The sequence below is a fragment of the Lycium barbarum genome, chromosome 7 (assembly GCF_019175385.1).
Source record: "Lycium barbarum isolate Lr01 chromosome 7, ASM1917538v2, whole genome shotgun sequence".
Classification (NCBI taxonomy): Eukaryota; Viridiplantae; Streptophyta; class Magnoliopsida; order Solanales; family Solanaceae; genus Lycium; species Lycium barbarum.
The window spans coordinates 4,434,211-4,499,367 of NC_083343.1; the positions used below are offsets into that span (position 1 = coordinate 4,434,211).

Here is a 65,157-nt window from a genome sequence, read left to right on the forward strand (position 1 = left end):
CCAATAACTCCACTCTAAAGCTATTTTTTTTCCATCCTCAAAATCATTGAAACTATGCTAAAATTTCATAAAATCTAAAAGAAAATTGTTCATTTTTTTTTAAAACATCTTTCTATGAATTCAAAATAGAACATAATTTTCATTCTTCAATTTCATTGAGAATCCTTTTAACAATTGAGGAATTTATCATTTACTAATTTCTTTTAATTGAAAAGATGTAAAATTATTTGTTAAAGCTAATAGTAAAATAACATCTTCACTTACTATTATTGATATATTTTCCAACCTTAACCGCAAATAGCAAAGCAATAAAAGCATGCTTACACCATCTATATAAAAACAAGATAGAGGAATGAGAAGTACAAATAATTTTAAGAAGAAATAAAAAATAATTGATATCAAAAACTTTAGTATCTGGAATGTAGGAAAACTTGTTTTCGATTCGAGAGAGTTCATACCTATTAGAGATTAAAATAAAAGAATAACACAAATAAAAATCATAATAATCCGCCAAAATAATAGTATTATAAAATCACCAAAAAAAAAATAGGTGAATATTGCATCCACATATAAGTCCACTAGTCAATGAGCCCGCGCGAAAAATTTCTTTAAATTTATTATACCCTTTTTTCATGAAAAAAAAAAAGCTTATAAACAATATATATGTGAGTTAAGTTATATAAATAGGAATTATTTAGAGCACATACTACAATATACATAATGTATCAACACTTGTGTTACGGGGGTAGACAATAAATTTTACCTCTGGTTCCCTTAGCAATTGTGTAGTGTAAAAATAAGGGTGAGCAAAAAATGTGGAGGGTCGTATATCTTAAGCATTTTTCTTTAAAATATTAAAGGAAGACCAAAAGGGTGTAATTAAGATAATTAGAAAAGTGATTTTTGAATTTATTTTAACATAGCACAAAAAAAAAAGAAAAAAAAAGAGAAAGGCTAAAATTTGAAGAATGAAGGGAAAAACAGTGTGGGTAAGCACTTCTCTTAGAGACTTTTAAAAAATACGAGCAGTTGTAATTAAGAGAACTATAAAGTGACCCTTGGCTACCTATTTTATCAAAGCACATACGTGATAATAAAATAACAAAAGAGCAAAAAGAGAAGAGCAGAGGAAAAATACAAAAGAAAATAAAGACAAAAGGGAAAAAAGGAGATAAATGAAAAACACATTTCCTAGTCTATAAGAAGTGTCATATCACTCCTCCACAGACCAACTTTATATGTAGTTTATTTCTTGTAAAAGACTTAAGTAACCCTTTTCTACTGTATGTATTTGTGACAATAAGCCTCCTGGATCAGAAACAAATTAAATATGGGCAGTGCCCAGAACAATTCCTTAATGATGCATACGCTCTTTCAAATGACACGGTGATACAAACCCCTCACGTATGGAATTTTAAAAGGCATCAAAAGAAAAAGTAATAACAGGGAAAGCAAAGAGGAAGGAAGGAGAGTTAGAGTTACTGACTGCAGGAAGCAGAGTTAGAGACTATACACTAAACTAAATTAATGTTACTGTTAAAAGTACTGTTACGTGGGCTATCTTAGGGGACGCAAATAACCATTTCATTGGTCCTTAAGGTGAACTTTGGACGCAAATCATTTCATTGCGGATAGAAAATCCACCAAATAATCATCAACATAGCCATCACTTTCCACAAAGCAGAAGATTCTGCAAAATATATATAGAATGAGAGCACACCTTTATTAGATTTAGGTATATGAGAGTCATTCCGACAACCTATAGAACATACTAGTATAAAAATTTTGTAAGCTATCATCACAATGTTCTTAAAATTTGCTAATAATCTCTAACTTTTGGTAAAATAACTAAACATTAAAATTCAAACAAATGTGAAGTTATAAATTTATTAAGGACCATATACAATGATCGTGAACATTGGTGATTACCTATGCTGCTTGTAAATTTAATTGACATCATATTCATACAATAGATCGTGAATATAAGATAGACAGATGCCAAATTATAGAATAAGTATCCGTCCATTAAAAAAATGAAACAATTGAGTATTTCACGGCAAATAACAATATTTCGCTAGTATAGATATTAATAGATTTAGCAACCAAAAAAGAAAAAATATTGAGGAGAAACTCACGTTTTTCCTTTATATAATTTGCTGACCATCTTGTACCATTGAAATATGTTGGTCACAAATAATTTCTTGTTTTCAGCCTTAGCAACATCTCCAGACTAATCTTCACAGCACGGATTTTCTAAGTTACGCAATAAAATCATAAAAGAGCACCAAATGATAAAATGAAGATAAAAAGCCAAAAAAGAAGAAGAGATAAATAGGTTTCCTACTCAATGAGAGGAGCCACATCACTTCAATTGGAAAAGTCTTAACACAGAAGTGTAAGTTCAATATATTCTCTATCCTTCTTCCGTGATTCGACGCCAATTTAATATAAAAATTAACAAAAATAAAAGGTGTAAGTGTTCTGCCAATCAAAAATCAAGCAAAGCCTCCATTTCGGGAAAAAATTATTACAAGGAATGGTTGTAATTAGTTCACAAACCTATGTCAGTGTCAAAATAAGTTTGATACTGGACTTACAAATGACATGTGATTAATAAATTCATGATACAGGTTAATTGGTAGAGTATTACCTTATGAAAATCAGAGTGGCAAAACAGAATAGTTGTGCAACAATCAAATGATCATCCTTGGAGTTGTCAAGTAATTGTGGTAGCTCCAATTTGCCTTTGTCTGTTGCTACTTGTCAATTAGTATATCAGTGATAGTATGATGGGATTAGGGTGGATAGGTTTACAATTTTTATCAGTTGAATAGACCCACATCAATTAATCATTTTAGTCAATTTCTTGATATTCATCCTATTAATACTCTGTATATTGTTAAAAAAAAAAAAAAGTATCATCAAAATGATAAATCACTTGTTCAAAGCCCCATCTCCTAACCTTCTAATCAATAAATATAAAATACATATTCAAGGTTCTATGAGGAAAACAAATAATTACAAACTTGAAAGCGAATACAAAGAAAAGAATATATATAGATAGTTGCACCTTGAGAATTGCCTGGGTAGGAGGGGATTAAACTTTTCATCTGCATTCCACCATTGTCCCGCAACATAGAACAAAAACATAACCATATTGATTCATGCTTTGGCAGTGGAAAAATTCAAAATAAAGGCAAATATAGCAACTAATTTACAATCAATCAAAGTGAAAATAAAATATATATATAATTCTAATAAAAAAATTCTCAAATTTAAAGATGCCTTTAGGATACCTATGAGCTCTGCCATTACTGCATTCTGGCAAATAAATTCACCAAAGAAGGGAATTATAATAATTAAACAAAGAAGAGATGTCCAATTAGTTTATAGTTAACTAACAGTTCAGTTCAAAAAGCAGGGAATTAAATAAATATTGGGCATCTCAAAAGCGATGAAGCAAACTTTTCTTCATGACCAGAAGAACCAAAAAAAAAAAAAAAAAAAAATTGCTCTATAGATTAGCAGCATCCACTGAGGTGCTATCAATCACAACCTCTTTATGGGAAATTTGCGAAGAATGTAAAGCTTATATGACATACCTTCCATGCAGTACTTCCACATCATCTTTGGCTAGATTCGGCCACATATCCAATTCAATTACATGGGCATGTATTATGGGGATATCACAGCAATTATTACTCAATTGACTCCCGGTTAAATAAGATTATAGCATGTCTATGTGAAGTAATGAAACAAAGGCGCATTCATATCATGGTGAACCTGAAAAAAAGAAAGAAGAATTTATTACAAAAATAAAATAAAAATACATCAGATATGCTAATCTATGAAATGAAATAAAAAAGATACTCCAATTGGATTAGCTTTCTTTTACTTTTTGTTAACTAAAAACATGTTCATACATATGGATTTCTTTCCCCAGCAACCTAAGAATGATACAAGGGAGGCTCACTTACTAACAACCTCCACAGGTAAATTAAGAAGCATTCCATATAGGTGAAAACAATAGAGAAGCACCTGATAATCAAATCTAAAAGCTTAATTAAATACTTTTTGTAACACCCTGTACCTTTAACCTAAGCTTTGACCATGATCCTAGACTTAGAAAACCCGATAAAGAATGTGGGAATTGAAAATTTCCTCTTCAGTTGTAAGATGGTGGTTTACGCCCATGAACAATGACCGTATTTCAGTTATGGCCCGTATTTCAAGTCGTAAACTGGTACCAAATATTTCTGAGCATTCTGGAATTTGACATTTGGAGGTTACATCGTTAAATACGGACTGTATTTCAAAACATATTTGGAATTTGGGAAAACTTCCTTGATGAAAGTTGTAGAGCTTTGAAATACCTTTCCAACGGTATATTATAGGGGTCAAACGGACATCTGTGCAAAGAGTTATGGCCATTTTACCGGAGAGATGCAGTGCAGTCCATACGGAATACGGACCGTATTTCAAAATACGGCCCGTCTTTCAAAATACAGCCAGTATTTAACTGGGCGTAAAATTCAATTTTCCAGAACAGTATATATTCGTCCATATCAGTTCACATCATTAGTTTTCATTCCTTCAAGCCCTAGAATGACCTCCTACCCTCTTTCATCATCAAGAACACCAAGGTAAGCCTACTCTAATTATTCCAAGTCAATTCAAATACATATCCTTGTAATCTAAATAAGAAATCATCATTCCTAAACTAGGGTTTTCAAGAAAACCCATCTCAAGGTTCAAGAATTCAAGATTTTGAAAATCCTCTTCAAAGTTAGAGTCTTTAATTCAAGTTTGGAGCATTACCAGGTATGTAGAGTTACTATCTCCGTGTGAGAACATCATTGTTTCTTCCCCACGCCTCATAATCCATAAATTATGATTCTCTACTAAAACTAGGGTTTCTATACCATGCTTATGATAACCCTAGGTCCATGTCCATGATTATATTATGTATGAATTGTTATAATTCCATCATTGAGTTCTTAATATTTCTTTATGATTATTGAGAATCCGTCCGTAATCCATGAAAACCCATATCTTGTATTCCATGGTTTCTTGCATGCATGTTTTAAATAAAAATGCTTATTTCATGAATATCCTACATGTCTACAAGTTTTCATGCAATTGTATTATATAACTATCTTCATGCCATGACTCAAGATACATACATGTTAAATACAAGTTATTTCATGAAACCATGTTTACAAGTTATTTCATGAAACCATGTTTACAAGTTATTTCGTGAAACCATGATTACAAGACAAGTACAAGTTAATTCACGAAAATCATGGACTTCTTAGCCAATTATATCATGTTCATGTTTTTGGGAGTTGCACGAATTACCGAGAAGACTCAGATAGCCTGAAACTACGTAGCCACCGTAGGACAAGGATCGCTCCGCCCAGTTAGGACGATTCCTTAATTTCACACTGAATGGATCCATCAAGTGTTATACCCCCTTTTAACCCGGGTTGAAGCGGAGTACAACATATTGGAGATTCCTAAATACTTATGTTTTAAGGAGTCGCCACCTAATTGATTTTACGGTGAATTAGGACACCTAGATATTAACTAAGGTAAAGCTAAAGCTAAACCTCTGTTAATGGTCTGCTTAACCAGTGTGATTCTAGATAAGGGTTCTATATTATCCTAAAGGGAAGGGGTTAGGCATCCTTTAGAATCCTTTTTAACTTACGGTTATCTGACCAAACTTGGGTTAATTAATCAATGTTGGATATAGTATTTCAATTTTAAGAAAATAGCTTGTGCAGATGAGACTTGCAAAATATAGCCATTTATGCAAAAAAGGATTTTAAATGTCATTTTATAAAAAGGACTTCAAGTAATAAGGTTGTTAAAATGGGACTAGTAATTCCACATAAGAGGAGATTTTAGAATGCTATTTGAAATAGAAGTTTATAAATGTCGCTAAGATTTAAAATAAAATACTAATAAAACTTATGAAAAAGAAGATAATAATTTGTATAAAAGGAGACTTCAAATGCCATAAAATTTAGAAATGTTGTTAAGATTAAAAAAAGTGCCGTTTAGAATGAAATTTGTAGAAAATATAATAATTCGCATAAAAGGAAACTGCAAATGCCATATAAAATAAACTTATAAATGTTGCAAAAAATTTTAAATAATGATGCTAATTAAAATAAAAACTCGCATGAAATGTAAAAGCAAAAGAAAACGCGGGTTTGCGTAATGCCTTAACAAATATTTAAAACAAACTAAACGATGATGTATTGATTGGCTTCGTATTTTAGAAGTACAAAATATTCTTTTTAGTTTCTATTTGCCTGTTAATGATGTTTCAAAATTCTCAAGATAATAATATGTGAATCCTTTAATATATGGTCACGTCATTTTTTTTTTTTGCAAAATTGATTATTTCAAACAAAAGCATGAAGAGAAGAGGATAATTTATGAAATTGATTGCTAATTCTTTCTTAAGTTGACTACCCATAACTAAAACTAGTCCACTAATTCATCTAAAGTTCATCTAAATTAAGAAAATAACACAAAAAAAAAGTTAGTCATACAATACAAATTAAATACACAAATATAAACAGATGAATATATAATTTAAATAGGCTCGACCCATTTTGAGATTGTTGTTCGCTGTTGGCTACTGCTGGGCTTCGGCCCAGCAGATACTTTTATTACTGGGCTGCTGCTGCGGCTGTTGGAACTGGGCCTGGCCCAGAATAATGATTTTTATTTTTTTTTATTTTTTTTGCTGTAGGTAGGGAGCTGGACAGAGAAGGGATCCCGTTGGGTTTTTAGCCCGACATCGAAAGCGGAGAGAGAGACGAGTCTTTGGACTCGTATGCGAGGTTCATGCGAAAAAAGAATGAAAGAAAGATTAGTATACGATCAATGGGTTAAACATAGAATATGAATTCAAACAACGTCATAAATTATGTATATATCACGTATACTTAAGGATAATCCATGCCTACACAGATTAACCACCACACATATACAAATAGGCAATCCTCGTGACATAGACAGAAACTTCAAACAGGTGCACATCATGTATTTTAATCAAACGTAAGGACAACTACCAGTTTATATTTCAATTTTTGTTACTTACATAGGCGAACAAACAGAACCCATAGCATTTTTTTATGTCATAGAGAGGGGGACAGCGGGCAGTGACAGGTAGTCCAGCCCGAACACTCATGATATAATTCAAACGTAGAGTCTAGCAAACATGTTATTTAGGCAGATATTTTAAGGAATTAGTCTATGACACATATACTTAAGATGGTCATTAATAGATTTGATAATTTCAAGTCACAAAGAGGCAATAATCTCAGCTGAATTGAGCAGAAACAGCCATGCTGTAAAATTAATAGCAAAAGCAGTAAATGGTCATGATGAGTTCAGGATCCCCTTTTGACATCTTTGCACATATTATATATAGGCAGTATCATGTTCAGGAATGGGATGAAAAAAAATGATAAATATGTTAGCTTATATGAGGGTCACAATAGGATTATATGAGTGGGTCTGGACTGGATCATGTTTCATACGACAAGATCAACAATTTGAATTTTCAGGCAAGGGCAGCAATCACAGTATGGGGAAAACCAGCCAAACAAATGACCACAAGAACTAAACAAGGGGTGACTGCTGGATATACACCATGCTGGGATCCTATTTTTATAATTAATTCTGGATGAACAAATATAAATAGAAAGAGCCAGATGCAAAGGATCAAGGATGAAAACACAAACAAAACAAACAAGAACCTCAGGTCACTCTTAGCCCAATTGAGACTTAATTATGCCCTAGCTGCTACAAACATACTTATGCATCACATCAGTTTATCAAGCAATGTTTTGGGAAGCAAGAGTTTACACATTTGAACAGGATTTAACCTCAACAAAAAATAAGAACATGATTTTAACAGGTTTAGATTTTCAATGGTATCATACTCAAATCCTTTGTAGAGTCACTATCCTATTTAAACTAAACTAAGAATTACATCTAACACAGTAGAAATTAAATCACATGCCCAGATGACAAGGGAAAAAAGAGGCTGGACTAAAACAGCAAGATTTGGGAATAACAATGTCTTGACCATGCCATTATTATCAACTCAACTATCTAAACTTTATGCTAAACAGGTTCAACTTAACAAACTGAACTATCACATGAATATGCTTGACTGGACTGATCAACCCAACCCAGGAGCCAAACTGAATAAGCATCTATCTTGGCCAATCAAACTAAACTAACACTTAAGTGCACTCAATAAGCTAACTGTCATGCTTGAATAATTCAAATCTAACATGAACATGCTTGCAAAGACCAACATATAAGTAGTTTAAACCAAAAGCACCAAACTGGACCAAACATAATCAATTGACAGGCTGAATCTTCATGCTTAAAATAGGCAGATCAAACTAACACAAGCATGCTGCACAAACTTGAGCTAAACTAGCATATAAACATGGTTCATTTGAACTAAACATTATGCTTGAACTAACACAAATATGCTTATATAGACTAAACCAATACATTAACAGGTTAAGATGAATCAAGTTGGGCCAAACATGCTCAGTTTAGGCAGGCTTAGTCAACTTATTTAACAGAGCATATTAGAGCATGCTAGACAAACTGAGCTTACTGACGAAAGCAACAAAATCACCAGAACAGCACATCACATAGCCAACATCTTTTAGGAAACCGAATTAACTAGCGTGCATGAGTATTATTCAGCCACCAGAAGGACGTGCTCAGTTACGCTAACATGCTAGACTAACTAAATAAAAAAAAATGCTAGAATACAAACAGGTCTTTCTATCGAGCTAACTAATTATCATGCCCTAATAATCAACTAGCACTAACACACAAAAGGGAAAATGGAGAGTAAACTACGCACCTTCTTCAGATGCAGCGAACAGGGTGTGAAATCCTCAATATACACTCGAAACTTCAAACAGGAACTCGATTCTCGGAAATAAAAGACTGTTAGAGTTGAAATTTTTTGCTTAGGAGACTTTTGGCAACAAACGAAAGCTTTGATTTCTATGGAATCTTCAGGTGAAAAGACTCGATTTATCAAAGGGGTTTGTGCGATTTAAGAACCCAATTCGTTTGGGGGTTTCTGAATGTGTTGTGCTTGTCTCTGTTCCTCTTTTTTCTCCTTCGTTCCCCTCGTTCTCGTTCTTCTTTATAGGTTTTTTCTTTTGTTTTTTTGTGCTGAAAAAGGGAAAGAGGAGCGGGAGAGAGATAAAAGTGGGGGACAAGGGTGAGTGGGGAGCGGAGAAGAAGGAGGGAAAGGGGGAAGTGGGTGCGGCGGCGAGAGGCGGGAAAGGGAGAAGAAGGGACAGCGGCGGAGGTATGGAGGAAATGAAAGAGGTTAGGGTTTCCCTTATTTTGGACGAGAATGGGCTGGTATGGACTGGGTCAAATTTCGGACTGGGTATTGAAAGAATGGGCTAGAATTAAAACATGGACTGGTCTAAAAAGATTGAGATAGAAAATATGGTCTAGTCCAAAAAATATTAAGAATTAATCGGACCTTGATTTGGGGTTTGGTAAATCAAAATACGGACTGAGTGCAAGAAATAGTTTGGCTTCTAAATTTGAATAAGAGACACATTTTGATTAACGATGTACTAAGGGTGCCAGAATATCACCTAATACAGAAATATGTAATTATAAAAAGACCCGGGTAAAAATTATATGATGTCGCAAATGACCGTGCAATAATATTTAATAACAAACGCTATCATTAAAATGTGCGAAGTAAATGCGATGCGTATGCGGAAGTTGGTAGAAACGTTGAGAAATGCAAGTTTGAATAATACTAAATAATAGCAGCAAATAAATAGCGGTAGTAATACTGCTAATAACAATAATGATAATGGTAATAATGATAATATTGATGATAATGGTGATAAAAAATAATAATAGATATAATAATAATAGTAATAACAAATATTGATAATTAAAAATGATAGTAATTAATAATAATAAAGATGATAATAATTAATAATAAAATAATAATAATAAATAACAATTATTGATAGTGGCAAAATGTTAATAAATTAATAATAATAACAATAATAGTGGTAATAATAAGATAATAATGATAATAATAATAAGAAATAATAATGATGATAATAATAATAATAAATAACAATTATTGATAAAACAATGATAATAATTAATAATAAAATAACGATGATAATGATGATTAATAATTGATAACAAAATAACGCTGATAATAATGATTAGTAATTAATAATAATAATAATAATAATAATGGAAATAACAAGAAATAATAATTAATGACAATTAGTAATAAAATGATAATTTAAGAATAATAATAACAATAATAATAATAATAATAGTAATAATAATAATAATAATAATTATAATAATAATAATAACTGCAGCGGAATAATAAAACGTGGGTGTTAATAAAAGACTAATAATTATAGTAAAATTTAAATGCATATTTTTTAATTTCTCAAAACACTAGAAGTATTATAGGTATTTCGGGGGAGAGGCGGGACAAAATTGGGTGTCAACATCAAGCACGTTACCACCTTATACCCTGGCAAGGTATGGGGGCTCTGCTGGTCCGGCGAGGTACCAGACTCCACGTACCCACGTGGTGATATCATGTTGTCGGTTTATGAAATGCTCTCCCTACTTATCATGTTTTACTTATGTTATATATATGTATCCATGCTCATGCTCATGTTCATGTCCAGGTTTTCAGTTTCAGTTCTTAGCATGTTATTTCATGTCCCATGTTATTTCATTCAGTTGCTTTACATATCAGTACATTCAATGTGCTGACGTCCCCTTTTATTGTCCGGGGGCCTGCATTTCACGATGCAAGTTCGTATTTACAGGATGCCACATCTGCTCAGTAGGATTTGCTCGTATCAGCTCATTGGTGAGCTCCATCTCATTCGGGGTTTAGTCAGTTATCTTTATTTTACTAGTCATGCATTTAAAGGTATGTTGGGGGGCCTTGTCCCAGCAAGTACGTTTTGCAGTCAAGATTCACGATTAGAGGTTTCATAGACTAGTCAGTTTAGTTATGTTAGACATGCAAGGTGTTTAGCCATCTTTGGCTCAACTCATGTTATTTCCGCATTTATGATTTAAACAAGTATTTCATTAAATTATTATGACATCTCATTTATAAAAGCTCATCACGTTCATGCTATATTTCCACTCATGCATGCCTCATGATGATTCAGCAAGCCATGTGGTTCGCTTGGTCACATGCAGTATGGCACCGAGTGCCTCGGTGCCGTGTTTCGCTCAGGCCATGGTTCGGGGCGTGACACTTTTCATTCAGAATTACAGTGCCATTCAAATGTTGTATTTTTGTTATATGTTTTTTTAATATGTACAGATAATCTATTAAGAACCCAGTAAATAAAAAGAATTGTGATCCAACTCTTAAACTACAAATTCTGACTCCGCGCGCACTAATTTATATACAAGAATCCTCTTTAGAATCTTATAACTTGCATCTTATAAACAGGTCATGTTGATAATGTGTACTGTGAATAATATTTGTACATAGAAACTTAGTTTTAAATCAATTTCCACTGGTTGGTCATGCAAATTAATATTAATGGGAGGATAATTTATAAGAATAAAATTGCGTTAGGATTTTTGAATATCGAATGTCGACAGCTTCATCAAAATTAATCACCGGAGAATGCTGAAAATTGTCTTCCCTATCAAACACATCATGACGAACAAAATCTCAATCACATACGATTGTAAATTCAAAATACAGAGTGAAACCACCCAATTGTAACAAAAAAATTGAAGGAAAAAATCAGCAGCAGTATCTAACGCCACGTTTAGGAGTAAGAAGAGGATTGATATCAGCAAAAAAATACTTGAGAGGTTGTTAATAATTGGGAAATTTCGGTAACTGAACATATTTTTTCGATTTAATTTAATTAATTAATAATTGAATTTATTGGGTGGAAATTTGAGAAAATGGATAAATAAGTTTTCTGATCATTGAGGCATGCCACGTCAGCGGGCCTTTGCCCTGCTTTATATATGATATATGATATATGATTACTCACCTATTTTCAATTTGCAAAATAAATCACAGCCACGTGTAAAAAATAAAAATATATTGATCTAGAAATAAAAATTAAAAACAGAAAGAAAGGCCAAAAGAACTCACCTCGCGTAAAAAGAATGACAAAATGGATTGATAGGGAAGTGGTTAAATTTCTCTTACTTATAATATTTTGATAAGGATTTCTTGAAGAGAAATAATTATGATATGTATTCAAAGCTTAAAAAAAAACTGAAACATTAAAATATCTATTTATGGGTAATTAAGCTCTTTGAATCGTTTGGAATCTATTGTGAAGAAACGTATCCAACGTATGATAATGAGCAACAATGATCGTGGGGCGTGGGCTGATCAAGATTAATGCAAAGGTTATTTGTGCGTGACGGCTATATTTATTGTATGAGAGTTTCATTAATTCATAGGTTAGTAGTAGAAATGAACCAAAAACTACAATAAAAAATGAGAAAAATGTCAAAAAAAGGAGAAAAAAAGATAAATGCAAATGCTGGTCACAGAGAGATGTCACATCACCTTATTTAGATTTGTGTAAATTTAATGAGAGTTTTGGATGCTTTCATTTATTTTGTAACTATTGTTTTCAAAATATTTAATTGATAGTCAGTATGGGCAAACTTCAAACAAAATTATTCCTCCTCCTCCTCCCTTCTTTATAATAGTGTGTTACGAGTCCGTTATACATCAATTGAAGGTATAATATTCCTCCCTGTTTCTCGCATGGTACACTCCTACTCCCGTCAAGCCCCTTTTCTTCTCAATCTAATGAGACAGAGTGTAGGACTGATGTGAATCAAAGCATGTCAAAATCATAAAAGAAATAGTTCGAGCAACTCTTATATTTAAGATTGCATGGAGTAAATTAAAACCCCCATCTAAAAATCACCATTATTGCAATCTTGAAGTTGGATTTGAATATGAAAAGTGAGCTTAAATCAGTGTTGTTGGAAAAGCTTGCAAACATTGATATGAATGAAGATTGATAGTTCGAACTTTAGAAAAACTACTCCGAGTTTCACACATATATATCTGAAACTTCAGACATAAATGTTTGAAGTTTGACCTTGACAAGCCAAATTTCAGACGCGTACGTCTGAAGTTTGCTTGTGCATATGTCAAACTTAAGACAAAATTTGTAACTTCAAGTGCGAGTTGTTGCAACTTTAGTCTAAAATGGCTAAACTTACAAAAGTTTATGAACCTAGACCATGGCTTAAATGGAATTGCAAAATCGATGTGCATATGGTCAAACTTAAGACAAAATTTGTAACTTCAAATGTGAATTTTTGCAACTTCAGTATAAAATGACTAAACTTACAAAAGTTTATGAACTTAGGCACACACATATATGGAAATATGGAATTCCAAACGTGCACTTGCGCCCTTCCAATTCACGGCCCATAGCTAGGGCCCAAAAAGAAAGAAAGTTTCTATCTGATCCATTGCATGCAAGTAAGAACCTCAAATTTCTCGTTTAGAAACTATCACGTATATGTGTGCCCTCAAGCATACAAGTATCTGTGTGTGAGAAGATATAACTTAGAGAATATTAAATTTGTTTAATTTAAATTCCCAGCAGCAGAGTTACTTAACAATATTCAAATCTTGGGGAACAACTTTTTCTTGTCGACGAATTGAAGCGACAAAAGGCTGAAAATCGTGACAACAAGATTACTCTGCCATTTACAATACCTATCACGTATTTAATTAGTCGTCTGTAAAGGATTTAGTTGTATTTCAAGGTAGTCACGAAGACCATTTCTTTGTGACTTTGATAATTCCCTTTAAGCTTTTTGTTGGACTACGTAATCTCAAAGACACTTTTAATATTATGTGATATTGTTCGCTTTGTCCAAAGTTCACACGATTTTCGCAAAAGGCCTCGTACCATTAAAAATATCCAGACACCTTATACGATGTTACCTTTTCTTATCAAATTTCACATTTAGTTCTCTTTTACTTTTATTGACATAGGGTACCAGAGAAATCTTTATTTGAATCAACTTCGTTGACACGCCCAAAATCTTCGTCGCATGATATAGAAAGCTCTTTTTGATTGTACATATATAAGAAAGTAATAAAGTGTGATGGTTTCACACATTTTCTTATCGTTCTTTTTGCAATCCTGATAACAGAACTGAGAATTGTAGATATATGGAAAAATTATTAAACAGACCTGATTCTCTTAGAGCATCATTTCTGGGAAAATGAGAAATGAACATGAGTTTTCGATACACAAATTTCAAATGAATCAATTCTAACTCTAATTAATTTGCAAAACTCCCATGATTTTCATGGGAGCTATAAATTAAAATTGCCTTTTCTCGCCTCTCAACTTCTTCAAGATTGCAATCTTGATTGGATTTCTCAATTTATTTTGGTAATTCCTTGCCAGCCAAAAATGACTGAAAAAGAATAAATGCTCTTCTAGGCTGAAACAACGGAACTTCATGGCCAGCTCCTCTTACTGTTGCAAATGTAAGTCCATCATACACCTCTGTCCATCCTCCCACCTACAATAATGTGATATTCATGTTCAGTAATAAAGTAAGCGCTAATCGGAGGTGAATTCAAGATTTAGATTTTGTTTTGTATGATAAAAGTAATCTTGGCGCCTATGTTGCTCGTACTATATGATCTTGAAAAATGTCAACAGTGTTGAATCATCCAAAAGTAGTGCATTCTTGAAGGATTTGACATGGGGGTCGCAAGGAGAATCCAAGCCGCAGAGTTTCGCGCTAATCAGAGGTGAATTCAAATTTAGAGTTTGTTTTGTTACGACAGAAGTCATCTTTCATAAAAAAATGTTTTCTATTGAGAATATTATTTTCAAGGTGTTTAATTAGTTAGTGGAATAGTAAAGTTGTCGACGTGTGACCTATAGGTCACGGGTTCGAACCGTGGAAGCAGGCACCAATGCTTGCATTAGGCTAGGTTGTCTACATTACACCCCTCGGGTACGGCGCTTCCCCCGATCCTTCTAACGCGAGATGCTTTGTACACCGGGATATCTTTTTTTTAATTAGTGAGCGAAAAATATTTTTCGAAATAATATATGGAACACTAAAGATAATAGTATCAACAAATCAGAGAGTGCTTTTTTTAATATGATGTTTACTGTCTAGAGAGTCGTAAGGAAAATGACTGCCTATAAGTGCGGGAAGTCCTTTGCCTCCATTTGATGGATAAAAACATTTAATGTCAACCAAACACCAGAAAAATGACTTCTTCATAAAACATATTTGCATGAAAAGGTGACTCCTATCATACCAAACATGTCCCTATTTTCATGAAAAGGCGACTCCTATCATACCAAACATGTCCCTATTTTCATGAACAGGTGACTCCTATCATACCAAACATGTCCCTAGAGACAGCGGGTTCAAGTTAATGTAATAAGTCTCAATTGAAACAAATAATATAACATTTAAAGTCTAGATAGTTATAAGGAAAATGACTTTCGCCATAAGTAGGAGAATTTGATGGAAAAAATATTTTTTGTCAACCGAATACAAGATAAAAGACCTTTTCATAAAACACATTTTCATAAAAAAGCCTCTTTCATCATACCGAGCACACTATAGTCAATGGGTTCAAGATAAGTATTTATTACTATATGTTTACATTATATATCTTTTATGCACATGTATTAATTGTTTGAATTATAAGCGACGAGTTCAGTTGAACCAACAGTATCCACCATAGATTCGCCTCTGGTCCTAATTCTTGAAGTTCACTAGAATACTAAAAAAAAAAAAAGAAGTATATTTGTGTGTTACCTGAGTTCCAGAATACCAGGGATACCATGGAGTTTTAATCTTGAGATTAAGATGGCTTAGAGAGAACCTTGTGGCAGTAACTGGAACTACAGAATCTGTATCCCCACTGCATTTAAATTGAAACATAATTAAACCACATTAATTTCCAGTCACGTTTATAAAACTCTTTAATTAGTTTTACCTGAATACCCATATTCTAAGACCAGCAGCCATTAGTTTCTTGTAAATTGGTAGCACTGAAACATCAGAGTCCTTCCAATTCTTTAACAATATATCACTGTTCTCCCAAAAAGAAAAAATAAAGTTGTCAAAGATCCAATCGAGTACCATTTGTGAGTATGGTCCAAGACTAATGTAAGGACACAACAATATATTTTTTGAACCAACGTGGAACATTCTAACACCTTCCTTGCCGTACAGAGCTGGATATCTAAAGCGCGAACAATATATATGACATGGGGGCCAAATATAAATCAAGAATATGGATAACTATGAGTCTATGACTATAACAACAAATAAAGAAAATGGACATAGAGAGCCTCAAAAGCTAGCTGATCATGTGATGAGGAATATTGTCGAGAATCGTATAAGGAAAAACAACACACGTCTTCAACAAATGCCGGACATTCTAACACCCCCTCCCAAGTGTCAAAAATTGGACATTTGGAGTGTACTCGAAATATAATACAGGGGGCCTAATATTGGGTAAATCAAGAATTGAGATGAGTCTGACTTTTGATATCATGTTAAGGAAATGACGTTGTGTCTAATTCCAACACCAAAAGTTAGTTGATAAGGTGAAAATTGCCTAATACCATTTAAGAAATGACAACTCATTTCTATCATTGGAAAACAGAGAATTGAAAAGAATATGACTTTCATACCAAGTTAAGAAAATGACATTGTGTAATTTAACATCAAAAGTTAGTTAATAAGGTGATAATTTCCTAATACCATACAAGAAGATCAAGAACTCATTTCCTCAACCAACGTGGGATATTCAAATAACCTAGCCAAGCAAGAGCGGATCTACACATAAGTTACAGGTTCAGCAGAACTCAGTAGCTTCAGTCTGAACCCAATATTTGTTTTAAGAAATTTACTTAATACAGAAAAATAATTTGTGCAGAACCTAACAAGCAAAAAAGGGTCATGATTCAAAATCCATAAAAACTTAAAATCCTGAATCCACCTCTATCAATTAGGTAAAGCATATAGAAGTACAAGAGAAGTGAGTACCTGCAAGCTGTCCATTTGTATGAAATCCCTGTGGTATTAGCATGCATAGCTCTCTGCACATCGTGTCTATTATAGTATTTCTCTGCATAATTCTCAGTACATGGATCATAGCCAGAGAGTGGCCTATGAATAACTGTGTTCTTGAATCTAACATACTTCAAATTTGTTTCATTATTCTTAACCTTGCAAGATGGTGTGTAAATGCTGTACTGATCAATGTGACCAAATTCATGGTTCACTGCATAACTCACTGCTTCATCACACTTCTTTGATGAGTTTTCAGATGTGAAGTTGCAAGAATTCATGATTTTCTTGTAAGATTTGTCTGAAATCATACAATGGCTCCACCAGTATGTCACAGTGCCAATTCCATCATATTTGTTATCAGTAACTGCATTTCCTACCTGTGTATTATTAAATTTTCATGAGTATGTAGTAAAATTGTCTTTGAATGGGTGATTGAAGTACTTTCCCTCAATTATCAGTAAATTCTAATCTCGGTCCTTATAATAGTTGGCTAAGCGCATCTCAACTAGCTTCAATTAGTTCACTACTAAAAAAAGAGCAAATTTTCGATGGACTTTCCATCAGAAATCCCTTGACGAATGAGCTGATTTCCGATGGGACGTCTATCGAAAATTCGTTTTTTTAAGTAGTGATTAAAATGTGTGATTTTGATCCCTTTGTATAGGAAATATGTAATATTTACACTATCTATAGAACTATATTACAATCGAGTATGAAGAAGCAATACAAACTTAATACTATAACAGATTCATTAGTTATTAAATGATTTAGCACTTAATAATTTGTTACTTTGTAAAGATTAACAGATTACAAGCGGAGGGATCAAACTTGTACATACCAAATAATTGAAGGTTAGATGTGCTTAACCAGAAATTACAAGGATCAATTTAGAGTTTATCGATATTCGAGGGACTAAAACTGCAATTTTTCTTAAATGAAAGAAGATATGTTTTTTTTTTTTTTCAAAATTAGATGAATTACTTACCATGAGTCCTTTGAGATTGATGATTGGATGTGGAAATTTCTTGTTGTAACTGACAATAGCCTGTGCTAGTTGGGGAACATAATGCCCTAAAAACCCAAAAAAATTGTTAGTAAAATTACTTAATTATTATGGGATTAGAAACTAGTTTGTGTTTTTTTAAAAAAAATTACCTGCATAACTCTCCCCAGAAATATAGAAATCTCTATATTTATACTGTGGAAATCTTGACATCCATCTTGTGAGGAATATTAGTGCATCCTGAGCTGTGCCAAAAACATGAACAGCTCTAAATATTTAGTTAATACGCTCATGATTTATGCAAATGGATTACCGTTTAGATTTTGTTCCTATTTCTAAAATTTGTACAAATATAACTCTTGGGGCTGATAAAATATTAAATTGTCGTCTAACGTCTACAAAATTTTAGGTTGTGATCTAACGTTTTCTCATAAGACTTTCAGTTTCTACAGAAGAAATTTTTAGATTGTAGTTTAAAAGATCCGTAAATTGCAAGAGATATAAAAAGAGGGCTATTTACTAAATAATTGTCCCAAGAAAGGAACAACAAGTGAAACTTTCTAAAGACCTTGCTCCTTTTTCTTATATATTGACAGTGTGAACTATTTTTACGCGATCATTGTAATTAATATGTTGTAGCACATTACCCGTCTTATTTTAAAAAAAAAATAACCTCAATTATTATTGATAGTGAACAGATTCGCTTAAAATTGTCTGTGTATATAAATTAAAAATCTATATATATGAAAAATGAATATCAAGAAATGTGTATGTACCTGTTCTTTTATCACCAGAATCCTTAAGATCAGAGCTTGTATTTGTATAAGAGAAACCAACACCAGCTGGAGATTCCAGGAAGAGTATATTTGCCACTGCATTTATTAACAAATTTTAAAAAAAAAATCTTTAATTCCTTTTTAAAGAATTGTTGGTGAAAGAGAATAAAAATAAAAATGGTGTTACCTTTATTCCAAGAATACTTGTTTAAATAGAGGGAAGAACCAGTTTTATTAATTCTAAATGGACCAATTTCTTCTGATGCACCATATGCTACTGATGAACAACCTGGACCTGCATGGTGCAAACATTTTACTACTTGAAGTGAAGATTTATTAAGAAAAAAAAAAGTGAAAAATAAAAAGATGAATTAACCCAAAGAGCCGCCTACCTAACTTCTTAAACTAAAAATAGCCGGCGAATATAAATATATATATATATATATATATATATATATATATATATATATATATAACTTTGTATAATCAGAGATCTAAAAATGTGTTATTTACAACGTTTTTCATTCTGTCTTTTTGCTTTGTTAGTAACATGTTATCCTGATCTTATGTTGCTACTGTCATTTCTTCATAGTTGTTGGATTCTAGCATTCACAATGTCATGTTGACATTAACCTTCAAACTATCTAACTTTAAAATTCTTATTTTACTCTTAGCCACACAAATATATAAGTCTTGTTAAATTACAACTTTAAAAATGTTTTTCTTTTTTTCTTAAATTTCGTATCTAATCAAATAGCATCTCACATTGAAATAATGGGAGTAACTACATTAGTAGAGGGGTGCCACATACACTAAAAAAAATAGAAATTAGCTATGAAATTCATTGTTAATATGACACTAAGTAGCTAACAGTATTTTCTGATAATTGGTAATCCTACATTAAATAAAATTAACTGACATATTTTCGTTGTTTAGCGACATAAGTTGTATGTCCCTAATATTTTTTTCTTTAGTGATTGTTCCTTCTTTTAAAGTACTCCCTCCGTCTCATTTTACTTGTCGACTTTTTCTTTTACACGCTCTTTAAGAACTCATAAATAAAAGTGTATTTTTATTGCATTACCCTTATCTCTCTCCAATTAATTGCACTCTAATCAATATTGGTTACTTAAAAAAACAACTAATGTTAAACACAAAGTAGGAAAGCTTAAATAATTCTATCTTGATTTTGTAAATGAATAAGTATTTTGGGACGGATATTTTATAGTAATGAGGACAACTAATATGAGACGGAAGTAGTTGCATTTAAGCGTCATTGTACTCATTGGATTGGAAGATGTAGAAAACACATGAATACCATTATGTCTCTACAGTCTACACAACCTTATAGGAACCACCATTTAATGAAACAATCTTCCATAACTCATTCACCTACCCATCCTTGCTAGTATAATTTATTATTACTACTTTTTTCTCTTTATTTTTAATTAAGTTTCCAACAGTTAGCTTCAATTATTAACTCACAAGAAAAACACCCCTTTTTTCTTTTTCTTTTTGGAAACCTTACTCTCTTTTTCTTTATGGTTTAACAATGATAGCTCACATAAAATTCACCAAAAATTAAATTTTCCAGTCATGTAGGTCAGAAATGAGAATAGTGTAACTATCAGGACTGTTGCCTATCATCATGACCAATTACTATTTCTTTCTCATTGGTTCTGAACACGCATGCTTCTCAACAATCAATGCTTTAAATTGTCACCATTTTACAAGTTCTTTTTTTCTTATATGACTCTTATGTAAATCTATTATGCTGTTCTGTTTCATTACAATTCTTTTGTCTTATGAACTTTGTATTATCTTTGTTTTATTATTGTCTTTGGGATATTCAGTTGTTTAATACTCAAAAACTGTAAAAGTTATTAGCTCTGGAAACTGAGTTTGATTAAATATATTTAATATTTTAGAAAAAACAAAAAAGCATTTTATTAATCTTTTTCAAATTTATTTGTCCTAATTAATGGAATGTTAATTAAGCGAGACATTTAAGAGAGACGTATAAGATAATTTAAATAATTACTCTTATAATTAATCAAGGGTATTGATTGTCTTTCTAAGGTATTTGCTAATACAAATAATATGGACCGACTATCAATGGTTGGGGTAGGATAAATATTATCCTTCCACCCTTAACTATATGTATGAGTTCGAGCGTTGGATATGGAAAGAAATTTGATAGGGAGCGATTCTCCTAATGGACTTTGTGTGATGCGAATTTCTAATAGGCGGAGCACCAGAACAGGTATCGACACCCGACTAAAAAATCAAAAAAGAAATTGCATCTTTTATCTATGCACTTTTCCATTTTTTTTTTCCCTTTTTATGGTTAGAGAAGATTTTTATTTTTTATTTTGTTTGTGTGGGGATCTTTTCTCTGTGCTAAAAATTATCGGAAAAGTTGGGTTAATGCTAGAAAATGGAAAGAATAGTACAAAAACAGAGAGAAAGGTGTTTTACTTTTTTGTTGAGTTTGGAGTGTTGTCCTTTGTTTGTTTGTATCATGAGATTGTGGAGATAAAGACGAAAAAAACATAGGCCCAAATGCAGCTTTTTGTGCACATACAAACAAGGAATAAACGTAGAACAACAAAAAGAAGAAGGAATAGAAAGAGCTGATGATGATGAGGTCAGAAGGAGATCACGAGCACATATGGATGATCATTCTTCATTTTCCTTCCTGAAAATAACTTTGGAACATTATTTTTAATTTTTTTTTTACTCGATATCTACTTGTATTGGGGTTCCGACTAATTCAGATTTGTGTCGTGTAACACCTATTAAAGGAGGAAGCGGTCCATGCCAAGAACTTTTTTCCTACTAGGTTTAAACTTGCAACCTCTGATTAAAGGTGAAGGGATCTTATTCACCACCACAACTTCTGGTGATAACTGTGAAATATTATCTTTTTTTTTTCTATTTTTAAACCCATATTTGGTAACTGAACCCCTCGACTAATCAAGATTTGTGTCATGTAACACCTATTAAAGGAGGAAGCGCTCCATGCCAAGAACTTTTTCCATAAGAGGTCTCGAACTTGCAACCGCTGGAGGGATCTTATTCATCCCGCCACAACTACGGGTGGTAACTATGAAATATTATTTTTTATTTTATTTTTCACCCGGTGTCTGATAATTGAACTCTTGATTAATATGAATTTTGCATTGTATAACACCCATTAAAGGAGGAAGCACTAAATATCAAGATTTTTTCATAACAAAGTTAGAACTCGAAATCTATGATTAAACGTATGATTAGATCCTATCCATGTCATTACTACCATTAATTGTAACTTTGAAACATTTTTTTTTTCCGCCCGATATCTAGTACTAGCATCTATAGGTGGCTCATCTACATTCCAAGTCTTTACTACTAAGGGAAGGTATTGGCAAGTATAACTTTTGATACCACCAATCAATAAGATGAAATGTTAAATGTTTGATAATTTCTTATACTAATGGAAAGGAATAGAAAGCAGTGGTTGCACCCAACTATCACTTTTAGGTCGTCGACCATTATTTAGAAACAAATACCTTTTTGACTTATAAGTACTTTGGTGACACTAATTTTTTACAAAGTGAACTTAAGGTAATAACACACGCCAATTCTTTTTGACCAATTCCCAGTTATATATATATATATATATATATATATATATATAAAGAAATGGATCAGGGGCCTAACTCAACCTCAAAAGCTAGCTTATGAGGGGAGGATTGCCCCACCAATCTCATTAACCACCGATGAGGGACTTTTTTTCATTCTTCAACACCCCACCTCACGCCCAGGGCTGAACATCTGGAGCGTGGACAATTTAATTTGGGGGCCTAACATCGGGTGAGATGGGTCCTGCTCTGATACCATGTAAAGAAATGGATCATGGGTCTAACTCAACCTCAAAAGCTAGCTTATGAAGGGAGGATTGCCCAAGTCCATATAAAGAAACCACCCATCTCATTAACCATCGATGAGGGACTTTTTTTTCATTCTTCAACAATATATATATATATATATATATATAAAAGGCAAAGTTTCTAGAAACTAGATATAAGAAACGCATCACTTCATATTTATTTTTCAAAGATCAAGTTAACATAATTTAACTATTTTACTTGTTACTTTTCGAGAAGTGAAAAATTGAATGGATATTATTTGTTCTTGTGCACCAAGTCTATGATTAGTATTTATATTTGAACCTTACTCATAAGCACATGTATGGAACATGTTTCATGTGTTATCCTTAATTATTTCCTTATCATTTAAGGATTATTGCTTTGATGTAACAACATACTATATTTTAGTTTTGACTAAATATCAATATTTATTTTGCATGGACTATTCTGAAAGTTTACTACTTACTAGTACCAAAAAAAACAGAAGGTTATGGTTTTTCTTCATCAATTATTTTCTTGCCGCTTATTGCTTCCTTATAAGTTATAACCCCGGCTGGACTAATCCCAAAATTAAATTATGTATATAGATCCAATATTACTTTCTACACACACACCAAAAAAAAAAAAAACCCACGTCTCTCGTTAGCGAAATTCCTAATTTTACAACTGAAAATAACTCATAATAAAAGTTTTATCCAAAAAAATCATTGTTATAAAATCTATGCAACCGACAGTTCATATATGCAACAGTTTCCAATTGTTTTCAAGCTTTACATGCTCAAAATGGAAACTTCTTTTTTTTAACGGTTTTCTAAATTTAGGCAGAAAGCTTAAAGGATCTTCTAAATTTGATAGGGGTTATTAATTGCACACCTAAATTACCAGTCTTAATTACTCTCTGTACTATGACTAGTGTTAATTACGTGATCCGTGCAACTAATAATCTGTGTCAAGATAAGAACATTTTAAGATTTTATCAATGCTACTTTATTATGCTTTTGGAAGGATAACACGACCACCTCACAACCGGTGAGGAATGGTCAGTTAAACTCTTCCGTCGAAAATTATACAATATAATAAATACTAGCTAGTATTAGTTTGTTCATCCGAATTTATGTGGCACCTTTTAAATTTTAGAGTTAAATGAGTTTTTCTTTGACTGCAATCTTTTCCCGTCTTTTAAATATTTCTAATTATCACTTTATTGTGACTTATAGTACTTTTTAAGTATAGTTTTTAATATGTAAATTTTATTTCAAATAACTTAAAGATTTCATATTCGAATTCACGATCAAAATTAAAAGTTTGACTCTCTAACTTCGAATGGTGTCACACATAAATTAAGATAGAGGTAGTACCTTTTATACATGTGTGTGTATATATGTATTAAATCTTGAATATCTTTTAACGAAATTTGTAAGAAAAAAATAATGGAAAATTTAGAAGAGTATTAGACTAACCTCCATTGAGCCAAAGAACAAGAGGTTTCTTCTCAGGATGGGTAGTAGCTTCTGTTAACCAATAGAACAAAGCTCTTCCATGTCCTTCATTGACAGTAACATAGCCGGAAAACTGCGAAAATGTCACCGGAGGTTGTCCTGGGAGTGATGTAATACGATCCAATTCTTGTTCTTTTGTTAGAGCATTAATGGTGATGGTTAAAGAGAAAATAACTAGTAGAAAGAGGCTTAAGAAAAATGGATAATTAGCACTTTGGGATGCCATTGCACCCTTAATTCTACAAGCTCTTTATCTTTCTCTCTTCAATAATATGTATGTCACCTAATCAAGGTACTCCTATATATACATAAGATTTGATGAAGCTTACTATAAATTTTTTGTTTGTTTATTTGTTTTTGTTTTGGATTTCACGAGGACCAGATAGATATGTGCTAAAAATTAGTTTTTATTGTCCACTTTATGATGGTGTCTGAGCCGGTTTGTATGCATCTCAATTAATTTTACCGGGTATTTGCTACCTACGTGTACTGGTACTAAATAAATCTTTGTGTCCGAGCAAGCTTGGATGCATCTTGGCTAATTCAATGGCGTACTTGCTACCTCTCACCGGCGTAAGTACCCATTAACTCTGCCGATCAAGGCTTTGACAGGTGATCGATAAGAAATCACCTAGTGTTTTTTATTTCCATTGAGAATTGAACTTGAGACCTTATAGTTTTCTTCCACTTCATTGACTACAGTGGTGCTCAGCTTTCTTAAAATGTAAGAGGTTAACTAATACAACAGTTTGAAGAATTTTAACATGTACCCGACCATAATTGATTTGGTTTGATTTTAACTAAAAAAAAGTCAAACCAAACCAAATCAACCCGACATTACATATATACAATTTGTAATGCGATTATTAATATTTCTTAAATTCGTTTTACAGTTTTTTCTTTTAACATATTATTTCAAGCCTGGACTTAGAATAAACTTTTATGGCCCATATAATGTTAGCAACTCAAATAAAGTTCAAACCAAAACTAAATCAATATTAATGCTAGCAAAAGAATTCAATTCTATTAATATTTTGCATTGGTTTAAACAGTGAAAATACTTAGCTTTATTTTATTTTTGTCATGTAATTAATACTTAGTAGCCGTGCTTATTTTAGCATGACTTAGGATTTTTAGATTATGATCATTTTCATTATGGTTTATTAACAATATCTATTTTATGCGATTTCATTATCTTTTTTGTTGAGTATTTTATTAGTATTTCATCACCCATCTCACATTTTGTCTTATTTTCTTAAGAAACACCTTAATTATATAGTCGTATCTTACTATGACTAAAGAAATATTTGAAGTAAAAGTTATATGTTTTATATGAAGACTTTTCCGGAAAACCCCCTGAAAACCTGATCGAGAAAATCGGAAGAAAAAAAAAATCCGCGAATACCGAGGTTGAAAAACCCGACTTATGTTGGTTTGGTTTGATTTATACATTTTAAAACCCGACACAATAGGTTTGATTTGGTATTTGAAAAATCCTAACCAACCCAGTCCATATACACCCCAAATAACGGATAGTTTGTTCTATTTTCAAGATTATAAATCTCACTTTTTATTGAGATTTACCTACATTTTTTTTTTTTTGAACGGCCTTATAATTCAAATATGTTTTCAAATTTTGGAAAATGATTATAAAGTAACTACTCATAAAAAGCCAAACTAGCTAGTAAAGAATAAAGCAACCTTATATATAGTGCAAATTTTTGAATATTATATACCATGTATATAAGTTGAAGTTAAATTTAAATAATGGGAGTAATAATAACGGGGTGTTTTGGAGGGTTGGGGAGTTGGGGTGAGATGCAATTATAGGGGTGGACGGTGGTGGGGTGTGTGACCTCAGGACTGATGTTAGAACATTAGTTGCGGTCTTGTTAGAAAATGTGGACCTCATTAAATATTTAAGTTGGGACCTTTCTTTGTCTCTCTTCCTCCATCTTCTTTTAAAAAAAATAAGAGATGGGGACTTTTCTTTCAAGCACCTTTTAAATTAGGCATAGTAACACCTACATGGAAGGAAAATTATATTATTCAGACTTTTTAAAAATATCAATAAGTGCGTATATAAATACAATAATTTTTAAAAAGTTCGAACAATATTAAATAAAAACATAAAAAAAGGCTAAGTGAAGGACTGGAAGCATTTAAGACGCTTCTAAAGGGATCTTGGTTTAAGTTCTTCTTTGGACACAAAACAGAGTTGGCTCATTCATAGAGGTGGATAAAGAGCTTATATTAAACGGGTTTAATTGAATCGAGTAATTTGACACGAAATGTTCAAATTTTGAATTTATTATTCTTAAAGTGTGATGAATACAATTCGCTACTAAACTTTTTAAATTTAATTAAAATTTTAACTAGTAGGAGTCGCGCTAACATAGGCCCATGTCGTCACATATTATTATATAGGCGTGATCACTTGAGCCGACGTTAAGCGGACACTTTTCAAGTGCAATGGAGGTCACCAACCCAGACCATGAACCTTCTTGATCGCTCATCAACTCCATCCAAATAAGTATGGGTTTTTAGAATTTGAAGGTTGAATTCGTCGAATTTAAATTTTGAATCCGACTATACTCCTTACTTACCCCTACATATCCTTCCTAAACCAACCAATCCCAACACCCACATGCATCTCTGGCTTTGTAAGGAATAGTGGTCCAATGAAGTAGGAAATTAAAGAGAAGGGCAAAAGGTTAAAGGAGAAGAATTAATAGAAAGGTGTGGAGTTTTTTATTCTATGGATATATAGTACAATAGCAAAAGGTCATGCCTGGATGCCAGCTGACCAAGACTGCATTTTATACATTTTTTCATAAATCATTATCAATCTTTTGCTCTTCTTGGTTAGAAAACCATGAAAATTTTCATCATTATCTAATTCCTGTGGTGCATGTAAAATACTTTTTTTGGTTTATTTATCAGTACTACAACATGTCAAAATCTTGAAAACAATGGGCAAACAACAATGGCATTCCTGAATTATATGATTAGACAAACTGAATTAAATGATGGCAGTCAAAGTTTCTATTCATGAATATGACTATTCTAGTAAAATATAATAATCCTCTTTTTTAAAATGTTATATGGGGAGAGGCTAGAAAGTGAGAGTAGAGTTTATGTGACTATTAGGCCGTGATGCTGAATGAACACTATCCCTTCATTTTTAATTTAAGATCTAGGAGTGCGTCTCTCTTAAATAGATTATATACAACATCAGAGGGTGCAATCAAAATTTTCATTAGGGGATTCAAAGTTAGAGGAAATAAATAAATCTACTATATATAAATAAATAATTTTTTTTATAAAGGAGATTCACCCGTTCTAGATGAATCTCATGCGCTCTCTAACTCCGTCCTACACTAGGCGACTCTGGATTAATTAAGCCAAATAAGTACTGAATACCCTAGTTATAACAAAAAAAAAAGTAGAATTTATGGGTGGATCATCTACTCTTCCTAATCATTCCCTTCTGGCTTAATATATCATCATGTGAATTTTATAGATTTTGATGTTGTGTTTGTCAAATGAAGTGGGTACAATCATTTACCCATAGCTAAGTAGTTAGGCTGGGTTGATTTTAGTATCTAATTATCCACGTGGTGTGTCATTAATTTCACGATAAGATTATTATTCTTACGACTATCATATTTTTCCTTTTATTTATATTTATTAGTCAGTTGTCACCAAAAAATGACGTTTCTAGATATTAGGCCATTCTCAGTTTTGTCCTACCTTATGATTTATTCAACAGCCCAATATGGTTGAGGTGAGTGAGTGCTTAAAGAACTTAATTTGAATGTGAACATGTTATTTTACATGGAGGTTTAAAATTTCTTCTTGTAATATTCTTTTTGAACATAAACATCTAGTTGCTTCCACCAAGCCCACTAATCCATATTCGTGTCACACGTGTACATGGAACATGGTGAGGGGGAGTCGGAGAATATAAATGCTCAGATCGGTTGTGTAATTAAGTAAATATATATAAAGAGGTTTATTCTTGTGTAACAACTTGTGCAGAATAAGAAGACTCAAAATTGTTAATATTAATTTTGCAAGCAGTAACCTTCTCTAATATCTAATTGCTATATATGTGTCTTCATTTTTATATTAATAGATAGATCTAAATTTGATAAGGAAAGTACAATTAACAATTATTGTTTTTGGCTTATGTGAATATAAAAATAAGAGGGGTATTATCTAACAACTAGTCAATGAGCTAGAGATAATTAAGTTTATTTGGTCAAAGATTGGGCGCATGGGACAATAATAATGATATAAGATGTGATATGAAACAAATTAAATGTAATTATCTTTTGTCAAAAATAAGGGGCATACACTGGACAATAATAACGATATAATTAAGATATGATGTGAAAAAAATTAAATGTAATTATCTTTTGTCAAACACAGTAGGGTGCATACATGGACAATAATAACGATATGAGCTGTGAAATGAAACGAATGTTAATATTATCTTTTGTCTAAGTATAAAATAAGCATGTCGGCATGATATATATATATATACACACTAGAACAAACAAGTACAGATTAAAATTATTAGTTTGGTATTTGAATAGGATCCATCGATTCCATGTGGTGTTTGAATGCATGTCGTTGAATTGTTGCTTTTATACACTTGTGTGTCTGCATGTGTGCATTAATATTTCATAGGTCTAACAACCCTCAGTTTTTCCCTATTATTCGTGACGGAATCAGAAATTCTAACCACGTAACATAACTTTTGGACTATATTTATTACTAGACAAAAACCTATTCCCTTATGTAATTAGAGACAGAATCAAAATTTAAAATTTACGAATTTTAAACTTGTAACTAAATTAATAGCTCATTTAGTATTGAGTTCGCAAGTAAATATTTATATATATTTAATAAATTTTTAATATAAATACAAGGTCTGAGCCTGGGTTAGCCTAATCCACGCCTAATACTCACGACCTATCTAAACTAATTATCCAACCATCCCCACAGTTTTATGAGCTATCTTTTAAGTGTGCAACTAAATTCTTCAATGGTTCATATGTAGTCAGATGTTAGACATAGCATTTGCTAGTCGTGATCCTGGTTTTGCTTGGTGGGTTGGGAATGCTCGACTTATCAATTTATGCAGTAAATTACTAGCTAGGAATTCATGTGCTCCATGCTGGATTAATCGTATTATGGATCATTCATCGTGCCTGACCTTACTTGATGTGATTCAATAATTATATGTATATGCACACATATATTTTCTAAACATATTTTATTTGCACAACATAATTTTTCGACTAATGAAATTTAATTGAACCTTTACTCACTCCAATTAACCCTTTCAGAAAAAAGAAAAAAATCGCAATAAAGAACAAGAAATACATTGACTCTAGAGGCTTTAGGATCCCACAACAAAGACAATGAAGAGCCAAAAAAGTCAATCAAGACCTAAAACTAACTGTTTTAAATTGTTTGCTTTGAAATGAAGTCTCTAAATGTATAGTATAAGAATATTGAGATCTTGCCCAAGATTTCTGAGATGTTGTTTCCTGCAGAAATTAAATATATTGTTCAAGTTTGGCCTTTAGGTTGTTCCAACGCAATATCTTGTAAGTTGTAACTCTATTAAAGAGAAAGTTCAACATATTGCATATCAGAGAAAAATGTATGAGTTTTTTTTTTTTTTTCCGGTTTCCTCCGTCTAGTCTAGTGTTCGGTATTCATATTTGGGCCTCGACTGATGCGAATTCGCCGCATAAGGACCATTTAAGCGGGAATTGCTCTTCACAGAATTTTTTTTATACCCAGGACTCGAACCCGAAACCTCTAATTAAGGATCTACAGATATCTATCCAACCACAACCGTTATTGATATTTATGTGTTTCTTTTGATAAACGAAAAAGCTGTCAGACAATCTAATGCTCAATTTGAAATTTTGATAAGTAATATAATAATCATTTTTCTAATTAATTAGAAGAACTCGAGAAATTTTGATTGAATCATGAGATAAATTACAAAGACCAAAAACAGATTTAATAATCAGTTTATGATGAAACAAAAATAATTATCAATTTCGTGTACAACGGGGGTACATTTTTCATTTAAATACTGAGTAGCATTTTTGTTCATATCACAAGCTGCCTACTTAGCAGAACCAAACCCCAAGGAGGCAAATTGTCTGAGTATTTATATTAACACTTTTCAATTAGTACGTAACTACGTATAACATAGATTGATTATATGCAGTGATGGAGCCACATAGACTAATGGGTGGACAATTAAATACCATCCATAAAATATTATACCGAATATAAAATATTATATCGAGTATATAGGTTAAGAATTACTTTATACATAATAAAACCTTTAGCGAAATTCTTAAGTGTCGCTACTAATTATATATATTCTTTTAAACCAAAACATTCAATAAAATCTTAATAAATTACATGTTTTCTAAAAAAAATTCTTTAAAAAAACAGTACAATTTCTGTCTATGAATTTATATCTCTCCAAGGGATTCACGTGTGCGTCTAAGATTGTGTAGTACTCCTCTGCCGTGAAAGTGCAGTATCTGTTTATTTTGATTACTTTCACAAACTTCTTGCAATTTAATTTATTTATATGACAAGTTAACAAACTTCGAGGAAACTTCTTCTAGTTTTGTTTGGATAAGTTTAGCTTATTCAATACTTGCTTCTTCTATGAAGGTTTTTGACGGCGTATTGAATTTACCAATGAAAATAAAACTTTTAATATTTGTGATCCAAAATAAGTTATAGATATTTGTTTGACTATAAATCATCTCATTAAAGATAAAATGAGAAGTTTAAAGTTAAATTATTATTAAATATTAAAAAAAAAACTTTTTTTAATTGTCTAAAAAAATATTACATAAATTAGGACGAATCGAGTACTATGACAAGTGTTGGCGCTAAACATTATATAAAATGAGGAGCTCTAGGATTTTCTTCCCTATTTGCCGGAAATTAGAAAAAAATTGATTAGTAATTAAGCAAAGAAATCTTCATGACAATGCATGTTATGTTAGTACGTAACTTAAATAATACTGTAATGTTGAGTAATAAACAAGCAACTTGGTCAAACAAATGTTTAAGAATTGAATTAACTTATATACACAGATAGTTAGTGGCGAAGTAAAAATTTTCACTAAGGAGATTCAAAACACAAAGGACAAGGAGATTCAACATCTATTATAAATACATAAAAAATAATTTTAACTTTTAATATATAGTATAATTTTTAGACAAAGCGAGTTCGGATGAACCCCTTCCAATACCAGCTTTGTCCGTGCTGATAGTAGAAAGAAATTTTTATACAGATAGCATAGTTTTGGCAGCTGTAATAAATCATTTGCAGGTAATTGAATTATGCAATAGTTACATGTGATTTGCTTTTAAGTAATCTGATACTGTAAAGAGGGACGGAACTAGAAGCCGGCGGATGCGGTCGAACTCAGTAGCTTTAGTTCAAACTTATATTTTTATTAAAAAATTTATTAAGTGTGTACAAAAATTAAATTTGGTATCCAGTTACTAACTTCTAAAATCATTATCCTAGATTTAAAATCCATAATATTCAAATCCTAAATCCGCATCTGAAAGTAAGAATCTCGTACTCCCAAGGAAAACTGACGAAGGAGATATAGAGAGTGTGTCGTGCTTGATTCATAAGATTCTATAGTTAATCAATAGCACAAGTATATTAGCCTGCCTCTTCCATGACTTTCTAGACCAACTAACCCGGATCTGCCTTCACAAGTTAAAGGAAAAATTCATTCTTCCAGACATAATTTTTTTTTCCAATAATCTTACGTCCGATCTTTTCAAAAAAGTACACACAATAGTACTCTTGTATTTCCGAGCTAAAGTTCTTGCATGTATTTTTCCTAAAATGAACCCACAAACCATTGGTTACATTCCTGGATTTGTTAGACCGGAGAAGAGAAACATCGCAAATTCCTGTTGAAATCATAGTAAAGAGATGACTTAAGCCATCAAATCGAAATATCACTTCCAAATAAGGCACCCTAACTCTTTGACCACTTTACAGTTCGTGTGTGTATATATATATATATATCATTAATAGACTTATTTTGGGATTTTTCTCGGATTCTGCGTGAATTCAGGATGCTTCATGCATTGAGCTACCTTTTTTTTTTCCTTTTTCTAAACCAATATTTTTCTGTAGAAAGAAATAAAAGAAAAAAAAAAATCATTTCACCTATTTAAGATACAACAATAGGCAATTAGATATGCCCGAATTAGCAAGTATACTAAGCTATTTGAACTTTCAACAAAAACCCACTATTTCAACCTTTTTCCTTTTAATTTCTCTAGTTTATTTAATTGGTCTCATTTATTAGGATTTTCAATCTCAACCTTCCATTTTGTTCTTTAGAAGGTTGTGTTTTTGAAGTGGATAAGAGAATTCATTGCGTTACATAAGTTCAGTTGGAGCAGTAAAATAAAAAGTCTACAGGCTTTCAATTATTTCTCATGTCTCGACCTTCTGAAAAACTTTTTGAGAAGAAAAAAAAAAGTTTTTGGAGAAGCTTTTTTGAAAAAGTCATGTAATAGTTTGCATCCGATATTTAATATATACTCAGTATATAATAAATGTATGATTAATATATATACTGATTTTACACAGATTACACAGTGATTATATGTTAATTATAAACTTTATACTAACTCAAATTTGTAAAAGATAAATATTAGGATCTTATGATTTTATTGGATTGTTGTTAGTGTAAAAATCTTCAAATTTTATTGAGTAATTCGGAACAACAGTACAATGTCGCCTTAGGAAAGCTAATACTATCTTCTACTAAACTCCCGTTTGGCCATTTTTGGAAGCTTTTTTTCAAAAGAAATTTGAAAACATTGTTTGTCCACAAAATTTGATTAATTTTTTAACATATATATATGTTTTTTGAAGATTTATTTTCAAGTTTCAAAAGTTGGTCCAGACACAAAACTTCAAAGTTTTTCCAAGTAAAATACATGTCCAAACATAACTTAAGCTCCAAAAGCTATTTTTCAACACAACTTCCAAAACTCTTTTTTTTTTTCAGGTTTCACAAAATCTATGACCAAACGGTAGCTAAGTACATCGAAGAAATGAATTCTAACTGTCAATTACAATTTGAATAGAAGAAAATGAATATATATATAAAGATTTTCTATATTTTATTTATCGCTCTCCTGTTTTATTTTTACGATTTTTCTTGTAAAAAGAGCCATGCATATATATAGCTAAAAGAATATTCGCCGTAGACCATAAAACCGATCATTCCTGCAGTATTTCAATACTGACAATATTCTAATGTTTCAATTTAATTATATTTCAAATTTGCCATTATATTTTCTCTTGTTGGCCAGGTGATGTCATCATAAACTTCTGCAGGCATAAAAATGATACCTTTCTGAAAGTACTCAGACTATAGTCTTGTTCTTTTAATTCTTGTTTTGTCTTTTTTTCTTTTGATTTCATTAGTACAGAACTCTGTAAGAAAGCTCCATTTTAACAACTTATTTAAGGGGGACAAAGGAATAATTTAAAAATTAACGAATTTGATAATCAACCCACAAACTTTTACCAGATAAATCTTCAGATAAGTTAATTAAAGGGTCGAGTGTGGTTGCTTTCAGTAACGAGCAACAACAAAAAAGAGTTCTCTGGGACATTTTGACTACTAATTAATGTCACTATATAGTCTATATTACAAACTTGTTAATTGTGATGCAATCTCTATGGAGTAGAAAAAAGATAGGAAGGTTTGGAAGGTGGACAATTCGAAGTGGAGAACAAGGACGGCTGACTATTGCTAAAATTAAATTAAGAGTACACATTGTATGAATAAAAATTATCGTGCATATTTTCGAATGATTACAGGTATGACTTTTTCTTGTCTTGGGGTCGTGCTTAACTGATTATCCCATATATAATATTTATTTTAAATATTAAGAGGATAGATGGTCTTCCTTCCATAGATTCGGTTGAGATTGATTCTCATAATCGAGTCTTCATCATAGGTGCGTTTACCGTCAAGTTTTAATTAACAACAACAACAACGATAATATACCAGTATAATTTTATAGGTGGGGTCTGGGGGTAGAGTCTACGCAGACCTTACCTATACCTCATGGAGATATAGAGGTTGTTTTCGATAGACCCTCGGCACAAGTAATGCAATTCAAAGCAATTTGAAAAGGAAATACGAAAATGAAAGGAGACATGACAACTAATAAGGGAAGCAATACATATCATACGGAAAAAGAATGGAACAACAATGAAATAATGCAATAACCGAAGCACAAAAAACACATGTAATAACATAAATCGAAGAGCAAGATATTTATATACAATCAAACCTCTCTATAATAGCATTATATTGTTGGGTCCAAAATTTTCAGCTGTTAAATAGAATGACTATTATACACCTATAACAGCATTGACATTTAATAATACTTCGTTGTTATAGGCAAAAAAGATGCCCAAACTTTAATTTTCATTTTTAATTGTCAAATTCTAAGCTTAATCACACTTTGTTTAACGAAGGAAAATCGTTTAATGATGAAAATGCATATATTCATATGATATGTTTTTGTCATAAACAGTGTATTAAATGATCAAATACTTGGTCAAAATCTCCACACTTATTATTGGTAATCATAGATATTCTATTTTTATAAAGATGGTTAATTATTATATTATCAAAAAAAGAAGATAAGTTGTTAGATGAAGGATAATTTCACAAAGAGTGTACTGTTAAAGTTGGTTGTTGTTGTTATTGGGTAAATGCTATTATAGAGAAGTAAAATATAATATAAAAATTCTGTTATGAAAAAAATTAGCTGTTATAGAGAGCTATTGTTATATGTCGCCGTTACAAAGAGGTATGACTGTATTATATTTATGTAGGTATGATATGATACAGAAAAAAGGGCGAGTACTAGCAATATATGGATTAAACCAAAGTTGTTAGGCCCATTCGTCTAGTGGATTCCCAGCAGCCCAATTCACTTAAATTGGGCCGAAATATCCTATAGAGGATTGGACATCCTGGATTTCAAATTCAGAAGCCCAACTTGTTTAGGCCCATTTAGCTAGATATTTCTTAAAAAATTTGGAAGAAGTCATACTATGATCAATATTCTACGTTGTTTTTTTTTTTTTTTTTTTTTTTTTTTTTTGGGAGTAATGCTTCTACTTTTAGATAACCATAATTCTTGACAAGTTCAAATCGATAACACAAGCTGTCTTTTATTTTTTACTTTTTTGAATTTAGCCTGAGATGAAGTTAATCGGGGAATTCGTAGCTAATCCCAATTTAGTCGGAATTGAGGTACACTTATTGTTGCTAGTCGTTTTCGAATTTAAAAAGTTCAAATGTGGAATTGAGGTACACTTATTGTTGCTAGTCGTTTTCGAATTTAAAAAGTTCAAATGTATAAAGAATTGAAGATGTGTTCTCTTCACTTAAATTTGATATGTAAAAGAATTGGCCCAGTCAATTACTTTGTTAGCTTGCATTTGTCAAACCGCTTTTTTTTTTTTTTTTTTTTTCTAAACGCTTTTCTTGAGGGTCTACTAGAAACAGTCTTTCTATCCTCACAAGGTTGGCCGTAGGGATAAAGTCTGTGTACATCTCGCACTCCCCATCATGTGGGATCATAATGAGTATGTTGAATTTGTTGTAATAACTTTGTTCGCTAAGAAAGAACAAATATATAACTCGATACGTTCCCTTTAAAAAAAAAAAAAAAAAAAAAAAAAACTAGTATATGATCAAATTATATGTAATGTATTGGGAAAATGAGTAGTATGGTCCAGAGCTTGCAGGCATAGAGATATATAGCAGAGATGCCGACCCAACACTATACTGCAAAAGGAGTCACGTATTCATATTAGTAATTGCTACTATTGCATTAATTCTTGGCCATAGGATCATTTCATTAAAATAGGAAAAATAACAAAAATGATTGCTAATGTTTTAATCTCTTTCAAAATTATCAAGGTCTGTCTATTAGATTTGACAAGAACTATAAAAAGAAAATAGCAAGAATTTACCTTTAGAGGTACATTTTCTATATTTTTTGTTAATTTATTTATTTCTAATGGCTGGTGCAATTTTTTGTTTCTGCTAATTGTTCTTAAATTTTTGTAATGTCTAGTGCAGTTTTGATTGTTGCATATTATTGGATTTGATGAAACTTTCTTGCTAATTATTTTCTTATATTGTCTTCGTCAAATCTACTAACATAAATTGTAGAATTTTAACGGGTACTAAAACTGTTATTTTTTTATAAACTTAAAGGACCAATTTTTTTCACTGGACTATTTTAAACCTATCCTCAAACATGAAGCATCATTTTTGTCATTTTCTCCATCAAAAATACAACTGCCATTTCAGTCATCAGTTTCAAGAAAATTTTGACATTGGGTTTCGTACCAATATCTAAAATTTTGCCATCTCATACCATGCAAAATTAACAAGAACCAAAAAAAATTAAAGTAATAACAATAATTCCTCCTCGAAAAATATATATAAAAAAAAAACACAAGCAAGATACCCTCATGGTGTACGTTTGAGTAAAGCTTCACCAAAATCATAGAAGAGAAGCAACTAAAGGTATAGAATTACTAGCTACCTTTACAATTTTAAAAAATTTGATAAGATTGACACACATATTATATGGCTATAGCTTAATTAGCAGATAAATTTTGTGTTTTAATCATTTGTATTTGTATTATATCCAATATTGCCGGTCATCCCTTAAATTCATCCTTTTCTCAACGAATTTTTATAGGTTCTTAGCGTTGAATAAATTCTACTTTTGAATTATCGATTAAGATTTTAATATCTGTTGAAATTTTAGTAATAATCACATTTGTATTAATAATACGTGTTAAAATTACGAATTTCACATAATTAAGTTGCATTTGATGAGAAGACGCACCAAAAACCACTATAATCAGGAATTGGCTACGGAATTTATTTCTAATTTGTCACTAAATAATCCGTAGCTAATGTGATTTTTGATAATTCATCATTGAATAAGACTGGTGATGAATTTTTGTTGTTTAGCAACAGAAGTTATTTGTCGTTAATTTTTTTTTTTTTTCAAACGATAACACAAAGAAAAAAGAATAAAACAATAGAAAAAGGGAAGAAAATGGAAAAAACATGGACTTGTTTTTATTTCGAAGTGACTAAAAGATTGTGTTATTTTTCTTCTTTTTGTAGTATAATGGGGGCAACAGTATATGAAACATCAGAATATCACAAGAGGATGTTCCCATCAACCACTTCATGTACTCAACAAATTGATTCACTGGGGAATGTGTTGTTATATGGTGCTGGATCTGAACTTATCAAAAATGAGCTTGGTGCTTATGGGGAGAAAATTTTAGGCTCAGGTTCTGCCTATGTTCAAAGCAATGTAAGAATACCTTTTTTTAAGAGAAAAAAATAAAATAAAAAAATATGTACTTAAGAATTTTTCCAATAGTAAATAGGAGTAATAAATTTTGAGTTTAAGTAAAATATGCCGTCAATGTAAACATTTTTATGTAAACATTTTTACATCGTAAGGTCATACTGTTGTAGCAGGTAAGATATCTTATTTTTAAAATTTCATATATCACACTTTTAGGAGATTTACCTGTAGATATCTTTCAGATTTAATGGTATAGAAAACTGTTTACACTAATATACAAAACTTAAACTCATTTTAGAATGTGGATGTTGTTTAATTTGGAGGAAATTGTTGCACTTTCATTTTTTGATTTATTTTCTGTTCACAGATTGGCAGATACATTTCCAATCCACAATACTATTTCCAAGTGAATGAAGAATACGTGAAGAATAAACTGAAGGTGATTTTATTTCCGTTTCTTCACAAGGTAAGACTAGAAATTTGTATCCAAACTCAATAGTTTATAAATATATATAAACCTATTACAACATTAATTAATATCAAACCCTTAATTTTCAAAGTACGATGAGTTGATCAACGCTAAGAATCTTAAAAGTTGAACCTGTTAAGTGTAAATCCGTAATCCGTCTTTGCTAGCATTAGAGCGGTTGAATTACTCTCTTCATTGTCTTAAGATTTTGAGTCGTATGATTCTTTAGCACTTCATTTTTTGAGGTTTCTAGCACTTTTTTAAAAGCTTATAGTTTTCTCTAACATAGTGCAGCTAATTCAATTCAAAATAATTATGTTTTTAGGGACATTGGATGAGAGCTGCTGATTTGGCTGGTGGAGAATTTTCATTCAAACCTCCAATGTATGATATTAATGCCCCTGATTTGTACATCCCCATGATGGCTTTTGGTACTTATTTGGTTCTTGCTGGTTACTTCTTGGGCATTACCACCAAGTAAGTTATTTAAAAAGAAAGTCCATTTCTGTATATTATTCGTAGGTCATTCAAACCCCTTACCGTAAGAAAAGAGGGGGAAAATTACATGTGTTGTTCGGAATTTTCAAAAAATAAATTTCACATTCATGTCGGATCCTCAAAAGATGCATGCATAACTTATAGAGTATCTGACACAAATGATCTGCATTTGTTGCATTTCAAGCTTATCATCGATCTAATATAGTCAGTGAGAAGCTAAGTTTCGTTTCTAACTTTACCAAGCTTGTGACTGTCTGAACAGACTAGTCTACACTCAACCAACATTTCGAACTTGTCCCGATATACTGATAGTTCAGTGGATAAATTATATACTGATAGTATAAATTATTTATTTTTACATGCATTATCAACATAGTTATGTTGAATCTATGATAGTAAGCTATTATTCCTACTGTTTTTACCAGATTAACCAATTACTAATACTTAACGTAGAAATTCACATGTAATTACTTTAAGAAAATAACTTGATTATATAAATATTTTCAACACGTTAGTGCATAGAACCTAAACTATTTGTAATTTTATTACAGGTTTAGTCCAGAAGCTTTAGGTGTGCAATTCACAACAGGACTACTTATTTGGCTCTTGCAAGTCCTCATACTTGAAGCCACATTACACTCTTTAGGAAGTGGAGAAGTGCCACTTCTTGATATTGTTGCTTATGGTGGCTACATCTTTGTGGCAGCATCAATTATTTTGCTATCTAGGATCATTTGGGATTATGCATTTTACTTAGTTACAATTTTTGAATGCTTTTGCATGGGGGTTTTCTTGATAAAGACCATGAAGAGGATCCTACTTAGTGAAGTGAGAAGCTTTGAGAAGCATTCAACCAAGAGAAATTACCTTTTACTCTTCATGGCTTTGTCCCCAATCCCCTTGCTTTTTTGGTTGGGAAATGTTGGTGTGGGAGCTAAGTGAGTACTTTCCATAATGCACTCCAATTGATCAATGTGAGCACTTTCAACAATACACTCCCAATTGTTCAATGATGAATTTGATGCGGTTTTTCTTCAGGAAAATTAAATCTCAATACCTTTGAGTGATCTAGTTTACAAAATAGCTAACAAATGCATAGGTTTTGTATATCTACATGTATAACATATATTATATGTAGAGTATATGTATAATATATGTATATTATACATATACTATACATATATATATATATATATCATTTTATAGGTTATGTATATTTGAGTTACTACCGGTATTCAAGTTTGGCTGAAGGGACAGTATGAAAGTTACCCATTAATTGGTTTCTCACCCAGTGTTCGATATTCGTATTAGGGCCTAATTAAATTAGGAATAGCACTGGGAAATTTTACATTGGGTAAAGTGTTCCCTAACAAAACGACTATGTACCAAGCAAGGCTTAAACACAGACCTCTAGTTAAGGATCATGAATTTTACCAGTCCATCACAATATCACAATTCTTGTCGGTGAATTTTAATGTGGTTTAATTAACCTCAATTCTCATTTGGGGTTAGTTTCACCCTTGGTCACTGAAATTTAATTATGTATCAGTAAAGTCATAAAATTAATTTTTGTTTCATTATAGTCACTGAACTTTATGTGTTATATCAGTAAAGTCACGAAACTATTTTTATCTCATTAAAGTCATTGAACCATGTCTTAATTATCCAGATAATACAACTAACCGAAAACTTAAATCTCTGACACCGAAATGAAAGTATATCAACAATTGTTTTAATTTTGTACAAAAAAAACAAACAAACAAAAAAAACTGCTATGAATATGGGTTCCTTGAGTGCCGTGAAGGACTATTATTCCATCCAAAAATGATGAATTGATGCTAACTTCTAATGAAAAATATTCAATTCAACCAACCCATGTAATGAAACTTTCGAGCATCATGTTAAATAATTAAAGTTCGAATAATTTTTTTTTAAGGCATTGGATAAAATTTACAAAGTATCATTGTAATTTGTAAACCTCTATGAAACCTTTCGTTGACGATATGGAGCATGTATATTCTCTAATTTAAAGAGAAAGTAAAATGTGAAACACAACATTGCTATAATGTGATGTGCTTCCAATACTTATATATAAAAAAAAAATTAAAAAAAAAAACAAAAAAAAAACCTCATTCTTAATTAACAAACAGAAAATCTGTAGAAAAAAAATGTGCTTGCACTACAAGAAAGAAGATATTTGGCAACAATTTTTTTTTGTTGCCATAGATAGGTTATTGTTGCAAAAAGTACTTTTGGCAACAACATTTTTTTTGTTATTGCACAAACTTTTTTCAACGGCTGTTATTGCAACCAGAGACGAATCTAGAATTTCTAGAGTATGGGTTCACTATTAAAAAAATGAGTAAACAAAAAATGCATTAAGTGGGATTGATCCTTGAAACTCTAGGTAAATAACTTAACCTTCAACCAAGTGCACTACTGAGTCTTTTGTAGCCTGTGTTCCTAAAGGTAATACTAGATACATTTTAAGAAATATACATATAATATACCGAGTTTAAGCGGATGACCATGTGTTCACGGGACCTTAATTTTACCCCTAAATTCACCCCTGATTGCAACGACGTGCAACAACTTTTTTTTTAGTTGCCAAAAATACTTTTGCAACAATAATCAATACTATATGGCAGGATCGTGCGTAAATATCACTAGTATCACCTTTAAAGAAGTAAAATTCAAATATGATAATACAATATAACATACTGTATATATAGTCAAAGATAATATGGACTAGAAAATGAGAAGGAAGTAGTTATGGAGGAAATCCAATTGAAGTGGAAATTATTAAGATATTAAAAGAAACATAATAGAAATGCACCTATCCTAATTACTCAATTACTTTACAGGATTGTAATCAAGAGTTTGAAATTGATTAGTCAAATGATATCTGATTAAGATTACGTGAATTTGATCTTTAGTTCAAAATAAAACAAATTAAATGATTTCAACCATCTATGAAACATGTCTCTATTCAACCACTCCAAAATAGTTTTCACAAAAGAACTCAAAATTACTTGAGGAAATTCATTAAGCACTTGATTTTCTTCACTTTGCTTCTTTTGGTCTTCTTCCCTGCTCATGAATGTAAGTATCTTCATTTTACTTTATATTTCCCTTCCACTTTACAAGATAATTAGTTTTTCTTTTGTTGTTTTACTCAGTGTCTGGTATTATTATTAAGTGTAGACTAATTTAGATTTGCCCCGTATCAAGTCTATTAAAGGGGAAAACGCTCCCTACTAGAATTCTTTTCATATCCAGGCATGAGCGGAGCTAGGGTGCCTTCGTCTAAAAATTACACTGTGTGTACAAGTTAAAAATTATATTTTTTTATGTATATATTAAGATGTTGTATCCCCTTGGCTTCTTCGTACATTTACTTCTTTATATTTTGAATTTCCTTAATGGAATTTCTGGATCTGCCACTGATAACCCAAGGGTCGATTCCGAATCTCTAATTAAGAATGAAGTGATCATATTCATCCCACAACAATCCTTGTGGTAAATAAAATTGATATAAAGGATTCGTATAACAACCTCTATTTTGGATTTTTGGTGTATAGTGGACTCCTACTGTCTTGTCTGGAATTTAAGCATAGTTAGATTGATTAATTGATTGATATATCTTGATAATCACTTACATTTTTTGTTTTTTGTTTTTGCTTTGATCAATATTTTAATGCAGGTGAAGAAATAATTGAAAATTTGAGTACCAAAGATGATATTATTCCTGATCATGGCAAGTGTCTGAAGATCCCAGAACAAAATTGGTGTTGTGTGACCAGTGTTTTAAAAGGCGAGGGCGTAAGGCGGGACGTTTTATGTCTGCCTCAGTGAGGTGTAAGCCCGAGGCGCAGGGCGTAAGCCCCATGGGGTTTTAATTTTTAGTATTTTATAAAATGATATAATTATAATAAATACTTTTAAATAGGTGAAATAACGTAAAAAATTGAAGAAAACTATAAATAAGTGATATATATATATATATATATATATATGCTCCACCCCCACAAAAAAACTAATTAGAATAATTTATTATACGCTACTTACAAGTGACTGCTCGTTACTTTTTTGAGATAGTAGAAGACAAGATAAATAATTGGAAAAGAATATATATTAGGCATTCTAACAATAAAAAAAGGTCTTGACTTTTAAATTTAATGTTTAAGTTCCTTTTTAAAACATTTGAGTAATTACATGTTGGCTTTTGAGAATTTGGGCATTATATTAAGGACTTATTTAACAAATTTTGTTTTAATTTGAAGAAGTTTTCTGGGCTTATGCCCAACACGCCCCAACAAAACAAACTCGCCCCAAATGCCCGGGCGTACGCCCCGAATTGCTGGGCGTACGCCTTTGGAGACTTTCGCCCCGACCCATCGCCTCGCCCCGAAAACGCCTTTTAAAACACTGTGTGTGACAACTACACAGTGCTTTGATTCATTTGATGAGTGCACACCTCATTGTCCCCGTTATCCTCCTTTGAATTAATTAACAAATCCTCTTCATAGAGTTTTGTTAAACATCTAAATTATGCTCCACATATGAGATTAATACCGGTAGTATTGTTACAATCATTCTATTTTCTTATTCTGCAATTTTTACTATCACCAGTTGTTTTTTTTTTTTTTTTTGCTCTGATTATCGTACTATTTGTTGTTGTTGCTATTCTTTTCTTTACTATTTTCAACATGGTTTCTTCACTACTGTATTTCCTTTTCAAACATGATTAGAATTGTTCTCTCCACCTTCGCAAGAAAGGGATAAGGTCTGCGGACACACAACTTCCCCAGACTCCATTTGTGAAATTACACTGGATATGTTGTTACTCTATATTTAGTCAATTCTGAACTTTAAATAATTCTATATATGAATCTCTTATTTTTTTGCATTTTAACATTAATCGATGAGAGTCCAATGGGAGGAGTTGCGATTTTCTTTCTCTTTCTTAACATTAATCTAAGTTTTGTTGTAATGAATATAACCTGTGCCTTAATCTAAGTTTTGTTGTAATGAATATAACTTGTGCCTTAGGAAAATTTACTTATCATAGCTATCTCTAAGACCTCTTTATGAATAATAGCTATCTTTTATTTTATTTTATTTATTTTTTGTAGTTAAAACATTTTCTTAAATTGCACATCATAACTAGTGTCCTGTATTTCGCTGTATTTAAAAACACGGAAATACAGTCGTAACCTCATAAAAGGTAGCTACGGTTTGTAAATTACAAACTTGTAGCTATATATTGTTGGGAGCTTATAAAAGCTAGCTGTTTATATAAGTTTCCCTTATACATATTTAAGCCTTTGTATACAAATAATTAGCTCCAGTTAACCGCTTTTGTCGGCAACAATTAGTTGACCATAAGAAATTCTCGAAAAAACCTTTACTGATACTATAGTACTATAATGAGATTTACCATAACAAAATTATTGCGTGCAATAATTCTCAACATCTCATTTCACAAATATATATGTTTGAGTGCTGCTATTTGGCAAAATCCATTTTGTCAAAACTGTCAAAATTGGGGATAGGGCAACAAAATGACCAGAATACCGCTACCCCACAAGGCTCCAAAACAACCAACTTCTCTCCATATTTTCCCTCCAATATAGTGTAATGATTAAAGTAGGGCACGCTTAAACATTATTGGCATTATTTAAATGAGATACATACACCTACACTTATACATACACCTATATACTCTACATAATTATACAGTGGGACAACCTAAACAATATACACATCTTTTTTTTTCTTTCATTATACGGTGGGCCAACCTAGACAATATACAAAGCCTTAATTTATTTTCTTTCATTATACGGTGGACCAACCTAAACAAGAACTGGAGAGCTGTGTTTAGGTGGCACAAGAACTAGAGATAATGGGGCTGATAATAGGGGAGGTAGAAGCACCAGATGTGGCGGTGTAGGGGGTGGTAGAAGTGATGGTACAAATCGTCGATGTACGGCTGGATAAATCGACTAGATGTGCATGCCTAATTGGAAGTTCCTTGCCCCGTCGGTCCCTCTTTTGTCACCTTGCACTCACAGTGTACGGTTTGTTTTGTTGTTTTCCAGTTATTCTTATTGCCTTGTTTCCATGTTGCCATGTCTCCTATAGAATTTACATTGTAATGATGGGTTGAATGAAGAAATGTTTAGTTAATTTGTCTCCAACCTTCTTTTTTTATACGTCAATTGCAGTGTCCTTTTTTACAATATTTTGCACTTCATATAAAATTCGTAAGGTCAAGTACGCAAAATTGATTACAAGCTTACTTTGTTAATCAAAGAAAATTTTAAGCATTATACAGAGGGTTAAACGTCGCAACCTAAACATTAAAACGTCATTATATTGTTCCTCAGACAATCCTATGGTAATGGGGTAAAATTAGATGGTTCCAATTTACAACGATCAAATACATAACAGTTACATATCTATATTGTTGCACAACTTAGTGATTAATTAATTTACTAATAGGTGTAAATTACTTCAGATTGGTGATCATCGAAGTAAAAGGAAAATTTGATAAACAAGAATATTTTTTATGGTGGAATATAGACCAAACGACTCATATTTGGAGTGTAATTGTAAGAACTGTCAATCTCGTAGGATTGTTTGCTGTCATATACTAGAAGTGATGAGACACAAAAGGATTCAGAAAATCCCCGATAGGTACATATTGAGAAGGTGGAGAAGTGATGTCATTCGTCCCCACCTGAAGAAATTCTTTCCTGAAGGTCACCCAACTATGACTGATGAGTTCAAAAAATACAATATGTTGAAGAAATGGTTTGATATGGTATGTGATGTTGCATTGGAAAATGAGTTGCAATGTCAAGACTTAAAAAATGCAATGAAAGCCAGATGGAAGGCATATTTAGATTGGATTATAGTATGGTTAAGCAATTCATGTTAAAATCACTATTTTCGTTTAAATTGATTGAATTAAATCTAAACTTATTAATTGCTACTCAATTCTATCTAATTAATTAGCTTAATTGAGACAATTCAATATCTAATTTAAAGTCAACCACAGCGTGGACTATTTATATATGTAGCGCTGCATTTGGATTTGAGGATTTAGCTTCGAATGTAGTTAGTGATAAGTTAAGTTCGGTTTTTGCAAGTCTGTGATTGTCTGAACAAACCAGTCTAATCGTCGATGAATGTCAAATTACTTAGTAATTATTAAAGTTATACTTATCATAAGAATATATTTATTATGAATTTGTTATATTTTATTATTAATTATGCTTTGAAAATCTAAATTTAAATAGTAATTTTTCTTGTCAAAATTAATGAGTTATGTAATAACTTGGCACGTCTATTGAGAAGCCAAAAATAGAATGCAAAAGAAGTGACAACTATTAAATGTAATCACAAATACTTTACTTTATATTTATAACATTATTTAAAAGTGGTATCAAAACTTATTTTATGTCAAACTTAGCTCTGATACTACTTTTATTTTCATGTATGAATCCGTCATACAAACCTCAAACGACGGCCTGCGTTTACAAGATTTTGGGTCAGAAAGGGTTGGTTTGGAAGATGAAGAAGGACACATTTTTTTTCCTTCTTTTCTTTCAGTTTTGGTGTCCAAAAGTGATGTTTAGCAGAGTAATAAAGAGTACTTGATGTTTCAGTTTTGAGTATTTAATGTTGTATTTATTTCTTTTGAATAATATTTTTTTTCGTTTTATTATTATTGTAAACCACAAATAATAACAAGTGTTTTATTATTTTTATTATGTTAAGCATTTACCTTCAAGCCACTTGAAAAAATGAAAAATCTACACGAGGGGGGGGGGGGGGGGGGGGGGGGAGGGAGGAAGGGGGTCGTTTCGTGTTTTACAAGGAAATAAAAGGGTTTAATTTTGAGGATGTCATGAATAAATTTCACCTTGGTGTGACGAAATATTGGTGATGTATTTTTTGAAAAACACACAAGCAATTAAACGGGCCTAAAGATTTGCCTACCCACCCCCAAATGTCTCAATTGATTAATAGCAAGAATGAAAGTATAACAAATACTGTGTTAAACCCTAATTGAAAATCAACTAACGCAAACCATTACTTTGCAAAAATCAACTTAGATTAATTTCCAATTTTATCACATACCCGATTTAGCCTTATATTAAACCCAAACATTTACTATGATGAACCAATGAATCAAAACACATACATGCGTATATCCTCACGAAATTACACCAGCAGAACATATACAAATGTCAAGCAAATTAATCAAAACAACACAAATTAACATTAGTTGAAATAGAGATGTTAAAGAGAGGGATGGACCTTCAATAAAGAACCAAAACTCCTTCCATTAATGGAATTCCAGTTGAACGAGGAGCGATCCTAACTATAAACCACGAACAGAAAATGAACAAGCAAACCCGACTTGATTCAAAACCCGACCGAAGAACCTCAACGGAAAACGTGGGTGCTTAAAAGGAGACTATTTTGATGGTAGTTTAAGCTGTTGTTTTGCAGTAATTAATGCTGTTTTTGGAGTTTTCAGACGTTAATAGACAGAGGTGTTTTGGACTAGGTGGGTAACGGCGGCGAGATGGTGGTGGTGGGTTCGCCGTGGAGAAAGCAATGAAGGAGACGATGGATGATTATTATTTTTTCATCTCTCTCTCTCTCTATTCTCTATCTATGCGTTTGTCTTTTTCTCTTTTTTCTCTATATCCTCTATGGTGTTTCCTCTATCTATATGTGTGTGTGTTCTTGGAAATTTTTCAATGAAGAAGAAGGCCCAAAACGTGACCTCTCCCTTCTGTTTTACTTTTTTGTTGTGAGTCCCCCTCCTTTTTTCTATCTATCTGTCTCCCTCTATCTAAAAAATGACCCCCCCCCCCCCTTTGCTCTGTGTGTATACGTATTTCTATTTTCCTCTTTTTCATTGGCTAGCCAAAAATATCCTCCCCAAAAACGTGAATGTGTATGTTGTGAGAATTGTGGAGTTTGTTGCAAATGTTGGAAGCTTGAACATATGGCAAATTCTCATTAGGCTCATTTTTTTGTTTTTTCTTTGTTTTAATAAAAATCTAAATACACTTATAGCATATTAATCACTTAATTTTAGACTAAGAAAAATACAAACTTATATATTTAAATCCAATTAAAAAAGAAGAGAATATTTTTTGAAAATTTTATCTATATCTTAAATACGACTCTATTTTTGTATTGTTATTTTTTATTTTCACAACAAAACAACTAAAAATGAGATAAAATTTGAAATAACCAGATTAAGCCAAAAAGAAATATTTAATGTTAAACATCATGTAAAACAACTCGGGGAGGGTAAAAAATTACGTGTTTACAAATACATGAGAATAAAAGTGGTATCAGAGCTAAGTTTGACATAAAATAAGTTTTGATACCACTTTTAAATAATGTTATAAATATAAAGTAAAGTATTTGTGATTACATTTAATAGCTGTCACTTTTTTTGCATTCTATTTTTGGCTTATCAATAGACGTGTCAAGTTATTACATAACCCATTAATTTGACAAGAAAAACTACTATTTAAATTTAGATTTTCAAAGCATAATTAATGATAAAATATAACAAATCCATAATAAATATATTCTTACGATAAGTATAACTTTAATAATTGCTAAGTAATTCGACATTCATCGTCGATTAGACTGGTCTGTCCAGATAGTCACAGACTTCCAAAAACCGAACTTAGCTTCTCACTAACTACATTCAAAGCTAAATCCTCAAATCCAAATGCAACGCTACATATATAAGTAGTTTACACTATGGTTGACTTTAAATTAGACATTGAATTGTCTCAATTTAGCTAATTAATTGGATAGAATTGAGTAGCAATTGGTAAATTTGGATTTAATTCAATCAATTTAAGTGAAAGTAGTGATTTTAACATGAATTCCTTCAATTAGTTAAGTATTAAATAGAATTGAGTAACAGTTAGCAAGTTTGGATCTAATGTAACTTTTCGTTCTAAGTCTGAGTGTCTTCTCAATCAAATAGCAAAACTAAGTGAGTTTTGGTCTTCAAAAGATTTAAATGGGTGAAAATCATTTTCATCCCCCAGGTTTGACTTAAAAATCAAACACATCCCCCAAGTTTGAACAATTGACATTTTCATCTCCATCTCAATTTCCGGCCATTAATCGATGATTGACAAGTCATAAAAAGGGCTAAAATGTAATTTACTTATATTTCAATTTAATAAATGCCCTTAATTAATCATATACATTTTTTTTATAATTATCATTTCTTCAAATTGGATTTGGCAAAAATGGATTACTATTTTATAATCAAACACTGATTTGAAAAAAAAAATTGGAAAAAATATTCCAAAAAAAATATTATTCATGACCAAAAGCTACAAATAACATTAGTCAACGTGATTTTTTTTTTTTTTGAAACATGAAGTCAACGTGAAGTCATGAACTAGAAATGATCATTATGAAAAGAACGTATATGATTAATATGGGCATTTATTAAATTCAAATATTAGTAAATTACATTTTAGCCCTTTAATGACCGGTCAATTATCGGTTAACTTACCGGTCAATGGTCGGAAGTTGAGATGGGGATGAAAATGGCAATTGTTCAAACTTGGGGTATGTGTTTGATTTGTAAGCTAAACTTAGTTGATGAAAATGATTTTCACCCGATATAAATTAATTTGGTACTTTGTTTCCTTAAGTTTGGCGATCATCTAAGTGAAAGACAAAATTAACAAAAATGTTTTCAGCCTAAATGCGCGTAGCTGGACTTGAACTCGGGACTTAAGGGTTCTAAACGCAGACCTTGACCAATTGTGCTGCAATAGCATTCGACATTTCATGGAATGAAAATACTTTTAACCGATATTTTGATCATCTATGTGGAAAAAGAAAAAAAGATTTTTAAACAAACGCGCGCACCCAGATTCGAATTCGGTACCGAAGGTTCTAAAGGAAGACTCTAGCCAATTTCGCTGCAATAACATTCAGTATTCTTTGGAACAAAAATCCTTTCATGTTATCCTTTGAATAGAGCAAAATGGTTAAATAAATGACTTTTCAAAATTTAATAGAAAATTCAATGCCAAATATTGGTTTGTTGCATTCTGATAATCAAATTGGAATTAATTCATGATATTCAATATTTGTCATGATTTGTGTTGATTTTATCACATCCAATGTTAATGTTTGTTAAAAAAAATTCTATGGCTTAAATAATTATTGTGTTATGTTAAGAAATAATTTATGATTTCACACTGAATTAGTGTGTAGCATTAAATGTGTCACGACCCAACCCCGTGGGCCACGACTGGTACCCTAACTGGGTACCCGTACATACCCACCTGACCGAATTTCGTATCATACAGATTTTTTTTTTTTTTAAAACAGATGTTACAGAAGTAGGCCGATACAGATACGGCACGCGCGCAAACATATATATGTATATACCTGAACATGCAAACATTTACAGATAAGCCGATAAGGCTAACATACAGACGAAGCCCGTAACCCACACATCTATCTACAGGCCTCTACAGACATACAAAATCATATGACGGGACAGGGCCCCGCCGTACCCAGAATTTCCATACATACAGAACATACGGAAAACAGAAGATATATACCAAAAGTATTTGCTCCGGATCAAAGGAGCTCTTCCAAAACAGCAGAATCGATGCCCTAAACCGGCGGCGTATCTCCAGGTGCGTCTGTACCTGCGGGCATGTAACGCAGCCCCCGAAGAACCGGGGGTCAGTACGAAGAATGTACCGAGTATGTAAAGCAGAAATATATCAAACATAATCATGATCTGGACCGGAAGCACAGAAATATAATAGACAGGCTCATAAGCCGGACGGACAGAGTCATAGTCTCGACAAACGGACAGAATCATGGTCCAGACAGACAGAATCCGAATTCATACGGACATACGGAATCGGGATCCATACGGACATACAGAATCGGAACCCGTCGGCCAGATAATCCAGACGGACAGACGGAATCGTAACCAGTTGGACAGATAATACAGACGGTCATACAGAATCATAACCAGTCGGACAGATAATCCGGACGGACATACAGAAGCATAACCCGTCGGTCAGATAATCCAGACGGACATACAGAAGCATAACCCGTCGGTCAGATAATCCAGACGGACATACAGAAGCATAAGTCATACAGACAGAAAGAATCACACATAGGGTGCAGGAACGTGGTCGCCACTCCTGCCATTGGCACCACAACACGTCAGATATCAGAAATTCTACTCCGATCTCCGTCACACCTCATAACATAACCACGGTACCCGGGGGCGGACAGATAACACAGCACCCCGAGCCCGGACACATCATACTTCGTAATATATCCTCGGTAACCGGGGACGGACATATAACACAGTACCCCGAAACCGGACACATCATACTTCAGAATTCACATATGGGGCTCAGCGGCCCACCGCACGATATACGTACCGGCCCGGGATCCGGTGAAAGGAATCATGGCATGTGCACGGACTGATTAATAAGAAACCACATACAGACAGATCGTCATACAGACTCAACAGAACAGAAGTAGGCTAACTGGCCGATCGAACCAAAGTATTCGGATAGTCTTCAAACTACGCGCCTACACGTCACTTGGGGAGGCACGACAGATTATACCCAGAACCAGATTTCCAGATGTCAAAAGTTATTTTGTGAGATTTGTATAAAAACAGTCATATCATGATCAGAGTAGTAGTCCAGATGTTTTCTGGGGAACTCGGATAGAACTAAAGTAATTAAGATCATACAGAAGGTATCGGGCCTCGTGGGCCCGCCTCGGACCAACTCGAGGCGACATACGTAGAATACCGATAATAGACCTTATGGGGTCATCCATAACCATTTGGAAGTGTTCCGACTCCGTTTGGGAAGGTTTCGTGCAAAAGTTCACTTTGAAGGCATTTTATAAGAAAAGGGTTTCAATTGTACTAAAGGAATTGGAGCGGATTTCCATCTCGAATTCCGAGAAACGGAGTCGTACTTAAGGCTCGCGGCCGAGCCTATCACCTCCAGAACATGCCTAAGAATAAAGGGGAAGGCTTTACATACCTCGATAGCGCCTTACGCTCGCTTGGCGTCGATCCCAATTTCGTCCAAAATCTAGAAATGGTCAAGTTTACCATTTGTTAGTTTCAACTTTTCAATAGTCCAAACTTAACACATACTTGCCTACCAAAATTTCGGCAGCATTTCCTCTGTATATATGACATTCCCAAAAGTTAAACACAGCCAAACAATCAACACAACCCAACAACAATATTCATAATAACGACAAGTAGCTCAAATACATAATAAGGCACAATTTGCCAACTTTCCGTCATAACTTAACATTTGCCGTTCCGACCTTACACTTCCAAACCAAACTTATTATTTTGATGTTCATTACCCATCAAATTCATTACAACACGATTTGGAGGCATATCATACCATTCTAACAAGATATACATAAGATATGCAAACTTACAAACTTTCCATCAAAGCCACAATTTATCCAATTCTCCTAACCTTCAACGTACAAGTTCATTATACAATTCCATCTTCCAAATTCATCAACATTAATCATAATTTGCCTCTTAACACTTCCATTTCCATTTTCACATAAGCTATAACAAGGTTGCATAATTTCCTTCAACAACTTAGTAACCATTTTTCCATGACAACAAAGACTATTATTTTTCCATTCATTTCACCATAACACACTTAACATATTAACAAGATTAAATTCATATTCCATCCTACACATAGCACCACACGGCCATACCTTATAATTTCCAACTTTCACTAATTCCTTCAACTTTCATTTCTAATACAAATTTCACCATAACCACAACTAGATTCCAACATGAATTCAAGTCATCATATACTTGCAACACATACATATACACGGCCAACATGCATATACTTCTATCACACAAAATTTTCGTGTTTTTCATTCATTTCCACACACTACATCATACATACATCTTCCATAACACAACAAAGGCATGAAATTCTTACCTTTCCTTCAAGTTCTTCACTTGCCACTATGGTTGTCCTCTTGCCAAGATAATCGTATCACTTTGTAGAGAACCTTGCACTTGGTAATAATCCCACAAGAAATGGATTTTTGAACCCAAGATTAAGCTCCAAGAATTTTTCTTTCTTTTCTTTCTCTCTTTCTCCTCTAGCCGAATTGCCCTCTTCTTTTTTTCCTCTTGTTTGTTCTTTGTTTTTCTTGAAGCTTCCAAGGGATATGGATGAATATATAATATCACATGGAATTAATTAAGCCTTGGAGGCTTGGGCCTTAAGTGGCCGGTTGGGCCTCCCTTGTTTGGGCCTCACTTTCTATTTTTTTTTTTTTTGATTCCCCAAGCCCAATTACTTATGGCTAATTTAAAATTCCCGAGGCTAATTTCCGAAATTCCAATTTTTGCCCTTGGCCTTCCTCCGTATTTCACACCAATAATTTCATAGCCAACACATTCATACCAAGTAAGGTCCAAATATGGCCTTATTCCTTACAAGTCAAGTTATCTCGAATTTTTTTTGAATATGCAAAAAATGCCGGATGTAACATCTTCCCCCCCTTTAAAACATTCGTCCCCGAATGTTAAATTGACTTCATGGGGCGTCATACTACTTCGGGAGGGTTCTTTTTATAATTATCCTTTGTTGACTTTCTGATATGGATTCTTTACCAATATGGCGGAGTAATTTTCACATTACTGACTCATATGCTCTCATAACGTGTTTTCTTATATCCCATATAATCACTGGGCCATGAATTGTATTCTAGTAACAGATGAATGCTTTTCGCTCTTTCACAGACATTGTGTCCCTTCTTGTTACACTCCTCGGTTCTTTACCACATCATAGTATCCCCAGGTCATACCAAACAGATTCGTAACTGGGATCGGACGCACAGGAGCATATCAGACGAATTCGCAATCGGAGGCAGACGTACTAAACTATGGCGGACAGATTCGTAGTCAGAATCAGACGTACAGAGATGTATCAGACAGATTCGTAGTCAGAATCAGACGTACAGAGATGTATCAGACAGATTCGTAGTCAGAATCAGACGTACAGAGATGTATCAGACAGATTCGTAATCGGAGTCAGACATACAGAGTTATATCAGACAGATTCATATGGGCAGCAGACGAAAATCATACACATTTACTAATATCTTATTCGCGAACGTCTCCGACCGTTATTCAAATTCGCTCAATTTCCCGAGCGGTATTGCGATTCTTCTTTTCGCCCATTTAGTCCGCCTCGGTCTGCGCGGCTCCTGTAAGGGCACTAGCTATTCCACACATTCTCTTTTCCTTTAGGTTATCCCAAATTTCCATTTATATATATCATACTTACACTTGTGAAAAATTTTGTATTACTTCCCAGGAGGTCACCCATCCCAGAATTGCCCTGGCCCTAGCACGCTTAACCTCGAAACTTTCATGCATTTTGACGCGTTAGGGCTGGTATAATTTCGTCGACAGCCCCGCACGACCATTGTCACATAATTCAGGGCAGATCGGGGTCTTAATAAATTTTCGGAAAATTCTCATAGTGGGTCCCACCCCGGGCTAAACCATACAATTACCATATCGCCCTTCCGAATTCTCCATGTCTATCAGGTTAACAATTACCTTGCTCTTATTAATACCCAGAAGAAGAAAATCACATAATATGATAAAGTATAGACCCATTCATACACATATCCCTCAAGAAAAAATCACTAACATACCTGGGTGTGCACTTGAAGACGCTCCTGGGTCCTGCCGGCCGGTCAAAGCAAATACGCGGTTCGAAGGACCGCTGTAACCAGAAGCTGCACCTCGACCTCGGCCACGACTCGCTGGTGCGGGCGCTGGTGCTGGTGCTCCTCGCCCTATGGGGCGTATGGCTGCCGAAGGAGAAGACGAGCCAGCAACTGACCCGGTAAGTTGGGCTGAACCACCTGGACCACCCCTATACGGACACTCCCTCATCGTATGGCCTTGTTGGCCACAGGAAAAGCAGGCACCAGTGGCACGATAGCACTCACCAGGGTGACGCCTCCTGCAATAAGGACACCGAGGTATGGATGGCCCCACCTGACTGAAACTCCTATTTACTTGCGAACTCGAAGCCATGGGATTCTGTCCTGAGAACTGTGGGGGCGTACTGTATGCTGGCTGGGACGAATACCTGTTACCCTGCTGCTGAGAAAACTCACTCTGAAATCCCCCTGAGTACCTGGCCGATCTGGCTCTCTTAGGCCGGCTCCCGTCATGGCCCCTATCAGGCCGACGTTCCCTACGCCGGTCCTCCATGCCCTGGGCGTATGCCTGCACTCGGGCAACATGCATCCCTGGCTGAGAAGCCATCGCCAAGCAACCATCGATCAAATAAGGGTCTAGCCCCATCACATACCGGTGCACTCTATCGGCCATCTCGGCTACTATAGCGGGTGCATACCTAGCCAACGAGTCGAAATCTAGGCTATACTCTCGAACACTCCTACCATTCTGTTTTAGATGCAAGAATCGATCAACCCTGGCTCTCCGTAGCTCTGGAGGCAGAAAATGCTCAAGGAAGGCCTTAGTAAACTCGGCCCATACTGCTGGGGGAGCTCCGTTACTCCTGGAGAGCTGCCAAGACTCATACCAATTTGCCGCCACCTGATATAGTCGATACGAAGCCAACTCCACAGACTCAATCGGCGAGGCCTTAATCAATCGTATTGTGCTCTCCATCTTTCTAATGAACTCCTGGGGTCCTCCTCAGGTTTTGTCCCGGAGAATTCTGGAGGATTACACGTCAAAAACTGTCGAGCCCTGGAGCTCTCATACCTGTCCGTACGACCACCCCCAAATCCATGCCTATGAACCTGCTCCGTCATCAGTGTGGTCAATAACTGAACCGCATCTCGCATAGCCCTGTCCTCTGCCCCTGGCTGTGGAGCTGGAGGCTCGGGCACTGGAACCCTGGGAGCTCGTGGTGGAGCCGCCCTCTGATCAGCAGCTGCTGCTGCTCCAATATCCTCTGATAAGGGCGGTGTAACAGAGCCGGCTGACAGGGGCTCATCCTCAAGCGCTAACCGCGCACTGGCCCTGGTAACTCTCTGGGCCCGACTGGTTTCTCCAACCTCCACCCCCGCTTTGCCCTTCTGGGCAGCTGTTGCCTTCTTCGGAGGCATCACTGAAACATAGCAGATCGTTAGGAGAGGAACATCCTACTAATACAGTTCTATCGCACGATCTAAGAATCCAAAGAAGGGTAACATCCTAAATGCCCTGTAGCTTCCTGTTTATAGATGTGGTGCACAACACATCGATAAACAAGACTCTACTAGACACGGCCTGTAGACATTCCGAGGACTAACCGCTCTGATACCACTTCTGTCACGACCCAACCCCGTGGGCCACGACTGGTACCCTAACTGGGTACCCGTACATACCTACCTGACCGAATTTCGTATCATACATATTTTTTTTTTTTTAAAACAGATGTTACAGAAGTAGGCCGATACAGATACGGCACGCGCGCAAACATATATATGTATATACCTGAACATGCAAACATTTACAGATAAGCCGATAAGGCTAACATACAGACAAAACCCGTAACCCACACATCTATCTACAGGCCTCTACAGACATACAAAATCATATGACGGGACAGGGCCCCGCCGTACCCAGAATTTCCATACATACAGAACATACGGAAAACAGAAGATATATACCAAAAGTATTTGCTCCGGATCAAAGAAGCTCTTCCAAAACAGCAGAATCGATGCCCTAAACCGGCGGCGTATCTCCAGGTGCGTCTGTACCTGCGGGCATGTAACGCAGCCCCCGAAGAACCGGGGGTCAGTACGAAGAATGTACCGAGTATGTAAAGCAGAAATATATCAAACATAATCATGATCTGGACCGGAAGCACAGAAATATAATAGACAGGCTCATAAGCCGGACGGACAGAGTCATAGTCTCGATAAACGGACAGAATCATGGTCCAGACAGACAGAATCCGAATTCATACGGACATACGGAATCAGGATCCATACGGACATACAGAATCGGAACCCGTCGGCCAGATAATCCAGACGGACAGACGGAATCGTAACCAGTTGGACAGATAATCCGGACGGTCATACAGAATCATAACCAGTCGGACAGATAATCCGGACGGACATACAGAAGCATAACCCGTCGGTCAGATAATCCAGACGGACATACAGAAGCATAACCCGTCGGTCAGATAATCCAGACGGACATACAGAAGCATAAGTCATACAGACAGAAAGAATCACACATAGGGTGCAGGAACGTGGTCGCCACTCCTGCCATTGGCACCACAACACGTCAGATATCAGAAATTCTACTCCGATCTCCGTCACACCTCATAACATAACCACGGTACCCGGGGGCGGACAGATAACACAGCACCCCGAGCCCGGACACATCATACTTCGTAATATATCCTCGGTAACCGGGGACGGACATATAACACAGTACCCCGAAACCGGACACATCATACTTCAGAATTCACATATGGGGCTCAACGGCCCACCGCACGATATACGTACCGGCCCGGGATCCGGTGAAAGGAATCATGGCATGTGCACGGACTGATTAATAAGAAACCACATACAGACAGATCGTCATACAGACTCAACAGAACAGAAGTAGGCTAACTGGCCGATCGAACCAAAGTATTCGGATAGTCTTCAAACTACGCGCCTACACGTCACTTGGGGAGGCACGACAGATTATACCCAGAACCAGATTTCCAGATGTCAAAAGTTATTTTGTGAGATTTGTATAAAAACAGTCATATCATGATCAGAGTAGTAGTCCAGATGTTTTCTGGGGAACTCGGATAGAACTAAAGTAATTAAGATCATACAGAAGGTATCGGGCCTCGTGGGCCCGCCTCGGACCAACTCGAGGCGACATACGTAGAATACCGATAATAGACCTTATGGGGTCATCCATAACCATTTGGAAGTGTTCCGACTCCGTTTGGGAAGGTTTCGTGCAAAAGTTCACTTTGAAGGCATTTTATAAGAAAAGGGTTTCAATTGTACTAAAGGAATTGGAGCGGATTTCCATCTCGAATTCCGAGAAACGGAGTCGTACTTAAGGCTCGCGGCCGAGCCTATCACCTCCAGAACATGCCTAAGAATAAAGGGGAAGGCTTTACATACCTCGATAGCGCCTTACGCTCGCTTGGCGTCGATCCCAATTTCGTCCAAAATCTAGAAATGGTCAAGTTTACCATTTGTTAGTTTCAACTTTTCAATAGTCCAAACTTAACACATACTTGCCTACCAAAATTTCGGCAGCATTTCCTCTGTATATATGACATTCCCAAAAGTTAAACACAGCCAAACAATCAACACAACCCAACAACAATATTCATAATAACGACAAGTAGCTCAAATACATAATAAGGCACAATTTGCCAACTTTCCGTCATAACTTAACATTTGCCGTTCCGACCTTACACTTCCAAACCAAACTTATTATTTTGATGTTCATTACCCATCAAATTCATTACAACACGATTTGGAGGCATATCATACCATTCTAACAAGATATACATAAGATATGCAAACTTACAAACTTTCCATCAAAGCCACAATTTATCCAATTCTCCTAACCTTCAACGTACAAGTTCATTATACAATTCCATCTTCCAAATTCATCAACATTAATCATAATTTGCCTCTTAACACTTCCATTTCCATTTTCACATAAGCTATAACAAGGTTGCATAATTTCCTTCAACAACTTAGTAACCATTTTTCCATGACAACAAAGACTATTATTTTTCCATTCATTTCACCATAACACACTTAACATATTAACAAGATTAAATTCATATTCCATCCTACACATAGCACCACACGGCCATACCTTATAATTTCCAACTTTCACTAATTCCTTCAACTTTCATTTCTAATACAAATTTCACCATAACCACAACTAGATTCCAACATGAATTCAAGTCATCATATACTTGCAACACATACATATACACGGCCAACATGCATATACTTCTATCACACAAAATTTTCGTGTTTTTCATTCATTTCCACACACTACATCATACATACATCTTCCATAACACAACAAAGGCATGAAATTCTTACCTTTCCTTCAAGTTCTTCACTTGCCACTATGGTTGTCCTCTTGCCAAGATAATCGTATCACTTTGTAGAGAACCTTGCACTTGGTAATAATCCCACAAGAAATGGATTTTTGAACCCAAGATTAAGCTCCAAGAATTTTTCTTTCTTTTCTTTCTCTCTTTCTCCTCTAGCCGAATTGCCCTCTTCTTTTTTTCCTCTTGTTTGTTCTTTGTTTTTCTTGAAGCTTCCAAGGGATATGGATGAATATATAATATCACATGGAATTAATTAAGCCTTGGAGGCTTGGGCCTTAAGTGGCCGGTTGGGCCTCCCTTGTTTGGGCCTCACTTTCTATTTTTTTTTTTTGATTCCCCAAGCCCAATTACTTATGGCTAATTTAAAATTCCCGAGGCTAATTTCCGAAATTCCAATTTTTGCCCTTGGCCTTCCTCCGTATTTCACACCAATAATTTCATAGCCAACACATTCATACCAAGTAAGGTCCAAATATGGCCTTATTCCTTACAAGTCAAGTTATCTCGAATTTTTTTTGAATATGCAAAAAATGCCGGATGTAACAAAATGGCTAGTGTGTAATCATCCACTAGTGTGAACTTTAATTTAAATGGCTAAAACGAGGTGGCCCTTCAATGTATGAGTATTAAATACACACCTAATTCAACTTTTCCATTTTCCCTATAAAATAAAGCAAACACACTGTTTGTTGCATAGGAAAAAATTCAACATAAATCACCATACCATGGAGAGAAATTATTTCTCTAACTCTTTCCGAGGAATTTGTTGAAATCATACTTCTTAAGGGCATAGGTGAAGGTGAATCAAGAAGGGATGTATCATCTATTTCTCTAGTGTAAGTCTGACATACAAAATTATGCATTTATATTACATATATTAATTTTATAATGTATAATATAACCTAACTGCAACTGCAAGCCCTTTAGGGAAACGATATTTTCCCAGTCTTCGAAAAGAGCCAAGGTTTGCATTATCTCCGTTTCAAATTATAACAAGCTTAAGTTATGCGTGTTGTTGTATTTTTATAGTGGTTGCATCAAAGAGGTTTTTTCGAGGCTACGCTATGTCTGGGATTTTATAGATTTTTCCACATAGATCTCCAAAGTTGTGAAGCACTCCTGAGATAAGCTGCTGAAGCCGATGTTAATGGGGCAATATATATTCATGGTTTTGCCTTGTTAAGGCTGGAAAGGGCCGAGGATGCACTAAATAAATTCGCAGAATATGGCATGAGCCGGGAGGAAGAGGTCATATGATAATGTTTCGTTCTGCAATGAGATTCGTGCTTGGTAAGGCTAATTTTTAAAGGTGTGCAGGACAACACTATGCGAGAGTGGAGTAATAGCGGGTCACTGGTCGCACCGAAACATAAACGCTATACTTGGTTTTAACGAACTTGACATTACCTGTAAGAATTGTTTGGTAGATGTCGAAACATTCAACCTTGGACTGCTAGTGGGTTTCAAAGAGGAGATATTATTAGCAAATGTGTAACGTGCCATCTTAATATAATAAAATGCATATTATGTTTATTGTAATGTTTTGTCGTTCCGTAATTACATTTTATTTTCATGTAGTATCTATTTGAGGGGTATGCATTTATTGGTGGTCTTTATTTGTGTTCAAAAGGATAGAAGTACATTGTTACTTGATTTGTGTAAGTTTGGCGATCATCTAAGTGAATGAAAAAATGAAAAAAATTGTTTTTAGCCAAAATGCGCGCATCTGGACTCAAACCCGTGACATAAGGGTTCTAAACGCCGACCTTGACCAATTGTGCTGCAATAGCATTCGACATTTCATGGAACGGAAATGCTTTTAACCGATATTTTGATCATCTAAGTGGAATTTTTTTTTAAACAAACGCAGGCATCCAGACTTGAACTCGGTACCTAAGGTTCTCAAGGAAGACTATAATCAATTTCGCTGCAATAGCATTCAGTATTCTTTGGAACGGATTTTTTTTATCTTACCCTTTGAATAGAGCAAAATGGTTAATTAAATGACTTTTCCAAATTTAATAGGAAATTCAATGCAAAATATTGGTTTGTTTTGCATTCTCATAATCAAATTGGCAGTTTTTGTTGGGTTTTTTACATTACGAACTTGTGCACACTATGATCGTTAGTGATTCTCCTCGTTGTTTTACATTACTGATATCGGTAATTGTGAGCTCATTTATAATAAGGTTATATAACTCGCTATAGTTCATAGTTGCTTCAACACCAAAAGTGACTCGATTCATTATGTTAAGACATAATGAGTTGACACTGCATCCAAAGTATTAGATACGTTGACGTGTTATCTTCAGACAAATGAGTATGCGATATGACATTTCGTTCTAAGTCCTCGTTTTTTCTCAATCAAATAGCAAAACTATAGGTTTGTTTCAGTCTCACAATCAAATTGGCATCAATTCATGATATTCATGCTTTGTTTGTGTTTTTACGTTACGAACTTGTGTACACGACGGTCGTTAGCAGTTCTCATCGTTGATTTACATTACCGATCGATAATTGTGAGCTCATTTATAACAAGGTTATAACTCATCATAGTTCATAGTTGCTTCAACACCAAAAGTGACTTGATGCATTATGTTAAGAGATAATGAGTTGCCAGTACATTCAAAGTATTAGATACACTAATGTGCTATCTTCAAAGAAATGAGTATGTGATATGATATTTCGTTCAAAGGCTTAGTGTTTTCCCAGTCAAATAGCAATACTAAGGCTGCATTTGTTTTCATTAAGTTTAAGACGTCTGAATCTGAATACATATCTGAATGATTAAGATGGTGTCTTTAGATCTGAACACTGAATATTAAGATTGTTTATTTTTTAACATCTGAATGTGCATAATTTATTTATTTATAAACATAAATAATATACAATTAAAATTAAAAAATAATTAAATAGTAAAATGTATAAATTTAATAAAATAAAATCATTATTTTATTTCAAAATCAATGAACATAATCAAAACGGGAAAAAAATACAATATCAACTCTTAACCCTAACATCCAACACCTGCATATAGGAAACTCCCTACCGCCGTAGCCTTAGTAGATCCACCAACAAATTCGACTTTTCAATGGGGTGATTAGAGAAGCTATTAGCGGTGCATTGGAAGAGTTCAAGGTCTTATTATCTTGTTTATGGTTGTTTTCCATGGAATTTTCTTTAGTTATATGTCATAAAAGTGATATTTATGATGTTGAATTTCAGTTGCACATACTTTTTTGGCCTATGAAGGTGCGATTGAGAGGAAGAATAGTTAACAATGGAAGTTAATATAAGGAATTGTGAATTAATAGTTATGGCCATTTCAATTTCGTATACAGAAATTGTTTCTTGTATCATTGTGCTAAAGATTAGATGATAGTTTCTTGTTTTCATTGATCTGACAGTGAAGGATACAAAGAAATTGAAAAGGCAGGTTAGGAAATCCCTTGCCATGGTTGATGTGCATATGCAGGGAGATGGAATGGAGAAGAAATGAACGTTTATAATAATAAGAGTTCGATATTCAAAAAAATAAAAGAGCAAGATAGGGTATGAATGGTTTTTAGAATTGGTTTTAGATCTGACCGATTCAGATGTATTTAGATGTATTAAGTGGCTAAATCTTAATAAAAACAAATGCACTTAATCGGCTGAGATCTGAACCATTCAGATTCAGACCTCCATTAGGTGCAAACAAATGAGGCCTAAGTGAGTTTTGGTGTCCAAAAGGATTAAAGTACATTGGTACTTGATTTGTTTGAGTTTGGTGATCATATAAGTAGAAAAAAAAAGTTTTAGACTAAATGCACGTACTTAGACTCGAACTTGGGACCTAAGGGTTCTAAACGCGAACCTTGACCAATTTCGCTGCAATAGCATTCGACATTTCTTGGAACGGAAATTTACTTATCTGCATCTTTTAATGGAGCAAAATGGTAAAATAAATGACTTTTCAATATTTAATAGGAAATTCAATGCAAAATATTGATTTGTTGCATTTTCATAATCAAACTGGCAGCATTTCATAATAAGATCATAACTAATTTTCGTTCATAGTTACTTCAACATTAATAGTGACTTGATTTGTTATGTTATTAATAAATAATGATTTGACACTGCATTCACAAGAAATAGCAATATTGAGTTCAACAAAAAATAATACAAAATTAAACAACATGAACAAAAATTAAACAAAATTAAACATTAGAAATTATTCGTTCACTCAAATTATTCCACTCTTCAATATATAAAGTCCATGGGGAATCAAATACCGAATATATATACCATAACAAAAATAAAAAAATAAACAGAAAAACAAATTAGAAAAAGAAGAAAAAATACACTCTAGGACAAATACCATATGTATATAGCCAATATATAACAAATTTACAAGAAAAATAAAAACACTTTCAGATACCAAAACAAAAATAAAAAGAAGAAAAAATACACTCTAGGCCAAATACTATATGTATATAGCCGATATATAATACCTTATTTACAAGAAAAATAAAAGCACTTTCAGATACCAAAACAAAAAGAAAAAGAAAAAAAAATACACTCTAGGCTAAATACCGTATGTATATAGCCAATAAATAACACTTTATTTACAAGAAAAATAAAAAAACTTTCAGATACCAAAACAAAAAGAAAGAAAAAAAAAAAAGAAACACACCCTAGGTCCCCCCGTATGCATACACAATAAATTTCAGATACCAAAACAAAAAGAAAAAGAAGAAAAAATAAAATACACCCTAGGCCTACCGTATGCATACACAATACAATTAACGTAAAAATAATAATAAAAAACAGCCACATTAAAAAAAAATAGAAAATATACATTAGGAACATAAGCCATGATTAGCCTAGGTGAGAGAGAGAGTCTCGTATTATCATGACGGGCAGTTATGTAAAAGCACATGACAATAAAATAATAAAAAGCAAAGATTTTCTAAGATTGCCTATGAAATGACTAATATACCCCCATTCTGGACAGTTTTTGTCAAAAGTGATTTTGCCAAATAGATTTTTCGTATATGTTTACCATGTCATGCTTAGCTCTTCTCCTCGTAATGACAAACCTATATAGTATTTACTTGTGGTTGATCATGCACCGATTGCGTTTGATTCTAACACAATAATTATACATGAGGCTAGTAATATAATAGAGAAGAAGAAGAAGAAAAAAAAAATGAACTAAGCACCATTTGTATAAGTTTGGCTTTATATATGAGTAGTAACTGCTTGCTTCATGACTATAGAATTCTAAAAGAAGCTTTCAAGTCATGAACAAATTTATAAAGCACTACCCTTCTAAGATCATGCGATATTTGAATACTACATAAAATAAAAGAACATAAATAACTAGACTTTTTTGAATACTAAATAGAACAGAAGTACCTAATAATTAGACTTTTCAAATTGTATTTTCGAAAATCCGAATTAAAATGCAATAAATTATGTTTTAGTTCTTCATCTAAAATCAAATAAACAAACTAGAATTCAAAATTTTAATTTGAATTATATTTTTCCATAAAAAATCATCGTCATAATAGGCCCCCTCCTCGCTATAAAAAAAGTAAATTTCACTTAAAATCCTTTAATCTTTTGGATTTTAAAGATAACAGGCCTTTTACCTTTGTTTTAAATATTTTAATTGAAAAATTATGTGTTATAATTTATAGCAATCGAAGGTTGATTTTGACGTTTTAAATAATTATAAGATCCATCTTATATTCTGTCACACCTCTCTATATATAACAATATCCTTACATAACAACACCTTACTATAACAGTTAAATTTTTTTCGGAAACAATTTTTAATGTTATATTTTACCTCTCTATAAGAAATTTTTACCTATAACAACAACAACCATAATTATAACAGTATATTCTTTGCAAAATTACCTCTTTATAACAACTATCTTCTTTTTTAGTAATATAATAATTTCCTTCTTTATACAAAGTGTGATCAAGCTTATGATTTGATTTTTTATTTTTTGACTTGTAACAGCCAAATATTATTTATATGTCAAACGCTATTATAGGTGTATAACAGTCATTCGTTATAACAGCCTAAAAATGTCGGAACTAATGATGCTATTATAGAGAGGTTTTGACTGTACTTTGCAATTCACATGTTATATAAACGGAAA

At 33.3% G+C, this 65,157-nt stretch overlaps 2 protein-coding genes across 3 annotated transcripts; one reads left to right on the forward strand and one right to left on the reverse strand.

Annotated features, from left to right (window-relative positions):
- Positions 1 to 14,250: 14,250 nt before the first annotated feature.
- On the reverse strand, positions 14,251 to 24,724 carry LOC132602952 (serine carboxypeptidase 24). The gene is made up of 9 exons (XM_060315781.1): positions 24,317 to 24,724; positions 19,133 to 19,240; positions 18,946 to 19,041; positions 18,322 to 18,414; positions 18,152 to 18,237; positions 17,140 to 17,543; positions 16,082 to 16,177; positions 15,901 to 16,006; positions 14,251 to 14,634 (listed from the first exon to the last, which is right to left on the reverse strand). The coding sequence occupies exons 1-9, from the start codon at positions 24,579 to 24,581 to the stop codon at positions 14,494 to 14,496; spliced, it is 1,395 nt and encodes a 464-aa protein (XP_060171764.1). The 5' UTR covers positions 24,582 to 24,724; the 3' UTR covers positions 14,251 to 14,493.
- Positions 24,725 to 36,890: 12,166 nt separating this feature from the next.
- LOC132602072 (uncharacterized) lies at positions 36,891 to 39,855 on the forward strand. Of its 2 annotated transcripts, none has more exons than XM_060315095.1 (5): positions 36,891 to 37,023; positions 37,639 to 37,834; positions 38,199 to 38,270; positions 38,626 to 38,777; positions 39,350 to 39,855. In XM_060315095.1, exons 2-5 carry the CDS (start codon positions 37,643 to 37,645, stop codon positions 39,738 to 39,740), a joined length of 807 nt encoding a protein of 268 aa, XP_060171078.1. In that variant the 5' UTR covers positions 36,891 to 37,023; positions 37,639 to 37,642; the 3' UTR covers positions 39,741 to 39,855. The 2 variants fall into 2 exon arrangements, with proteins under 2 accessions (XP_060171078.1, XP_060171077.1); XM_060315094.1 differs by having other exon boundaries at positions 38,199 to 38,297; positions 39,350 to 39,851.
- The last annotated feature ends 25,302 nt before the right edge of the window (positions 39,856 to 65,157 follow it).

What these genes read in the sequence shown, in the direction of transcription:
- LOC132602952 (XM_060315781.1), bottom strand. Translation starts at nt 24,581, where the DNA reads ATGGCATCCCAAAGTGCTAATTATCCATTTTTCTTAAGCCTCTTTCTA. An exon ending in TACAAATGGACAGCTTGCAG is followed by an intron (nt 16,178 to 17,139) that starts GTACTCACTTCT and finishes TTGGGAGAACAG; the next exon opens with TGATATATTGTTAAAGAATT. An exon ending in CCTGGTATTCTGGAACTCAG is followed by an intron (nt 14,635 to 15,900) that starts GTAACACACAAA and finishes ACATTATTGTAG; the next exon opens with GTGGGAGGATGGACAGAGGT.
- LOC132602072 (XM_060315094.1), top strand. Translation starts at nt 37,643, where the DNA reads ATGGGGGCAACAGTATATGAAACATCAGAATATCACAAGAGGATGTTC. An exon ending in CTGCCTATGTTCAAAGCAAT is followed by an intron (nt 37,835 to 38,198) that starts GTAAGAATACCT and finishes TTCTGTTCACAG; the next exon opens with ATTGGCAGATACATTTCCAA. An exon ending in TATTTCCGTTTCTTCACAAG is followed by an intron (nt 38,298 to 38,625) that starts GTAAGACTAGAA and finishes TTATGTTTTTAG; the next exon opens with GGACATTGGATGAGAGCTGC.